Raw genomic sequence first — 72,089 nt, forward strand, 5'->3', positions numbered from 1 at the left:
AATGGGAAATCACAATGAGATACCACTTCACAGTGGTGAGAATGGCCATCATAAACAAAGCAACAAACAGCAAATGTTGGAGAGGATGTACAGAAAAGGGAACCCTATTGCACTGTTGGTGGGAATGCAGACTGGTGAAGCCACTGTGGAAAATAGTATAGAATTTCCTCAGAAAACTAAAAATGGAACTGCCTTTTGACCTGGCAATTCCACTGCTAGGATTATATCCTAAGAACCCTGAAACACCAATCCAAAAGAACCTATGCACCCCAATGTTCATAGCAGCACAATTTGCAATAACCAAGTGCTGGAAGCAACCTAAGTGCCCATCAGTAAATGAGTGGATAAAAAAACTGTGGTACATTTACATGATGGAATATTATGCAGCAGAAAGAAAGAAGGATCTCCTGCCCTTGAAGACAGCATGGATGGAACTAGAGAGCATTATGCTAAGTGGAATAAGCCCCGTGGTGAAAGACAAATACCATATGATGTCACCTTTAACTGAAACCTAATCAAGAAAACAAACAAGCAAGCAAAATATAACCAGAGACACTGAAATTAAGAACAAACTGATAGTAACCAGAGAAGAGTTGGGAGGGGACGATGAAGGGGAAAGAGTGAAGGGTTTTCAGGAACATGTATAAAGGACACATGGACAAAACCAGGGTGGAGTGGAATCAGTGGAGGGAGGTGGGGATGGCTGAGGTGGGGTGGAGGTAGTGGGAAAAGGCAGATAACCGTACTTGAACAACAATAAAATTTAAAAAATGGAAAAAAATATCTGCTGAAACAAATAAGAAAAAAATCAGTTATTCAGTACTTTTTTTAGGTCATTATAGCATTTGTTCCTGCTTGTACTTCTGTGACTCCTGAGACCTGAATGATGAAAAATCAGATAAATGCCTCTACTCCCACCAACATGTTACAAGTGAGAAAAATGAAGTGGAAGTATTAAATCACTTACATACAAAAATGTACAATACATAATGAGTAGTTCAACTACTAGTATGTTAACTGAAGTGATAGTTCTCCAAAGTTCTCAAGCACCTGGAAAAATCCTGTCACATTCAACAAGCTATGGAATGTACAATATATGTATTAGTGGAGTATAACAAGGTGTTTCTCTGTTGCTGTGGGGAAATATAAAGTCTTCTCTAAGATATTGTTCCATTTATTTTAAAGTTCACATTTAGTTTTCAGAGGTGATGCAATATTCAGCTTTTCTATCCAAATTATTAAATATATGCTACCATTAAGAGTTTGCATAAGCTATTTACCAATAATTATGTTATTTTTAAAGCAAATATTTTGGAGAGTTTTATAAAATAATTCTGAAGTAATTATTATTTTTTTCATCATAATTAACAACAGAGTGAATAAATTATTAATTTGTTTCAGTGTTTACATTAAATTGATATGATTTTAAAAAATATTTTCTAAGTTAATCTAGTTTGGATTCAGACAAATTTTCTCAGACATATATTTTAGTGAGGTTTTACTCTTATGTCGAAATGCATAAAATAAACATAGAAAAAATGACAAAAAACTCCACAAAATCTCAGCTGTTGAAGTTAAAGGGCTTTTTATTGTGAACTGATTTTTGAATCAGGTTTGCAAGGTAGCAGTTCAAGTTAACTTTTCTTCTTTTGTAAACTTACTGAATCACTGTTTAATAATAAAATAACAAACTTGAAAAAAACACAAAGGTTAATCTAATATTCTAAGCCCTAATGGCCAAATCAGACTAATTTTACAACTGATTCCATCAATTAGGTAAAAATTTGCCAATAAAAGCTATGAATGGGGTGAGGGAGGAAAGCAACCCCAAACCGCTTGGTCTCATGGCTACATTTTACCTTAAACTCAGAGAATGTTAATATAAAAGTAGTCTAAGTCACAATCACTTAGAAGCAGAAAAAGTGGGTGGACATTTGTTAAACTACTTAGAAGAATATTTGAAATATCATTAAGACATGGACCAATGCCAGGCAAGTGAGACAAAGCAGACAGGGAGCAAAACTTCAAACAGAAGAGAGTAATCGGTGATATGATATGTGTGATGTCAGTACTTATTTTTCTTTAAGCCCCAGCTATTGCAAGGAAATCTATAAACACCCAGAGAACAATAGACTCAGTAATATGGCTATATAGACGTACAAAATATAAACGATGCCAAACACTGCATCTGTTTTCGGAAGGACAGAGCTAGTAGCATTGTGAAATACAATCTGTGTTTCATTGGGGCAGTAGTTGAAGCACTTAGTGGAGTGTCCCAGAAAAGTTAGTATTCTAACCTGTCTCAAGTTGGCTAGGATATGAACACTGTCACGTCATTTGGCATGCTGGCTGAGCCGGTGCAAAGGAAGGTGGTGATAAATGGGAGTATGTCCAATTGTGAGGAAGTGGCTAGCAGGGAGGCTGCAGGAGCTTGGCGCAAGGTCAGGTTTTATTTTCCATCTTTATTAATCATCTCCAGGGGGGAATAAATTGCCTGCTAATGAAATTTGCAGAAAGCACTAAATTTTGAGGTGTTGCCAACATGGTTAACAAAGGAGAAATAAATATAAATGGACTTAAGCATGCTATTTATCATTTATTTGGACTTAATCAAAATTGTTCCGAGAATACATTTATAAGCTATTCCCACAAATTATATTTTAGAGGGGGAAATCTCCATCACACAGCAAGACAAATGGGCTGATAGTGGGGTCGCCCCCTGTATTGTTAGGTTAGGAGAAAAAGGGTATATCATAGCAAAAATGCATTAGTTAGAATTCCTCTTGATTTGCATTGAGTGCCAATTTGGAAAATGGGAAAATGTTCAAGCCTTGAAAAATCTGTTTTAAGAGTTCAGCAAAAGCACAAAGATTAAGGATAGCATATATTCTCCCTTCATCTTTTTCTATATTGGCCATGCTTTCTCTGACATCATCTTAAGAGAGAGATTTTTGTGTTTTTTCATTTTTTGCTTTTTTTCCCCCTCTTATCCCACATCAACACAGGGTGTGGAGGAAAGATGGAGATCCATAATGCTTCTCATTGTTGTTTCAATTTGACTCACAATTTCACGTCCAATCAGTTGACTCCTTCTACTTTTTCACTCTCTGTTACCTCATGTCCTCCTTTCCACTTTACATTGCTTGAACTCCCTTTATTTATCTATCTCTATCTATATATATGTATTATATATGCATTATATATAATATATATATACATTCCCTAGCATAATTCTACACTTGCTCCTCTCTCCTCCTTTTGTTTTCCCTTTGTAAAATCCTGACCCAATTAAGTCCAATTATGTTCTACATGAGCACAAAAAAGCTGATTATGGATACTTAATGACTGATGACACTTTATTTTTATGGCCATTAAAATGAAGAATGCCCTTGGCACTATTTAGTAATACCACTATATCATATTAGCAATTCATCATCCACTTTCTGAGATGGCTATTTCATACTTTTTCCTGTCTTCTGGAATTTGTCCTTTTTTATTTCTTAATTCTCAGGTGGACATGTAGCTTTATATTTTATAGAGAAAAATACATGTGAGGATTGAATGTGGGAGACAGGGGTTGGCAAGGCAGGGGAGAGCAATAGAGAAAAATGGACAATGGGTAATTGAACAATAATATAAAATTTATTTAAAAAAGATAATCTTCCCATCTTCTCACCATCAAATAAATGTTTTAATCTACCTACAACTGTTCCATTAACTCTGCTTTCTCTCCTTTGAACAGTTGTTCATCTCTTCTCTCTGAGTCTTTCCTTCACTGCATCAGTTATAGCATGGCGAGTTTTGTGTACATGCATCTCAAAGTATTTTCTTTTCACACTTTTTAATTGTTGTTCAAATATAGTTATCTCCATTTTCTCCTCCCACCCTCTACCCCAGCTATCCCTACTTGCCACCCTTGATCCTACCCCCTTTTGGTTCTAATTTCTATTGTGATTTTGATAGTTTTTATATAGTGTGTTGTTTAATTCCATATACTTATGGATTTCTTTAAAAATTTTGTTATTTATTTTTAATTTAATTTCAGCATACTCCAATAATATTCTTTGTACAACTTCAAGCTTTTTAAATGTATTGAATATTGTATTTTTATGGCCTAGAACATGATCTTTCCTGAAGATGATCCTTTGCACACTTGAGAAGGTTACGGTATCTACTGCTTTAGGGGAGTCTTTTGTAGATTTTTGTTAGGTCTACTTGGTTTATACTGTTGTCCATTCCTCTAAAACAATGTTTATGCCCTGCCTGGGTTTTATACATTATTGAAATATTGATATTAAAATCTCTAACTATTGGAATTTGTCTATTTCTTTTCTCATTTCTCCCAGTTTTACACTGTACATTTTGTTGTTTTGTTATTTGGTATATATATATGAAATCTGGCCAGAAGTTACCCAATCATGTAATATGAAAAATAGAGACATTTATTGAAGAAGATACAGACACAACAAACATTGTACATAGGACAATGATGCCTCAGTTCTCTTCAAAGCAGGCACATTGGGACCTCACACAGTTCTTTTGATTGTCATCAGTTACCCTGTCATATTCTCCTGAATCTCATTGATGGTCTGAAATCTTTTCCCTTTCAAAGGTGATCTTAGTTTTGGGAAAAGCCAAATGTTGCAGGGTGTCAAATTTGTGCTGTAGGAGAGCTGAGTCACCTGGGTGATTTGATGTTTTGCAAAAAGTTGCATGAGACATGATGCATGAACAGGTGTGTTGTCATGATGAAGCTGCCAATCAGCAGTTGCCCATAGCTGAGGCCTTCTGAATCATCCAAATAATTTCTATAGAGGAATGTTCAAGCTTAATGCAACATTTGGTGCAGATTTGTTGCTATACTCAGCCATTTTGAATGTGACAGCCACACAGTACATATGCTTACTCAACGGGCGTCTACCACCCCCACTGACTAGTTTTTTTCAACTTTCTCTTTCAATTTTTTTTTGTTGTTTTTGAATGTACAACTTTCTTCCTATAGAAAAAAATAGAATTGGATATTATTGTTTGTTTTTATCTAGTCTGACAATCTCTTCCTTTTGACTGACTTGCTTAATCCATTCTCATTTAATATTATTATCAGTATGGTTGAATTTACACCTCTCATTTTATCTTTTTTTAAGTAATTAATAGATGAATTAGTATTTTCTTATTTATTCTTCATATTACAATTAGCACATTGCAGTATGATATTTGTTATATTTTTTCAACTTATTAGGAATTCTGCATATTTTAAATTTGACTGCTTCTCATGACTTTTGCCAATATTTCTCTGATGATGGCATTATCATCTCTTAATGATTACTGTTCTTAATATAGCAATAACATTTTAATTGGTCAGTTAACTAGCCAAAGTGATATAGTTATTTTATTTTATTTTTGCTGTTTCAAAACTTTTTATTGTATTTTTTCCATGACCATTTAGTCCCCTTACATCCCTCTGCCCCCTTGCAATCACCACACTGTTGTCCATGTCCATGAGTCTGCTTTGCTCAATCCCTCCACCCCCTAACTTCCCCCACTGTTAGCTATCTTCCTGCTGTTTATGAGTCTATCCCCATTTTCCTTGTTAGTTCAGTTTGTTTATTAGATTCCACTTATGAGTAAAATCATATGGTACTTGTCTTTCTCTGACTGGCTTATTTCCAAAGTGATACATTTTAAATATTCATATATTCCTATTATTTTCAGAAGAAAAGAAAAAAACACTTTTCTATAATTTTCTATCTGACATGCCTATGTAGGTCTACCTTATATCATTTCTACCCTACTCTATGTCACTCACCCTATCCTTTTTTTCTCTTAGATAGGACAATTATGACATCTTTGTAATTGCTGTGCCCTTTTCCCAAAATACTATTACTCAATTTTTGATGCTGTTGCTATTGGAATTGTTCTCTGAATTTCATTTTCAAGTTGTCCAATGCAAGTGTGTAGAAATACAATTGATTTTTATATATTGGCCTTGTATCCTATAACCTTTCTGAATTTATTTATTAGTCTAGATATTTTTCAGCAGATTGCCTCACATTTTCCATATACAAGAGTATGTCATCTGCAAATAGAGACTTCTTCCTTCTGATCTGGATGTCTTTTATTTATTTTTCCTGCATAATTGCCCTGGCTAGAACTGCCAGTACAATGTTGATAGAAGTGGCAAGAATGGACATACTTGTGTTGCTGCTGATCTTAAAGGAAAAGCATCTAGTATTTCACCTATAAAAATGATGTTAGAGGGTTTTTCTGTCTTTTTTAAAATTTTCAACCTTTTTAATTGAGTTTATTTTGGTGTCATTGGTTGATAAAATTACATAGGTTTCAGATGTACAATTCTATAATACATCATCTGCCACCCCAAGTCAAGTCTCCTTCCATCACCCTATCCATTCCTCCTGTACCCTCTTCTGTCCCCCTCCCCCCACCTATCTCTCCCTCTGGTAAACACTGTTCCTCTAGGTCTTCTCATGGCTTACTCCTGACTTCAGTCAGATCTAATCTCTTCAAAAACCTTCCCTGATCTCACTGTAACCCCTAACCCAGATCAATATAATGTTTTTAATTTTTTATAATGTTCATCACGATTGTACATAATGTTTTGTCATTATTTATCATTTGAAAGTAAGATCCCTCTAGAATAAGCCTTTTTTTCTTCACTGCTATATTTTCTGACCCTAAAATATGTCTATATAAAGAGTAGATAACCAACCGTTTTTACTTAATAAAGGTGTGAATAAATTATAACAAATAAATAAACCAAGAAGCTGAAGAGAAGCACAGTAAGTTGAATAAGAAATAAATTTTCATGTAGAAAAAATCCTGTATTACTAATTTATTTATTATGTTTATATCAACCTTATTTTATTTATGAACAAATATGATTTGATTTGATACTGGACATAGTTCTTAGTGTCTTTACTATCATTACTTGTATTGTCATCTTTCTTAATATTTTCTTATTTTTAACCAGGGAGGGCTGGAGAAGAATGACTTAATGGGATTCCTTGGCTTGACTTTAGCTAGAAAGGTATAAACTAAATACATTTGACTAAGAGAATTCAGAACATTTTGTGACTTATGTGATTTGTAGGCAGGTACCATAAAAGAGAAATTTAAAAATATGTATATGACCTAATTTTTTCATTACACTTATTTTCTGTAGCTATTCCTAAAGAAAATATAATGAAACTTTCAATGTTAAGAGCAATATTTTTACAGAGTTTTGTATAGGTGTATAATTGTTCTGCTTTGAATTTTTACCCCCACCTCCTCTTAGCAGACAAGGAAACAAGATTATAAGGTGATTAATTGTTGACTTGAAAAGCTGATTGAGAATAATCATTTTATCTTTACAAATTAATTACAAAACTTGCTGTAATGAATTCATGAGATGTTTTCAGTAACTTTTTGACTCTCTCCACAAGGAATTGTGTCTGAAAGATGAAAGCAACAGGACTGGTGTTATAAAAGTTGAATTATTGATATAAAAATGGATTTCAGTATTACAATAAAACAACAATCTAAATATGTGCCCTGATCTATGTTGCTTTATACTTATATGTGCACTCTAAAGCTTGCTAATTCCTGGTTTTCTGGGTTGGAAGCCAGGTTGGTTGGGGGAATTTTTTCTGGCCAGGAGCAGTCTATAGACAAGCTTTGTAAAAATCACACAAGACATTGAAATAGTGGATAAAAGTATAATCTTGCCAATTACTTAGTATGGGAGAAATGGAGAATGGGGAGAATACATGGTATGGCAAAGTTGAACATATGCCTTCTCTTAGACATATCAATTAATATAAATCAATATAAATATACCTTTCTTTAATTTTTTCCTCTTTAAAGGATTTTTTTCTTTCCCAGCTGTGAAATTAAGACAAGTACTCTGCCTAAGACAAAATTATGAAATAAAATTGTTTTTTACTCATACATTTTAACTTTCTATTATCTCCTCCCTTATTAGGCTTTGTCAGGAGTGAGCTCTTACTATATTTTCTACTTTATTAATCAAACCTTGTTCTCAGGAAAAGAGTTGACAAATACATTTATACTTAGGCAAGAATAATAAATACTCTCATAACCACTTACCAATTTTCAAACAATATCATCTATACTGATAATCTTTATCACTTGTGAGGGCTGTGTTCTCGAAATATCTTTCAACTGAATGTATCAGGCAAAATGTATCAATTGCTCACAATTGGTGCTGAGGAGAAAATCTATTTCCTAATCTTGCTCTAAATGCAGTTAGTCCTGGACAGGTGGCTCAGTTGGCTGGAGCATCATCCTGTACACTAGAAGGTCATGGGTTTGATCCTTGGTTGGGGTATGTATGGGACGCAACCAATAGATATTTCCCTCTCACATTGATGTTTTGCTCTGTCTCCCTTCCTCTCTCTATGAAGTCAACAAATACATCCTTGGGTGAGGATTGAAAAACAATGAAAAATAATAAACAAACAAAATGCAATACAATTAAATTCCAAAGCTAGATGACCTCTTTTTCCCAAGATATTTTAAATTTTTATTGAGAAAAAGGCTGCATCCTTTATAGATGATTATCATATGATAAGAAGACCATAGAGACACATTTGCAAGACAAGGAACTCATCACTTTTTCTGAACATTGAGCAATGGACCCTCCTTCTGTTGGTAGACTCAGAAGAATCTATAATATATTCCTATGAATTTCTCATGTGTTTCTCTGGTTAGTTTATATACGAAAGACTGGTTTTCTTCTCTAGTTTGAAGCTCTTTGAGGATAGGAGTCAGTCTTGCCAATCTCTTTATCCTCCTTGACCCCAAGTCCTGGAGCAAGTTCAATAAATCCATTTTATCCTCCACAGGATTCCATATTTAACTAATTTTATAGAAAATAGACCCAGGTTTGAGTAGCTATTTAATACTTAAGTGTAGGAATGGCAAAAAGGAAAAAAGTCAGGAGATTTACTCTTTTTGCTTGCAAGTGATAGAAATCCAATTAAAGTAATTTAAATAGTGGGGGGGAAAAGGGTGTTCCCATAAATAGTTTCAAAAGGCTGACCATGTGGCTTTCTGGACCCAGGCATGACTGTTCTATAGGTTTAAGAAAGTTATTAATTCTCTCTCCTTTTCTACATCTGGACTTTACCATTTTTTTCTTCTTCTTAAGACTCTTCCTATTCATCATGGCAGCAAAAATGAATCCTGGGGCTTTATATTAGTGGAAAACCTGAAAGGATATAGGGTTTCTTTAGTGTAAATTCAAACCTTTGGATTACAACTGGCTGGACTTTTCTGAAGGCTACTGCATTAGGATTGATCATTACTCTTACTCAAAAGGTATAAAAGAGGAAGAGGAACAAAATTATATGTGACCATTAGGATGTAGAATGTTCTTGATATTACCTAGCTGTACCCACAATTTGTCAGATGGAAGGAGATCATCATGTGAGAAACATATTGATAACCTGGATTTAGTAAGTTTGATTCAGGAAACACCGATAGAAATTCTATCACCATTTGGAGCTTTCAGAATTTGGTGGGACTGTTGTTATTTATTTTAAAAACAGAAAAGTTAGAAGACATCTGATTCTAGGAATGTAGTATGAATAAAAGAGACCTGGGCATTGCTCTTTGACAGCTTAAATCATGGAGGTTCATTCAGAAGTAGGGAGGTAGTACTAGTGTGTGATAAGTTCTAAGGTAAAAGAAGTGTAAGGTATTATGGGTGCACCTAGGAGGGAGGAGTAATCTAAATATCCAATGGGTCATGCAAAATATGAGGATAGATAACATTGGAAAGGTATAGGAGCAATGTGTGAGTTAGTAAGTGATTTTTCAAGAGAAATAGTTTGAAAACCATTCTTAATTACTTGTGTATTTGACATGAGTTCTATTAAATAGTGTCAGAATCCTTGAAGCATTACTTTGTTTTCTAAAGATATTTCCTACATTGCCTTGCCATCACCAAATGTACAGCTCACTAATATATTTCATGCTCTCATTTGAGTCTTATTGAGTTCTTCATATTCTGTCTACTTCACTAGCTTTCCTTATGTGTGTCAAGAACGTTCTCAATGAAGAACTCAATGATTCTGGATGCAAGCCAGGAAATCAGCTCTTGAAACAGTAAAAGTCAGGCTGTATTAAGCCTAGCTCTGACTAGTACAAAGGATCCTTGAATAAGCTTATCAAGTTAGTCCCTGGTTGTAAAAGAAGCCAAGTCAAGCAGATATGGAGAAGCAGCAAGTATAATGAGAAGAGATCAATTTTGCAACTAAAATGACCTGGTGACAAATCCAAGTTATGGTGTATAAGGGATGCATTTTCTTCCGTGAGACTCAGTTTCTTACTGAACAATGATAATACCATTTATCTTGAAGAATTTAGATAAGGACCTATTACCTGGCACATACCTGCCCTATAAATAGTGGTTTAGTCCTTGACTGTCACTAGGAAGTGAAAGTTCATGAAATGCAGGAGTAATTGTCTGTATCTTCAACTTTTATAGTACATATTTGGTGGTTTGCAAAAAATAAGAAAGTAATCATATATTGATTAATACAAGTCAGGCTTAAAGTTACTTTGTTCACATTTATTTTCTTTAATACTCTTTAAGTATCCACTGAGAGGTAAATACTAATCTTTTGATTTTAAAATAAAGAATGATTGAAGCCCTGGCTGGTGTGGCTCAGTGGGTTGAGCACTGGCCCATGAATGGAAAGGTTGCCAGTTCAGTTCCCGGTCAGGGCACATGCCTGGGTTGCGAGTCAGGTCCTACAGCTGAGGCTGTGCAAAAGGCATCCAATCAATGTTACTCTTGCACATTGATGTTTCTCTCCCTCCCTTTAGCCCTTCCTTTCCCTCTCTCTAAAAATAAATGAAACCTTAAGAAAATGAGATTCCAGTTGAGGAAGAATGGAGAGTTGGCATGATCTACTAAAATTAAACAGATTTGTTTTTGAAATATAGCTTCTATAGCCTCATGGCCTCCTGAAACACTTAGCACAGACCTAGGAAGAAATAAAGTCAGCAGTGTTTTCATTATTTTTTATTTAAATATTATAAGTTAAATAATCACATTGAGCTGCAGTGGAATACTTGAGTATTTCATAAGGAACATGAAGATATTTTAGCAAAATGCATGGGATATAATTGAGGCTTAATAATTATTAATTATCTCCCAATGATTTCATATTCTGGCAGGAACCTAGCCAAGAATTACTAGGTAAAAATAAAGTAATATTTAGATAATAAATATAATCTACAGAGTACAGATCTTAAAGTTTGAAGAAAGGTTTACAAATATTTCATCTGAGTTTACAATGTAACTGATTAGCCTACTAATTCAAATTTTTTTTGTTCTAAAATGACTGAACATGAAATATCTGACCTGATAAGCCAGGCTGTGAAAGAAATCCAAACCGCTAATTCTATTTCACTAGCTCTCTTGATGTTCATCAAGAGGGTTCAGGAAGGTGATATGTAGATAATGTTGTGCTGGGAATATTTCTTGGTTGCAATGGACTCTGATGTTTTTGTTGGCGTATTTCAACTCAGATGTCATTAATGAGCATCAGAAAGCCAGAATGCATAGCTGTGAGCTGATAGCTAGCATTCCAACATATACATTCACAAGGACACACACGGTGTTAGGTCTCAATTAATGGCAGCACCTAATTATTCTCTGAGATGGCATCATGGAATTCTTTTGCTGTGCCTAAGATCCTTACATGGCCCACAGACCTGAAAGAATCAATTAACTCTGCCATCTAAGGCAGCTTGTGTTCCAGAAAACAAATAAACTGATAATAATATTTTAACATGAATTGTAGTTTATTGGGTAATTTCTGTGTTCCATCAGTGTATGAAATCCTCATGAACTCAATTTTGTAGATGAGAACACTGTGACTGAGAAAGGGTTACATCAGTTGCTCAGAATGATGTCAGACTTAAAGTTACTTTGTTCACATTTATTTCCTTCAATATTCTGAGGAACTGAGTAAACATAAACTCAGGTATGTGCTACTTCAGCCCAAAACCTAATCTCTTAACCAGCTCATCCATAGCAGTGGGAAAGCTAGCCTGTTCTGAGGGGACTCAAGGTGATTAGTGGTCGATTTGACTGTTTTTTTCTCCTTTGACTCTTTTTCCATTTAGTTAGTCTATTGATGATTGGAAAACATTCAAAGTCTCCCTGTTGCCTACTGAATTAAGTGCAAATTCCTTAAGGTTTCCTGTAATATGGCCCCAACCCATGTTTCCCTAAAGCTGCAGCACTTCTCTGCATGCCACTGTCAATCTGGATTACTTGTTCTTTTTGAAACCCACTATGGGCAAACATATTTTTTTTCCTGATGATAGTTCCTCTGCCTGAATCACACCATGCTATCAGCTATACTTTTAGCTATGTTTCAATTATTACGTTAAATTCTCCCTTTTCTAAGAGGCCTTGCCTGAACCTTGTATTCAGAAATTTATCACTCATTTTAACAGGCATGGTTCTTAACAACACTCTGTTCCATTCTGTGGGCATTTGTACAGAAGTACTTTAATGGAGGGTGGAATTTGGAGTTATTAGGCAAATTACCTGCTTTTTCTGACTCCATATGTTCTTACATGTAGATAATACTATCAACCATAACATGTCATTTGCTGAGATGAACTTTTTTCCTAAAAGAATCTATTAGCTGTTTCTTTGGTTTTCAACCAGTGGTGGTACTGTTTTCTTAGGGAATGATTTGAAATGTTTATAGGTCATTTTGGCTTATCACAAAGACAAGAGAACATTACTTGTTTTAATGATAGGTCTTCAGAGATGCTGCTGGGCGTGTGACAGTCTTATACAAGAAAAGAACTAACTATTCCCACAGGGAAGCTACTTTTTATTTAGGGGGAGACCAAAAGAGTGGACTTTATTAATTATGCAAATTTAAGGGGAGAATTCTCCTAGAAAAGATACAACAGTATATTTTATAACCTGATAAAATTTTGATCCTCCCAAAACTCATTGTTAATGCAGAACTTATCACTCAGGATCATATGGGTCACCCCCCCTTAGAAGCAGCTCATTAATAGAGCACTAATTTAGATAGAGGCATATACATGATATTTGAATTAAAAACTAAAACTTGAGAAGAAGCCATCAAAGGAAACTTTCATTGTGCAAACCTAAAAGTAGAAATAAACTAGGCATGTCTTGGAACATAGGACCAGTGTGGCTGAAGTGTCATAAATAAAGACGGAGGAGGGCTAGCATGCCTTGAAACCAGAGAATAGAGCTGGTCATAGATTTTCTTCTAAATTTGGTAAATAAAGACTGAAGGACATAAACATATTAGAAGGACATAAACTGATTTTCTGATTTAGATACTCACTCTTACTCTTTTGTGGAAAGTAGATTTGAGAGAAAATAAATGGTGATAAAGCAGTTTGAAAGCCAGTGTGGAATTCAGATGAAAGGTGTTGAAACCTATACTGGTGTGGTGTCTGTGGAGGGAGGAGAAATGCATGGTTCTGGATGTACAGTATTTTGGAGGTAAGCACAAAAGAATATGGCAATGGATGGATAGGATGTGTGAAGTATAGAAGGCAGAATCAAGAGTTAAGAGTAAATCCTAAGGAGTTGTGAAATCCTAAGTTTGGGAGTACACAGGCACAAAAAGTTTTAGTGAGAACATAAAATGACAGGCTTTGAGTATCTTAAGGGTAGAGTCATAACTATAGTAAATTTGGATGTGGCTGGATATGAGTTGGGTCAAAGAGGAGAAATCAGGTCTATATATAAAATTTGCAAGTCAGAATATTTAAAACATAGGGAGAGTGTGGACAAATAAAAATAAAATGTCCTAGATAGACTACTGGATACATTTAGTGTTCAGAGACAGTATAGAAACAAAAGGGTCAGTAAAGAATATTTATGAAGGATATTTAGAGTAGCCAGAGTGAAGTGAAAGAGAAACAAAAAGGGGATGGCTCGAAGGCCTAGCCATATGGTGTTTCAAGAAGGAGGATATCGTCAGCTCCACTGAAGGCTACTCAGTGGTCAAACAAGAGGAGTGCACCAGAGGCCAGTGCATCCATCTGTATGGTATTCTTAATGACAGCACTTGGAACTGGTTAAAGGGTGACTGGAGTTTGCATATCTAAAAAGTTGATAGATTACAGTAATGTGAATCTCTTCTTGAAAATCCTTTGGAAAGGTCTCACTTCCTGAAAGTTTTATTTTATGGCATTATTTTTAAAGCATAGTTGACCTTCCATAAAGTACAGAAGTCACCAAGTGCCAATGATGCACAGAGAAGTGGATCACGGAGTGCTTAGGGCGGGAACTGGTGACTGAGTTTCTGTATGAGATGGAATAATTGACAGTAACATAAGAGTTTAAATTGAAAAGACAGGGACAAGAATTTGGGTCTTCAGGTTGGTGAGATAATACCAAAATCCATGCATATGTAGGACTGTATATTAGTAAAAGGATTGAATAGAAAAAATAGGCCCACCAGCACAGAACAATGATAAAGCAGTCAATTAATCTCTGCTTGTTTTTGTGTGAGGAAAGAAAATACTAAAACACCTTAGATTGGATTGGGAGTAAAAAGGAGAAAACTGTATTTGAACAATGATTAATAAAAAAAAATAAAAATAAAAAATAAAAAAATAAAACACATTAGAAATTCAAATCAAGATTAAACCCTTGCCTAAGGTATCATTGGCAAATGTTTTCCCATACAGTTGGTTCTCTTTTTATTTTAATACTGTTTTCTTTAGCCATGCAGAAGTTTTTTATTTTGATGAAATCCCACTTGTTTATTTTTTCCTTTCCATCCCTTGCTCTGGGGACATAGTAAAAATGTTGCTGCGTGAAATATCTGAGATTGTTCTGCCTATGTTCTCCTCTAGGACTTTAATGGTATCATGGCTTATATTTAAATCTTTTATCCACCTTGAATTTATTTTTGTGTATGGTGTGAGTTGGTGTTCAAGTTTCATTTTTTTGCATGTAGCTGTCCAGTTCTCCCAACACCATTTGTTGAAGAGGCTATTTTTACTCCATTTTATATTGCTGCCCCCTCTGTTGAATATTAATTGACCATAGAGACTAGGGTTTATTTCTGGGCTCTCTGTTTTGTTCCACTGGAGAAGACAAGCAACCCGATTAAAGAATGGGCAAAGGACTTGAACAGACACTTCTTCAAGGAGGACATACAGAGGATCCAGAGAAACATGAAAAGATGCTCAGTATTGCTAGCTATCACAGAGATGCAAATTAAAACCACAAGGAGATACCACTTCACACCAGTCAGAATGGCCATCATAAACAAAAGAACAAACAAGTGTTGGAGAGTTTGTGGAGAAAAGAGGACCCCTAGTACACTGTTGGTGGGATTGCAGACTGGTACAACTACTATGGAAAACAGTGTGGAATTTTCTCAGACAACTAAAAATGGATCTGCCTCTTGACCCAGCAATTCTACTGCTAGGATTATATCCTAAAAACCCTAAAATACCAGTCCAAAAGAACCTATGCACCCCAATGTTCCTAGCAGCACAATTTACAATAGCCAAGTGTTGGAAGCAACCTAGGTGCCCATTAGTAAGTGAATGGATCAAAAAATTATAGTATATTTACACAGTGGAATTCTATGCATCAGAAAGAAGGAGCTCCTACCCTTTGTGACAGCATGGATGGAACTGGAAATAAGCCAGGCAGTGAAAGACAAATACCATATGACCTCACCTATAAGTGGAACCTAAGCAACAAAACAAACAAACAAGCAAAATATAACCAAACACACTGAAATAGAGAACATGCCGACAGTGACCAGAGGGGCAAGGGGAGGGAATTTCAGGGGCAAAGGGGGAAGGGTTTACAGGAACAGGTATAAAGGACACATGGACAAAAACTGAGGTGGGGTGAAAATGGGAGGGAGGTGGGGAGCACTGAGGGGTGGGCTGGGATGGGAGTAAAAGACAAAAAACTGTACTTGAGCAACAATTAAAATAAAAATTAAAAAAAGAAATTCAAATCAAAAGCAGGTATTTCACATAGGTTTAAATTACCTGAATGACCCAGATTAACATAAATATTAATATAAACATCAAAGATATCCCTTTTTTGTCTAGAAGTAGCACATATTTAAAAAAAAGAAAAGCAGCACTGGAAATTGAGCCTTCAGGAAATTTCTTTTGTGGTAGGGAGAGGGATTGTTACAAAGGTGAGCTCCTACTAACCAGTACCAATCATTTTAAGTAGAGGGCAGCACCATTGTGTTAACTTCTGAATATAAAACCTTATAATGGATTTATCAAATAGAGATTGCAAAATAGATATATTTAAAAAGATTAAATATTGTTACTTCTGTGGAATTATAAAGGACTCTCATCCTCTGAGAGTTTTTCCAATTACAGAATTTTTTTATGCTTGAGAAACTCAAAAGATCTTTATAAATAACAGCTCCTTTTGCAATAAAGAAAGGGGAATTTACAGGGACAAATACAGAAAAAGATAATTGAAACCAGAGGTAAACTAGCACTGAAGCTCTTCATGATGAAGCATCTTCAAATATCAAGTTTTATTTTTTGTCTTGGTATAGTATTTTGAAAATGTTCAAACATATAGAATAAAATGAACAAAAACTTAATAGAAAACACTTATATTTCTACCATCTAATTTCTTTCATTAACATTCATAACACTTGTTTTATCACATATCCATTCATGTATCTGTTCTTCTCTCTATCAGTCCATCTTATTTCTGATGCATGCAAAGTTGCAGACATCAGTACACTTCAACCTACATATTTTGGAATACATATCATTAACTAGAATTCATTTTTAAGTGTTTTAAATGTAAAATTTACATATAATAAAATAATAACTTTTAAACTGAGTTTCAACAAGTAAAAATAAATACAATCATGAAATCCAGCTATTATTAGGATATAGAATATTATCATATTACCACTATCTCAGTAAATTCCCTCATGACTCTTCCCAATACAATCTCTTTCCACTTTCTTAGAGGAAACAATATATTTAATTTTTTTCTTGATTTTATGTTTTGTATAAATGAAATCTCATTGTATGTACTCTATCAGGCAAGAATTCTTCCATTCCTTATAAATGTATTTGAGACTCATCCATATTATTGCATGTATTCATTGTGCATTTCTTTTTGTTCTGAGTAGTATTTCATTGTACAGATACCATGTAACTTGTCTATCTATTTTCTTTTTAACCAAGACTTTCATGGGCCAGTGCCATCAAACAACGAAAGAACACATAGTTGAATGTGAAGCCTCAAGAGGGTCAGGGGCACTGGCCAGCCTCTACCCCTACCTCTGCCGAGAGGAGTGGACACAGTTCCTAACCCACCTTTCCTTTGCTGCTGGTTTGGATAGGTTTGTGTCCACAGTTTAGTTTCTGCACTTTTCAGGGCTCAGGGGCCAATCCCTGGCTCATATTCTTCTTTGCATTTGGACCTCATGTCCCCCTTTTGTAGAGTGGTGGAGGGTGAGTTTGTGGGCTCAGAACATGGAAAGGCTTCCTGACTGGGCAGATAGAGCACAGTGTGAAGTGGAAGACTTACAAGAGACCTCCCAGGGCCCCAGGTTGTATGTGGAGGGACACAAAAAACCCAGGATTAATTTCTGGAGAATGGCCCCTTGTAGTACAGGTTTCCCCCACTAGGTAAATGTTCTAGGAACCCATGTGTATCAGTGTACTAGCTGGTGTTGTGAGAGGCTGCGTGAGGCTTCAGTGAAATTTTTTTGAAGACTCTCTCAATGCTGCTTGCCCATTTCATGATGTGCAATTGGCAAGCACACCTGCCCACACTGCACTAAGGGTTTAGAAGTTTTTGACCAAGAATGGCATGACCCTTATGCTCCACCCTCCCTATTCACCTAATCTCCCCCTGAGTGATTTTTCATTTGTTTTTTTTTCCCCACTGGATGGAAAAAAGTCCTCAAAGGTGAATCAAAAAATGGCAGAAGCACTAAAAGGCATCAAACTGGACAAGTTCAAAAACTCTGTTGAGCAGCGGAAAAAACATCTCTATAGGTGTATTGCATCAAGTGGAGAGCACTTTGAAGGTGGCTAAAGTTTAAACATGTAAGGATAAATACACAATTTTTTATAAATAAATTCTGGTTCTCCCCTCATATATCCAGGCTTGTGCTTCTCCAAGGAGCCCAGCTCAGCACGCCTTTATGTCCAATGATGACTGGGGCAGACCTGCAGGCTCCAGGTGGCTATGAGTGGCTTCCCATGGCCCAGGCTCACAGGTGTTTAGTATGGAACTTGGTTTTCTTTCTGGGAGTGGAGAATTCCAAGCTTTGTGGGATGGGGAAACAGTGCCTGTTCCCTAAAGAATGTGACTTCAGACTGTATGATTTCTTGCAGTGAGGGGAGCTGTTTTGTGGACCAGGACTCAGTGGAAGCTCATCTTAGCAAGCAGGGTGTCATCTGTTTGAGGTTTGAACGAAGTTGGAAAAGAGAGAGTGGAGGCTGGATTTTGATTGCCCTATCCCCAGTCTGCTGGCTCCTGTTTACAGGTGTGGCTGGGAGTGTTATGACTGATGGGTGTAATTTGATAATCTTTTCTTAATGATGTCAAGTCAGGGCCATGTTTTTTTCTTGGGCTTGTAAGGTAGATTTTACCTGAGCAAGTTTATCCAGTTCTTACCATTTTTAACCAGTGCTTGCATAACATGGATTGGGAGAGATGTTCTAATGCTTACCTGTTGCTTCTCCTTTTCTTTTGTTTTTACTTATTGAGATGCACTAAGATGAATTTATTGCATCACTTATACTCCTTAGATTTGTTTTATGGCCTTTGTGGGTGGTGGTGGTTACAAGTTAGAGTGGTGGTGGCTATTGAAAAATCTTTTATTATTATCTGTGAAATTAAATAAAAGGAATGAATGGTCAAATCTGGAGACTGAATGTGGATGTGATATAGTATCCATGCCCACTAGCAGTGCACCTGACAATGAAGTTGTCACCAGACTGCCCCTTCTCAGTATCTTTAAGGAAGGTATAGCTGGTATTACCACATTTTAAAGGTGAAAAAACTGAGGTTTGGAGAGTAAAGAAATTAAGCCTTCAAGTTAGTGAATGTGATGAAGTTTTGTCTCTCTCTTTTTCTTTCTTTTTTCCTTTCTTTCAAAATAAAAATAAGTATGACATATTTCCAGCACACAGGGTCTGGCACAAATAATACCCCTTTTTTATTACAAAATCTTTTATTACAAAATCTTAAGCACATAATTCTGTAACATAACAATTCACACTTAAGAACACCATATAACATTTTAGGTGAAATGTTCAAATTAGAACTATAAATTATTATATCCATATCATTATCCTACCAGCTACACTTAAGTAGGCTGTACTTCTGCCGAACCCCACATATTAAAAGAATATAATAAGGATTCCATTTTTCCTCACTAACTTATGTTTAAGAGTTGCTATCTAACCAGAGATACTGAAATTAAGAAGAAACTGACAGTAACCAGAGGGAATGTGAAAAGGGATAATGGCTCGGGGGAAGGGGAAGGGTTTTCAGGAACAACTGTGAAGGACAGACACATGGACAAAACCAAAGAGGGGTAGGACAAGGGTGGGAAGTGAGGATGGCTGGGGTGGAAAGAAGTGGTGGGGGGGAAATGGAGACAACCGTTGTACTTAACAACAATAAAAATATAAAAAATAAAAAAGAAATATTAAAAAAGAGTTGCTATTCTTTCCACTTTTGCTTCCTATCTCCCCATAAAAATAAACTACAACTGAAATATTTTATACATCCCTTTTCTTCTGCCATCATCCTCAGGTACCTACTAATGTGTAGTTAGTATACAAAGTTTCCAAGCATGTATTGATACTTCTGTATATTATCTATTTACAAATTACAAGCTTGTATATTTATATAAATGACATAAATCTATATATGTATGATTTTTATTAATTGTCATTAGGTTTTTGAGATATATGTAAATGTTACTTAACTGTTACAGAAAATCAATGTATGAATAAATTAGTATACTCATTCCTTCACCAAGAGATAATTCCAGTGTTCCTAGGTTTCACTCTTAGACCTTTCTGGGAGGACAGTTGATCTGTTTCTACTATTTTATACTCTAATAAATAGTGCTATAATAAATTTCTGATACACATTTTCCTAAAAACACCCAAAAAACAAAAGAACATATAGCTTTTATAGTACATAAATATTTCACAAAATAGAAAAATAAAACATAAATATATTACCACAACTAGACAAAAGCAATTTGAGAAAGTTAAATCATAGACAGTCTCACTTTTTAATATCGATATGAAAATGTCTCTTAAATATTAACAAATCTAAGCCAACAGACTGTAATGAAAGAAACAAGCTAATAGTTCAAGCGATCAAACACACACACACAATAACCATCAGTACCAAGTGGAGTTTCACTTAGGAATCTGAGTCCATTTAATCTTGGAAAATCATATTAGGGCAATTAAGCACAGTTAGAGATTGAGAGGAAAAATATACTGCATCATCACCATGGTTATTGCCAAAAAACATGTGATAAAACTCAACATCTATCCATGATAAGGCAAGCAAACCCCCCAAAAATCCCTTAGCAAGTCAGAAATAATTTGGCATAGCTGTTTACATAACTATCTACAGTCATAGAGTTGATGTGAATAATTCCTAGATCTGGTTTTGTATCTCTACCTTATGAATGGGTGTCCATACACGAGATATATTGTCTTTAATGTTAGATTTTTACTTAAAAGGCAACATTTTACTTGTTTGCAAGTTGTTTTTTTCTCATTCAATATTATAGATTGAATTTCATTCAATATTATGGATTTATCCATGTTAGTATCTATAGTATAGTTTATTTATTTTAACTCATGTATAATTATCCATTGTATTAATCAGACATAGGATATTTATGAATTCTACTATAGGAGAGGTAGGGGAGTTTTTTGTTTGTTATGGAGAGATTTAGTGAGTGTCCTTTAATGTGTCTCTTTAAAGCACAATTTTCATCAAAGTGAAATACTCACTAAGTGAAAAGTAAATGGGTATTTTCAATTTTGCATATGCTGCCCATTTGCTCTACAAGGCAGAGAAATTAATACCACTGCTAGCAATGACTAAGCATCTGTTTCCTCCACATCCTCACTAAAGGATGTGTAGTGTTCATTGGTTTTATTAATTAAATAAAAAACTAACTGGGAATGAGGCTGTTCCCTATTGAAGTTTAAATTTTCATTTTTTAATGATTGCTAATAAGATTTGCATTTTATTGACCAGTTGGGTTCTGATCAGAATGCTTATTCACAAATTTTGTCCATTTTGAAAAACTGAGCTATTTATCTATTTATTATTTATTTAAAGAAAATCTTCACATGTGTTGTATTTGAATACTTTGTTGGCTATGTGATTTCTTATACCTGTAGCTTGTCATTTCATTTCATTTTTGATATCTTTTGTAAGATAGAATATTTCCTTTTTAAATGGCCATTTATATCATTCTTTTCTATTGTGCTTTGTTCTTTTTGTATTTTTCAATATTTCCCTATTCTGAGATCATGCAGATATTTTATCATGTCTCCTAAAAATTCTAAGCTTTTTCACTGTAAATGCCCATAAAATGATATTAAAATTACCCTGTAACACAGGAATTATTTTTCTGGGTGATAAGAGTACTGAAATGTTAGATTAAGTGTCTCGCTTTCCATTTCATAGCTAAACAAAGGCAGCCTTGGTACTGAAGTCTGTAACTTCTTTTTACAAGCTCAGGTATATTTTCACTCTATGAAACCATTGAAAATTTAAAATATTTTCTCCTTAGAGACAGTTGCATGTGACATCTGAAATTAGAGATTTAGCATCTTCTAACAATATAATGCAGCATTAATGGTGAACATCTCAGATGTTTTGATAATCTTGCAAAGATGCTACCTTGAGATATATGGAAAGAAGTAGGAATGCAGTTTATAGCTTTAGTCACATCACACACACCGTTTTTAGCTCTTAATGAGTTGATTTTATAATACATTTGTTACATATCACACACTGTTCACACTTTTTATCTCCTTTAAACTTCGAAATGATCCCATAGCTTTACCAACCCCAGTGAAGAAGCAACCTAGACACAGAAAAGTGAAGCAACTAGCCCAAGTCACACAGCGAAAGTGGGATTCAAAGTCAGGCAGTCTGGCTTTGGAACTTGTAATTATTGCATTATATTTGCTTTATATATCCTAGATACTGCTGGCGGGGGTGGGGGTGGGGAATTGACTATGGGGGCAGGTAGGAAGGACAGGGGAGAGCAATTGGGGGAAATGGGGACAACTGTAATTGAACAACAATAAAAAATAAAAGACAGTTTCTTAGAATAAATAAATATATAAATTTATACTAATAATCCAGGGTTATAATATGAAAATTAGAAAATACAAACAGAAGTATATTTCCTACCCCATTACTTCAAGGAGAGTTGTGTTAATATGCTTCATATATCCAGTATGAATTTTCTCTCAAAATATGTTATGAACATCATTTGTACCAATGAAAAATCATTTTTTTAAGATTTTTAAATTCAGGATGAAAAATGGTTGAAAATTTGGTAGATATCATACATTTCACAGTAATGATAAACTGATGGAAAATATTTATGGTGTATGAGGAGGACCCAAAAAACCTGGAATTATCTCCCAGAGGAGGACAGGTCCGTTGTAGTACAGGCTTACCCCACTACTGAGTGTTCTAGGAACCCATCTGTATCAGTGTTCCAGCTGGTGTTATTGTGAGAGATTGTGTTCAGCTTCAGTGAATTTTTCTGAAGACTCTTTCAAAGTGTTTGCCCCTTTCACAGTGGGTGAGTGCCCACATCACACTGAGTATTCAGCAGTTTTTGACCAAAAACAGCCTGATCCCCATGCTGCACCCTCCCTATTCACCCAGGATCGCCCCTAGCAACTTTTGTTTGTTTCCCAGGATGAAAAAAATAAAAGCCCTCAAAAGGAAAGATTTTTCTGATGTGCAAAAGGTGAAACAAAATGGTAGAAGCACTAAAAGGCATCAAAATGATGAGTTCAAAAACTGTTTTGAGCAATGGAAAAAACATCTCAATAGGTGTATTATACCAAATGGAGAGTACTTTGAAGGTGACTGAAGTTTGAGGATGTAAGGATAAATACACAATTTTTATATATAAATTCCATTTTGGGGTCCCCCTCATATATACACTGTCCAATGAATGGGCAGAAAACCTAAAATTCAAAAACTTTAAGCATGACAGCATCTGTTAATAGTATTTATCTCATGCAGCTGCTGTAAAATAGATAATTGTTATAGCAAATTCAGCACAATGTTGCCATATAATATGCTATATTATTGTTGTCTATATTATTTTCATTACTCTAAAATCACCTGATATTACTGGATTAGATAGATTTTATTTTTGAGTTATCAATCTTTGTTTCTGAATGTCTTTTTGAACATCACAATTCAATGTTAAACTCAAAAGGAACCAAGATTTTCTCTAAAATCTAAATGCTGCCTTTGAATTTAAAGTGGGAAGTGGGAAAATATTAATTTAATAAAGGCATGTAAAAGAACCTCCACTCTTTTCTTTTCACTTTGATTTTTCTGAGGTTTGCCTAAGAGTCAAATATTCACTCCACAGTGCCCCTACAATGCAGCAGGATACAAAATGAGCTTAAATAAAAGACTGGGTAGGTCTTCGGTTAAAGAAGCATAGATTTCTTACTGTTGATCTTCCCTCCACCACCTGCCTTCTCAACAAAACTGAAGAGAGCCTGGGGTGAATAAAGCTCTGGATTTTATAAAAGTATTAAAGTTGAAAGACTGTCAGATTGCTTAAGTGCAATTAAGTAGGATGAGATAAAGTGTAATTAAGTAACATTTTTTTAAAAAGGTAAGCTCAATGGACAACAATGTGCTGACTGAGGAAGCAGGGGGTATAAGGGCACAAAATGGTAATGGAAAAAATGTAATAAGAAATTAAAAGAAAATATTGAAAATAAATAAAATAAGCACACTTGACTGCATAATGTCAGCTATTTTTTATGGCTAAAGTTCATGATTTGGACAACACATTTCGTGGACAATTCAGTAGTTTTAACATCTTCTTGATTGTGTAACTTTTGGCAAGCTTTTGTGCATCTTGGTTTCTTCATCCCAAATAATACAATATACCTTTCAAAACTCCGAGACTGGTAAGGTGTATTATGCATCTAAGTTGTTATTAATTGTGCCAAGACTTATCTGGGCTCTATGATTGCACTGAGAGGCTAAATAATACTTACGTTGTACATGTAAGAACTTGTGAAAAAATTAGCACTAACACTTTTGAATGGAATGAAGAAAAAGCCTGTAACCCCTCATTTATCCCATTACTCTAGCACTGATTTACATTAGACTCTATTTTTGCATGCTTATTTCCCCTTGAGGGCAGAGATAAAATCTCTTGTGTCCCAAGAGCTCTGCATTTAGTAAACCCTCCCTAGAAATGAATTTAATGCTTGTTTGGTTTTTAGGGGGAGGGGATGATTGAAGTCCAGGGCAGGATGCTTATTGCAGACACAGCACACTAAACTAAGAAGTAACCTCATAACTTATCTCATGAGAGTAAGTTGCACCTGTTGACATTGCCTAAATGTATACTTTTTACATGCCTTTTAAACAATTGAGATATGGTTGATATATAACTTTGTGTAACTTTAAGGTGTACAGCCTGTTCCTACGTTTATATAATGCAATATGATTACCACCATGAAGTTAGTGATTGTAGTCAACAATACTGTATTAACATACTTCAAAGTTGCTAAGAGACTAAATCTTAAATTTTCTTACCACAAGACTTCTGAGTCTCTCATAAAAGCTATGGCATCTCTCCTCAGGGCTGGCGGGGAGAGACATGGGACTTGGGATACAAAAACAAGATCCTACCTCTAACTGTAGAAGCATCTCAGAGCTATGGTTAACCACTGATGTACTCTCTAAGAGGTTGTGAACCACAGCTTCAGAACTTCTAACCTAAACCTCTGGTAGGAGGCAAAAATTCAAGGATTTTTCTCTAGCCAATTTATCTAATTGCATTCTCTTATCTCCCAATTTTATAATTTTATTCCTTTTCTACTTTATTTTTTATTTTTAGTGTTTGAAGGTTTATTCAAATTAACAAAAAAATGCCATTTAAGTTATGAAAACTGTCTACTCACTAAGATCTTCCAAGTTGTACTCTTACTGTTCCAGTATTTGAAAGGCAGTGAAAGACAAATACCACATGATCTCACCCACAAGTGGAACCTAATCAACAAGACAAAACAAGCAAGCAAAATATAACCGGAGACATTGAAATAAAGAACAAACTGACAGTAACCAGAGGGAAGGAGGAGGGGAAATAACAGGGGAAAGAAGGGGAAGGGTCATCAAGGAACATGTATAAAGGACCTATGGACAAGGACAAAGGGGGGTAGGATTGAGGGTGGGAGGTGGGATGGGTGGGGTAGGAGAAAGTGGTGGTGGGAAAATGAAGACAACTGCATTCGTACATTAATAAAAGCATGATTAAAAAGACAAAAAAAGAAAGGTCTATTTTATCAAGCCATGGCAGTTAGCTATGTAAATCTAATTCAAAGGAAAAGGAAAATAAATACTACAAATATTATATATGTATATTACATATATAAATACATATATAAATATATATATATATTGTTTATTATCTGTGACCTCTACTTTGAGAGGAAGAATTTGTATCTGCTTTATTTTTTGTTGTGTAACTAATGCTTAAAACATAGTGCATAACATATAGAAAACACTCAATATACATTTATAAGATAAATAACTTATCAAAATTTAATCAAGGATAAAATAAAAAATTATTGCATGCTTGAGTACATGACTTCAAAATTTATATCTGCTACATTAGTACATGTTTTTCATGTTAGCTTATAATAGATAAAATTTGATTCAGCCTACAAACATTTATCTTTATTGAAATTACTTTGTACCAGGTACTATTCCAGGTGCTTTATAAAATTATCTCAATCCTTACCACAGTCTGCCAAGTGGGTATTATAGTGCCCATTTTATAAATACTCTGAGGCCAGGGGTCTAAATAATCAAGTCACACACCTGGTAGTGACAGGACCAATATTTGAAATCAGGCTTCTTTGTTGTCACATGATACATGTAAATAGAACTAGAGCTAGTCAATGGATTTGGCTTCTTTTTGCTCACCATTAGAGCCATGGTTCTGGAAAGGAGCATAAGATATGGTATCTGCCCTCAAGGGGCAGGTGCTGTTGGTTATATGAAGCATAAGGCCATATTTATGGTGACCTAAATAATCATATTTAAGAACAAGATATAATGTACTTAGGTAAATTAATTGCCCAACAACACATGAGAACATAAGAACATGTATGATTGGTCTCAATGCTTCAGCCCATCTCCATCCATGTCCTTTGTCCTGAAACTTTGTAGGTCCACCTGCTAAGGGAAAAAGGACCCCTCCTCTCCATCCCTTGACTTTGAATTTTCCCATGAGCCATGTTGTGACCAAAAAATGGAGTAGAAGTGACAGTGCTTCATTCTGAGCTTAGACTTTAAAAGTCTATCTGTTTCTGCTTTTCCTCTTGCCTTTTATCTCAGTGAAAAATCCTACCCTGATTAACTGCTATTCTATACTTCTGCTTCATCCTGGGCCTGCATGGCCAGATATTCAGTAGACCTGAGCCCAAACTTCAGCAAAGAGCCAAGTTCAGCCAGATTCATAGCTTGAAGTAGAGGCATAAAGGTAAACCCAGCCTAGATCAACTAATGCCTCTGCCTTGGCTCCCAGGTAAGCATATTAATAATAACAAATACTTGTTACTTAAAGCCACTAAGCATTAGGGTTATTTATTATACAACAGTAGCTAAGTAGTGATACAGAGCATAAGATGACATTTCTCTTTCAGTCCTTCCATATCGCAAAATTGGAGAAACTACCGTGAACACACACACACAAACACACACAAAGCCTGAAATCCTTTAGGCTCCACCATCCTGTTGTTACCAGAGCTGACATACAAGAGAGCTCAAGTTTCAAAACTAGACTTTATTCAGTGTACTCCTGCAGCAGTGAACTGAACACTCGATGGATCAAACATATAGAATTATACTCATTGCTCACAGCTATAATTGTGAATAAAAAGAGTTGAAAGCAAATTAACTTCTAAATCTATAATTCAAGATTCTATTAAAAAACTGAAGGAAAATTGATGCAAGGCAGAGCTAATCAACATTTCACATCAGAATGTCTGATGTTATTAGGAAGAACAGAATGTAAAACAAGTAACAATGTAATTGGAAGAGATTCTTTATTAATTAATTTCTACTGGTGACTTTCAGGGGCCATAGGATAGTACATTAAGGACCTCTTCTATGGGACATTAAAGTTAGAGTTGACAGTGCAGATTCTGATAAAGCATTTCATATAAACACACACATGCACACACATTCATGAAACTGATGTGTTTCCCCTAGGGGGTTTATTTAAGTAAAAAATAATGTTCATTGTCATGTAAGTTGCAAAAGTAACTATTCACTAACATGGTTTATCTGTTCCATTATATGGAAGGCCTATTTCAACAAAATGTGGCAGGTAGCCATAAAAATCAGGTACTGATTCAGAAGGGAGGGGAAATACTTCATCTTGGGGTAAGATCGAGGTAAGAATGTAGCACTGGATAGGGATGCTAGTTAGCTTCTAGGTGAGAAGCTAGCAGGTAAGAGCCAGCCACTATGTCATAAGGTCATAAGGAAGGCATCTAAGTTGTGTGTGTGTGTATATAGATATAATCTTAGCGTGGCTTTGTAGAAGTGGAACAGTGTCTCATCATGGATGTTCACTTATGAGAATTACTAAGACAGTTAACAACTATTCAGTGATGTTCTGAAGAACCATCTGTAGAGTAGCCTATGCTCTAATGCAAATACACATTAGTCTAAGGTACTATTTAGTCTGTATTGTATCACCCTCTTTCTTTTTTTTATACAAGAAGATGGAAATAATATACAAAAATAATATTTAATTTCCAATTTCATCTTTGTCGTATATTGGTAACATGGACTTGGATAATTAGTAGACTCCCGTGGTTTTAGGAACAAATTTTATAATAGTGACTATCAATTTGTTTACATGTTATATATATTATTACATGGAATATAGTCCTCACAATAATCCTATGGGGTAGATAGTATTAGTCTCATTTAGTAAATGAGATGCACAGAAGTAAGGGACTTGTTTAAAGGGTTTGGATCTGGGGTTTAAATGCATATCTATCCAATCTAAAGTCAGGGCATATTAAATTCTACTAGAGTTCAATGGAGGCTTCTATAATGTCATACTCAGGGTTGCTGGGGAAGCATCGGGTCTAACATCTTCAGTAAAAAGCTTATAGAGAAACATTCTTCATAGAAATAAAAGGTAGTCGCTTTGGTTAATGGATACACCCTACCGGCAGGGCCCTGTAGCAGAATCGCCATGAATAGAACACAGTCCTTCCCTGGCAAAGACTTCAAGACAAAGTGAAAAAGAGAGGGGCGTGTTCATAAGCAAAGTATTTTGGAAACTAGATTGCAATGTGTGTCATAAATGAATGAAAGCAAATTACTTTGAAGATTGAAAAGAGGAAGGGATCATGTCTGACAGAGGGGAAATCAGGAGAGTGTTAAATAAGACAGTACTTTGCAGATAGGACCTTGAGGAGTAAAGAGGATTGTCAAAGTTATTGCTACTGGTTGTTGGAAGAGAAGGTGTGATGGGAAATCTATTGGAGAGGAGCTCATTTAAACAAAATGTGGGACATAAAGGATGCTTGTGTATTTTAAAAGTAGAGAGTTTGTGGTTTTATTAGTGCTTAGGAAATTGGCAACATGGCTGTGGAGTGAAGCTGAAGGATGCGTTGACGTCACATAGGATCTTAAATGTCATTTTTAGCAATTTGGATTATTTATCAGTTTACTGGCTCTTACACTTAGGTGAGCATTGGAGTAATCTCCAGAGCTTGTTGAAACATAGATTGCTAGGCCCACCTCGGGTTTTCTGACTGAGTAGATGTAGTGTAGGGCCAGAGAGAGAATCTGCACTTTCCTGCTGTTTCCATGTGATGCTGATGTAGCCATTTGAGAGCCACCGCAGGAAGCAAAAGTAATCCAGATCCAGAAAAGGCTTTGGAGCAAGGAGATGACTGGATCAGGGTGATGCTTTACAAAATCAACATTGTAATAAAATACATACAGTGTCCATCATGCAACATGAGTAAATTCTAGAGATATTCTGTACATTGTTCCAATAGTTAACAAGACTGTATTTTACACCTACAATTTTGTTGAGAAGTTAGATCTCATTTAAATATTCTTAGCATGATAAAATAATTTTAAAAAATGGGTGGTTACTCTAGCTTAGGAAACAATTACAATAGTACAGGAAGTAGTTGATTTGGGTTGTAATAATATTAGTGAAGAAAAAGGTTAAATAAATGCTCAGAGGTTTCCAATTTTATTCCCATCTACCACTACTTCAACCTTCATCTACATCCCCATGAGAATCTGAGAAGTGAGAACTAATATAATTCTAGGGAAATAAACTAAAAAATGTGAATAATTTTATGCAAGTCAATTTAAAGAAATATGCATTGCCAGAGGAATCTGTGCCTGTAATAAAATGAAAAGTAATAAATTATCTGAAGAAGAAGAAGGCAGGTGTATGAGGAGAATGCTGTTGATTAGCAGTCGTGGATCTCACACCCAGGAGAGGGCCACATAGTTAAAGGCTGGCATTACCTCTCCAAAGCCTGACCAGGGAGAGATCCTGGCTTCCTGGCACGCATCTCTCCAAAGTGAATATAACTACATGTTTTCTGTAGGATATATTCTTTCTCATATTCAATGACTAAATGAACATTCAATCTGAAGATTTCATCTCTTGAGCCATGGCCACAGTGAGAAGACCAGAAAGGAAAAACAAGCCAGAGACAGAGAAAGGAGTACAAACTTTAGAAAGAAACCGAGCATTTAACTACACACAAGTCCCACGTGGTCAAAGTAAGCAGTCACCATAACTGAGGACTTGAGATGTTAGATTAGATTTTGAACTTTGAGGACAGTGCGAGGTTTGCATTACCTAATTTGTATGGGAAGGCAAATTCCTGCTATTCACTGTTTGTGATTGGGTTAACAATTCAACCCAGACAAAATTAATTTAGTGATATTAAGTAAAATAGCAAAGTAAAAAGGAAGACGGAAGTATACGTGATGGGAAAATTGATGGCAGGAACATAGCATATTAAATTCAGTGTTCATGTGTGTGTGTGTTTTATCTGAAGCAAGGAAGAATAGAACTGTCTGTCCTGTGCTAGCTAATACAGTCCTGCTATACTGCTACTTTTTTAATTTGTTTAGCACAGCAATTTGTGCAATAAATTTAGAATTTAGAGGGAAGCAGTTTCCAATCTGTCTATACTTTGGACGGGGAGTTACAATACAACAATGACAATTTTTAGAGAAGAAAATCAGGGAGCCAATCGACCCATCCCAAGTTGGATTTTGTGAGATCAGCAAAATGATATCCATACGACGAGATCAGGGACTGTATAAATCCTGGGATTAGATTTTAAAGAGAACATTGCAATACAGTGCCATGCTGAGAAAGAGACAGGGGAGTTGGTAGTAATGGTGATATGCTGAATCTTTTGCCAAATGTCAAGAAAATGAAAAAAGAACAGGGAAATGTAATCCTGTTGTGTCTATCCTGAGAGTTTGAGAGTATAAATCATTTGAAATTTATTTTGGTAAAATACAATATAAAACTCTAATCACTTGAAATCTCTGTCACTAGATTCAAGGAGAAGCTTAGCCATCAATATCTCCAAAGACCTCATTCTAATTGCTTAATTGTTTTCTTTAAAAAAACCAGAGACCAAGGGAACCAAGGGAAGGGATAGAGAGGGACCAAGATCTATTCCAGATTTTATTCTATGAGAAGTAGCATTCATATGTGACCAAGAAACCATGGTCAGTCAGCAAAACATTTAACACATATTGCTGTACCTGCTATACTAGACAATTGGCATACTGTGGTACATTTATAAAAGGTACAGAAGGAGATGGAATGTTAGACACATAATTACAGTTATGAATAGGTGACCTAAAAACAAGTTTCAATACAAATGTTACATAGTCTAACACAACCTAATTTTGGAAGCTAAGGAAATCTGCCATGGAGAGCAACTAAGGTTTGTCCCTGAAAGGTGGGTGGTGATCAGCTAAGTAAATATATGTGTGAAGAGCATACTGGGTGAGGCAGTGTCATACATACAGGCTCTAAAATAGGAAGTAGCTTGTTATATCCAAGGAACTGATGGAAAGTTGTAGTTGCAAACACTGACTGAAGTAAGAGTGATATAAAATTAGTGAGGCAGAAAATGATGCAGTTTATAAGGAGCTAAAGAGCAAATAAATGCTGTGTGTGTGTGTGTAGATTGAAGAATCTAGAGGAAAAGTAGTAGAATCATATATATGTTGCATTTATGTACATGGTCTGTTCAGGAGGCATCCATGTAATAAGAAAAATAGAGATATTTATCAAAAAAGATACAAGATACAAGGTATAAGAAACATTGTACCTAAGACAATGACACCCTAGTCTCCTTCAAAGTAGGCACCTTGGGACCTCACACAGTTTTCCTAATTACCACTGGATGTCCAGTCATATTTTCCTGAATCTCATTGACAGTCTGAAACCATGTCCCTTTCAAAGGTGATTATAGTTTTGGGAAAAGCCAGAAATCACGGGATACCAAATCTGTGCTGTAGCAGGGCTGAGTCACCTGGGTGATTTGATGTTTTGCCAAAACACTCTGCATGAGACACAGTACATGAGTTGGCATGTTGTTGTGATGGAGCTGCCAATCACCAGTTGCCCATGACTGAGGCCTTCTGAATCATCTGAATAGTTTCTATGAAGGAATGTTCAAACTTAATGCAAAATTTGATGCTGATTTGTTGCTCTTCTCATTCAGTCATTTTCAATGTGACGGCCACACAGTACACATGCTCACTCAATGGTATCTTCACCCTCACTGACTAGTACAGTGAAGTTCTCATTGTTCACACGTGTGCATTCCAGTCTCCTCTCCTTGGCTGCCAGATTGCACTGATGTCATGCAAACCATTTTCTTTATATTAAAAATGGCTGGACTTTTTCCAGACAGACCTCATATATATACTCATATATGTCAAATAGTTATTATTATAAGCAAGGTTATTATTATATGTTGGCCTTTTTGACTTCTATACAACTCATAACAGGGATGATTTTGAGCAAATCTTTGTGATATTCATTAGGACAATTCACAAACACTAGAGTTTTCTCTTTCAGTCCTATGCAGGATTACACTTTCCTGGACCTTAGAACTTAGGTGAAGCCTCATGACTTGCTTTGGCCTATGCAATGTGAGGAGGGCTTTGGGTGTCCCTGATGTGCTGATGCATGAAGAGTCAGTGTGCAGTATACCACATCCTCTTCCACGGCTGTAGCAGTCATGGAAGCCCATGTAGAGCTGGGTCCTCCATCCTGAGCTCGTGAGGAATGAAGATGAGCAGAGTGCTCTGCTTGAGCTGCAGCACAATTTGACACTTATTATATCTTATATCCACAGGAATTTTTTATCATCAAATGCTGGTTAATTTGGATTATTGTTTTGCTTCCCTGTAATATAACATGGACATTCAGAACATTCTGATCACTGGGTAATTGGATTTTGAAAATCATTCAAATGGAAGGAATGCTGAGATAAAGCATGCATGGCCTTCTGGGTGCCAGAACTTAGCTTTTCCTCACAATTCAGCAAACAGAAATGCTTGTGCTCTGCCCATATACTCTAGGCCAGTTTTAGACAGGTGTGGGTAGACATTTGTGCATTGCAGTTATTTGCGAGCTAAATCATAAATTAAAATAATAAATTGTTATTAAGAATATGGTACAGAAGTTTGTGAATTATTGACTTAAATAATTTGAGTGGATTTAGTATCATTCTCTTTATTTTGCATGGTCATGCTTCTTTGAATGAGAATGAAGAATACATGGACACATAACATACCTGAAGCCAAGGGTATACATTATTCCAGGCCAGGTTACCACATATAATCATGGGAGGGTTGTTTATTTCCATTTCCTCATTTACTAAATAATGACAACCCTATTAACCTGCTTTCAAATAAAGGTAGTTCAATGTGTAATACAGAATAATAGATACAGTAGTTATTTGTAATAGTAAAGTTCTGTACATAAGACAGTTGTTATTGCTAAGTAAGTAAATAACCACCACTTGTATTAAGTACAATCAGGAGGTAGACAGCAAAGTGAAAATGTCCCTTCATAGTTTTCTAGTTGTGAATATAAGTTGTACACAGGTTAAAAGATGTCTAATAAACTGAGGCACACTACCAGGTTGTAAAGGGAGCAATCCAGAATTCCAAGGTAGAGAAGATGACTGTGGAAGAAGGAGCAAGGAAAAATTTCATCAAGGAGCAAATATTGGAAAAGAGCCTTACATTCTAGGGAGGATTCAGAAATTTGGATATGAGGGGGCATGAAATTATGGAATATCTGGACCTACATCCTCACTCTTGTCTGCATTAGCCACATTGATATCTGGCTTTACATATCTTGTGGAAAGATACTTCTAAATTCACAATGCAGTTATTGCAGCCCTAATGCAAAAATTAGAATCAGCAATTGTGGCTGCAGGGATATTTCAACGTCTGTTGAAAAACTAGTAAAAGTAAAGCAGAATAGGATGTAAATTATTAGGGGCAAGGACAAAATAGAAGTGACATTTTTGAGTGTCAATTCAAGACAAAGAACTAGTAGGCATTTTGTATATATATCATCTAATTCTCAGAAAACTGTGTTAAGTAGATATTATTATCCTCCATGTACAAATGAAGAAACTGGGATTCAAAATGCTTAAATAACTCTTTCAAGATTTTGTAGCATAAATGGTAAAGACAGGATGTTTACTCAAAACTATCTAATTCCAAAGCCCGTGCACATCTTACCATGCCATTATTCCTTCTCTCAATGATTTTACAAAGTAGTGGTGGTTGGTGGGAGGATGAAGAGGCTAGAAATTATACTCAAATAAAAACATGTAACAACACTTGATCAGGTCCCATGGACTATATTTAAGCTAGAGAAGAAACTCTAGCTGAAATGGACTTGAAGTACAAAAAGATGCACTATTTTGGATAGGATGAGGTTTGGGACAGGAATAGCAAGCAGTTTATTTGTGAAATACCCTGTTTATTTTCATCTCTACCTCAGTATTATTTTTAAGCTTAGACTGAGAGCAAAATGTCTCCAAGTATCACAACCAGAACCAACAACATGCAGAGGGAAAATGAGACATCCTTTGGTCATGTGATTTGGTTTTAGTAACAACGGAACTTTCCCCACAGGTTTCCCAGCAATTATTCCTTTTTTACCTTATCCATAAGTGTGCCACATGCTCACTTCTGAATCCTCTAAGTAGGAGGAATGGGTTGCATTTAATATCACTAGTAACATTTATTGAGTACTTAGTAGGTGCAGACAATGTTTTACCTTTTACACATGCATTTAATTCTCACCAAAGCTGTACGGTTCAGATGTTTTTTGATGTTTTTGTTGTTGTTATTATTATTACTCAGTAATTGAAAGTTGAAGAAACTAAGGAAGAGAGAGGTTAGGTCATTCTTAAAGCCAGGGAGTGAGTATTCAAGTCAGCCAAGTCAAATATGTACTTGAGTCAGCACTCAATCTCCATACTGCACTGTGTCATGTTGTTCTGCTTTAAACTAAACAGACCAGTCCTGGAGCTGGAAGTGAGGTCTGTGTCCCTGAGATGCATGGCTCCTGGTAAAGGAGGCAAGCGAAATGGAGAAATTACCAAAATGACCAAGGAAGGAGATACATGCTCACTGGGGCATACCTGAGAATGGAATAGTTCATTATTCCTGAGAGAGTTAGTGAAGACAGGGAGGAGAAGACATGGGGCTTGAAGGATAGGCGGGATTTCTTTCCTCTTTTTAGAAGGGTAGGGGATAATTATTTTTTAAGTTCAGTTTTGTTGAGTAATTATAGAGAGCCTGTCTGGAAAAAATCCAGCAATTGTTAATATAATGAGAACAGTTTGCATGCTGTTGATATAACCTGACAACCAAGAAGAGTGGACTGGAATGCACACATGTGAACAATGACACCTTCGCTGTACTAGTCAGTGGGGTGATAGATGCTGTTGAGTGAGCATGGGTACTGTGTAGCCTTCATATTCAAAATTACTGAGCAAGTAAACTAGCCAATCTACATCAAATTTTACATTAAGTTTGAACAGTCCTCTACAGAAACTGTTCAGATGATTCAAAAGGCCATACCTATGGGCAACTTGTGATTGGCAGCTTCATCACAAGAACACACCTGTTCATGCATCAGATCTTAAGCAGAGTTTTCTGGCAAAACATCATATCACTCAGGTGACTCAGCTCCCCCTACTGCCCAAATTTGGCACCCTGAGACTTAAATGATTTTTCCCAAAACCAAAATCACCTTGAAAGGGAAGAGATTTCAGACTGTCAATTAGATTCAAGAAAATACAATGGGGCAGCTGTTGGCAACTGGGAGAACTATATGAGGTCCCAAGATGCTTGCTTTGAAGGGGACTGGGGTGTCATTGTCCTGTGTACAATTTTTGTCGTATCTTGTATCTTCTTCAATAAATGTCTCTATTTTTCTTATGTGGCTGGATACCTTCTGGACAGACCTCGTTTATCAAGCACTGTGGTAACAGTTTCATATACTTTTTTAATTTGAGTTTTGCAACAGCCATTTAGAGTTATTTCTGCTTTACCAGACCCATTTTGCAAATGAGGAAGCACAGAGCTTGGAGAAGTTGAGATCTAAAACACAAACACTAGAAAATAGTACTAGGATTCAAACCCAGTCCTGACTCTAAAGTTTAGCTCTTATAAACTACATTAGATTTCATTTATGAAATACACGTTAGAACTTGAGAAGGAAAATTTCCGTGATTCAGTACAAGCAGCAGCCCTATATCATTTCATGGTTAGAATCTCCACTGACCATCTAGTCAGACATCATGCAAATCCATTTCAAACCACCTAACCTACTGACAATCAATAAAAGTAAATTTGAAAATCTGTCTTTTTCATACTGCTGTGCAATCCAAATTAAATAATTGGCCTGTCTATTTCTAGCTTAGTTTGTACAGCAAAGCAGAAAGCAGGCTCTTTAAGAACCTCTGGGTGTCTTTCCCTTGTCCATTTTTAAAGTGTTGCCAGGGGTAAGGATTACTGTTGCTAGGGAAGCTGAACCCATTGTGAAGTCCACTCAGTTGTATTCAAAAAGAATGAGGCTGCCTTGAAAGACTGGGAGCATGGGCCGTGCTAGTCCACAGATTGATTGTAACCAGATTTTAGGTAGTTATTCAGGTCAGCTGTCTGGCTCCATTACAGGCATTTAATAATGGGAAAATAAATATTTGCATAGCTTTAGTGTTACTTTGGATGTTGAAACCAACATCCAAAAATCTATATAAATCTTTGGGTTCCATGTACTAAGTGCTGCCAAAGAGAAAAAAAAATTGGCAGTCTCTACAACTCCAACCATCACTTACATAATAGCCCATAAAGTGGGGTCTGTGCAACTTGGAATTTCACTTTAGTGGACAGTCCCCTAATTTTCAATGGCAAATGAATACAAATGATGGCAATGACGTGGCCATTAGCACAGATCTCCAGATTAAAAATTAGTTTCACATCTGTTAGAATTTTTTGAATAGTCAACATGAATCCTTTTAATGGTTACTTAATTAAAGGGAATTGGAACTTTAGCAATATGGCAATTTAATTTTAAAAAGTGAGAGTGTGACAGCTACATCTTTCATTTATTTTAATTTGGGAAAATGTATTATCTTTGCAGAGAATATAAAAGCAGAGCGGAAAATCATTTTTTCCCCAAAGAAAAGTGGGTTATAATATGAATCACAAAGTTGCCTCATATTCAGTTGTCATTTAGTCAATGTTATTAACTTGGTTTTATAATAGCTTAAGTGGGTAGATACTCATAGAGTAATTCAATCAGTGAGAGCAAGTTCCATAACCCCTGTTATGGCAAATCTCTTCTATCGATCTACAGGGCATGTAGCAAATGAGAAAAAATGAAAAGCAATCATAATGCAGTATGCAGTATCAGACCTTGCACGAAGTTGGACCTGGGGGCTCATGCTTGTGCATTCATTGCTACGTGAGCTTCCTAGTCCATCCACTTCAAGAGTTATTAGGGCACTTAAAGTACAACTTCTAAATGTCACACACAATTTTAATTCCAATATTTTTTCATTTCTTGGTGAGCTCTATATGTTGTGGGTTCAGTTTCCCAGTGGCACTGGCATAGATGTGTGTAGCCTTCTGAATGGTACGTATTTGCAGACATGCACCAAGTGAAGGGCTCCAGCCATTTGATACTGTCTTTGAAATACGTGTTTGGAAGTATATCAGAATTTTTCATTAGAATAGCAAAATCACAAGAATAAGCAATGTCCATTTTTCGAGATTTTAACCTGTTTTTTTAGGTGAGAGTATCGTTACTTCACTGGCAAAGATATTTACCTTTATAATCTTACCCTTGTCTGCACTTTAAAAACCTCCTGAATGATTCTGTGCCTTTAAAGAAAAGCAAGAGCATCTGTCCTTGGGGCTGAGAGACAATGAAGAACAGAAAGAAATGAATAAGGAAAAAAGTAGCTCTGGGGTATTTTGGGAATCTTCTTTCAAATTCTGTGTCTTAATTTTTCTGCTATTAATATAATTTAAATTTATTTAAGTGTTTGTTATTCAACTTCTCCCCCAGTGTAGTGCATACAGCAGGGAAAGAGCATTTAAGAGAGAAAAGAGTGAATAATATCTAAGATAGAGTCCTGACTCAACTGCACCTGAAGAAAAACAAGTAGACTAGGGTGCCTGGGGAAGGGGGTGAGTAAAGGACTGTGAGGAATGAGCTGGAGGGAGGCCAGAGGCCAAGCAATATAAGGCCTAGTAAGGACTTTAGATTTCTTCTCTATTTTAACACAAAGTCAGTGGCCAGGGGGAGGGGAGGTTTGAGCAAGTGAATGACATGATATCATACTGAATAATCTCAAATTTTATTATATTTCATATGAAAATATTCATATATAAACAGAGAGATTAGTACATTGAACAGTCATATTTATCACTCATGTTTAATCACTCTTAAATTCATATTTAACTTACTCTTCTAAGCATGGTCTCCTATAGCTACCATATTGGACTGAGATTTCAAACCCATTACGCAAATTGCATTTGATTATCATTTCTCTGAAATCCCCTTTAATTTAGAGCAGTGCCTGTTACCTCCTGCCACCACCATAATTTTAACACACCTTTGATTTGTTGAATGCACCTGGTCATTTTTGCCATAGAATGTCTTATAGGAGGCATTTGTCTGTTTGCTTCATTGTGGTGTCACTTGACAAGCTTTGCCTTTCTCTCTCTTTTTTAAAACTTCTGTAAACTAGAATTTAGCTGCAAAGTCTTCATCAGACTTTTTCCCGAAAGAATAAGGCTGTGTACCTCAGATAAAGTCCCAGCAGAAGGCACAGAGTGTCAGGCTGCCCCTGTCAGTGAGACTGGTCTGTGTGTTCAGTGGTAACAGCGTTGTCCCTGCATCAGAAAACCTTCCATCTACACTTCATCTTACCATCCATTGATGATGTTTTGCCTAAATCAATTATTTCATGAGGGTTAACTGAATGGCGATTTTTCTAATGGTCAATTGTTCCATATTTATCAGTTGAAATTATACATAAAGAATATTTTTCTAAATATTTAGTGCTGTTGTTCCCTTGAAATACAGTTTGCACAGGAAAGGCAAGATACATGTTGAAGTCTTTTTTCTTGAATGACCGTTCTTAGAGAAAGGACTTCATTTTCCACTTACCAGCAAGACTCTGTCTGTTTCTTTTTCTTTTGAATATCCATGTGAATTTATATATGTTATATATTCATTCTGTTGTAGTAATTAATGTTCTTATGCTAAAATTCTCTCAGTTTTTGTTCCCTGAGAATCACTATAATTAGGACATACACTCTTATCCTGTTGACACAGACTCATTCTTCTTTGAGAGCTTTTTTGCTACATTTCTTACCCCATCCTGGAATGAGCTAATCTTTGCAGGAAACGGGGTTTATTTCAGTGAGGAATGGTGGAGACCATTGTCAGAGAAGTGCCTGTGCTCATTGTTATGACCTTGTTATTGTTTCTTGAGATTTTCAATGGCTAGAGTCACAGAATCAGAATTTTGGGGAAAAAATCAGAATTTATACAAAATGAAATGTAAAATAGTTGATTTTTACTTATTTTATACTTGTAAACTGGGAAATACTAGTCACAAATGATATTAAATAATAGTCTGATTTTCCTTATCCTCTAACATATGAAATGGTTTCAAAACAATACTTAATATTACTACATGGAATGATAACCGAGTAAACCTTAAGATTCTCCCAAGTTGTGTTTGTCCTTTGAATATATTCCAATTTACATATAGAGTCAAAATATTGTGTTTTGAGTCAACTGAAAAATATTTTTTATCTAGACTTATGTCACCTTATTGATATACAATTAGGTTTATTCATTTCTATTTGCTCTCACTTTAGGGATAGATTTTTCATTTCTTGGTTTAATTTTATTTATGAAATTGTACTAACTTTAGATTATTTCAAAGTCAAAACTATACTGAGGTCTGTCTAGAAGGTATCCAGCCATGTCATATGAAAAATAGAGACATTTATTGAAGAAGATACAAGATACAAGAATTATTGTACATAGGACAATGACACCTCAGTACTTTTCAAAGTAGGCACCTTGGGACCTCACACAGTTCTCCCAATTGCCATTAGCTTCCCCACTGTATTTTCCTAAATTTAATTTATGGTCTGAAATCTCTTCCCTTTAAAGATGATTTTAGTTTTGGGAAAAAGCAGAAGCCTCAGGATGCCAAATCTGGGCAGTAGGGGGAGCTGAGTCATCTGAGTGATAGGATGTTTTGCCAGAAACTCTGCACAAGACATGATATGTGAGCAGATGTGTTCTTGTGATGAAGCTGCCAATCACCAGTTGCCCATAGTGGCAGCCTCTGAATCATCTGAATAGTTTCTGTGGAGGACTGTTCAAACTTAATGCAAAATCTGATGCTGATTGGCTGGTCAACTTGCTCATTTTGAATGTGAAGGCCACACAGTACACATGCTCACTCAATAGCATCTACCACCCCCATTGACTAGTACAGTGAAGTCATCATGGTTCACACATGTACATTCCAGCCCAGTTTCCTTGGCTGCCAGGTTACACTGATATTGCACAGACCATTCTTGTTATGTTAACAATGTTGGACTTTTTCAAGACCTCATATAACAAGGTATAGTTAGAAGATTTTTGTTTACATTGCTGACCCTTTTCATTCCTTTGATTAAATTTTGTGTTTCCTCATATGTCAGTATTTCCTTTTGTAGACATAAGGAAACATATGTCTATGTATGTTCCATCCTCTTTCATACTATATGTATTAATCTGCACTTTGCCTTTCTCACTTACCGCTGTATCTTAAAGATTACTTTCTTTCAATGTATACACATCTTTTCTACTTCTTTTTATATTTTCATGTTATTCCACTTTGTGGAATTAATGGACATACTAGTTTCTAATTTGATAGGATAATATATTGTAGAGTAGGGATCAAGGGAAGAAGTAGGAAGACCAGTTGGATTAGAAAACTATTTCAGTGGATCACATGAAAAATAGCCTAGACTAGGGCAGTAGTGGTAAAGGTGAGGAGAATTAGTCAAAATCAGGAAATATTTTGGAGATGCTGCTATTTGGAGATACTGGTAAGTTGAACATGGGATGAAGGAAGGGAGGGACAAACCCACATGTTGTGCCTGGACAGTGTAGGACGTGGAGTGCTGTTGTACACACCAAAGGAAGAGCTGGTGTGGGTACAGGGAATAGCAAATGTTCACCTTGGGACTTGTTATTGTGAAGTGTTTTTTCTACATGAAAGTGGGAATGAGATATAGAGTGGGAAAAAGTAGGTGTGCATATTAATAAATAAATAATGGTACAGGAATAAACTGTGTTTCATATACTTGTGAATATGTGAACACAGTTTTTTCTTGTCTTATTATTTATTAATTATTGTATTTTCCATATGAACAACTGTAAACCTACTTTTGCCTCACCCTATATGAATAATTAAATATATGAATCTAAAATTCAAGCGGGAAGTCTAGGATGGAGCTCTAAACTTAAGCATTATTAATTTAGTTCTATTATCTGATTCTCCATTGACATGGTGATTAAAATTTGAATTTATTTTTCCTGACAGTTTTTGATTTTTATCTTGACTCTGGTGTATACCCTGTGACCTTGGGCAAGTTAGTAGAGTATTCAAAATATTCTTTTACTTTATAAGATGGTGACAATAGTACCTATTTCAAAAATTATTTAATGACTTAAGTTAATATTTCTTAAATTTCTTAGCATAGTGTCTAGCACTTTGTACACTGTTAATTAATGTTGGATATTGTTGAATTTATTAATTATTTGCCAGGGTACTCTGAAGATATATATATGTGTGTGTGAAATTAATTTAGCAAATGTTATTTTACCTCTTTATCTACCACCTATGTTCATCTACTATCTACTGATTATGGTCATACACGTGTGTGTGTGTGTGTGTGTGTGTGTGTGTATGACATTAGGCCTGTCCTTTGAGGACCTCATGGTGTCATTATTTTTATAATTGGAGAATTTGGCTCAAAGGAAAACTTGCATTTGTTTAAATAATGAATTAGTGCAGTATTATTTCTCCCCTTTAGTTATGATTTGAACAAACTTAACTAAGCAACAATAGATGAAACCTAGAAGCAAATTTAAACAAAAAGTACATCTGACTATATTTATATCCTGTCAAGAAAAAAACCTATGTGTAGGCTTTTTATTTGGGATATTGGACTAGCATATTGATTTGTAGAAGCTACTGATCTCATCTCCATCTAATGGCAGCATGTGTGATAAATCAGTTGTTAGTTCAAATGGACAGAAGGATCAAACAAACGGTGAGCAAGTGAAGCTAGAAGGCAGTAGAACAAACAGAGGTTTGCTTGGGGCTTATCTAAATGCATTAAGGAAGACTGGAGGGAGTGCTGAAAGGAAGGAGAGCTGATTTCTGCAACCCTGCAAAAGGAAAATCAAAATAAAGCACTGAAAATATAGCGAAAGAATAATGGCAGATAGAGCAGAAAGATTATTCTATTCTTTCTTGACATATATGTTTTCTAATAATAACAATACTGATGACAATTCTGTTAGTACTCCAAGTTACAGACAAAAACCTGAGGATTTAGAGAGGATGAATAACTTCCCCAGAGTCATTCAGCTAATAAGCGAAAAGCCCAGATTCCCAGTCGTTCATGTAGTGACTGTGAAACCTCTGCTCAGTGTATCACACCACACTGCAAGTTGGTAGAACACTCAGAACTGAATGACTTCTGCTGCTGTCTTTTTTTACTTCAGAGGTGCTGTTCATTGCATTTGGTTGTAGAGAAAGACTCCAACATTTAGTGAATATCACTATATATTAAGAACTTATATATTTCTCTGATTGATCCACAAGCCAATTCAGTAAAGTAGAAAGGATTGCTCTTTTTAAAATAAGGAAATCATGGTCTAGACATTAAATATTTGTCAAAGTTCTCACAATTCACACTGCCATTAATGAAGCTGGGGTTCTATGTCAGATTTCCTGAATCCAAACCTTGTACTTTTCCCTCATCTAACAGAAAAACTGTGACTTAGAGCAAATGAATTTGAGCTGTTAGCTTTTTACAGCTTAGTTTCTGACTCCCTCTCTGCTAATTTTATGTTTCATGATGATGGGAAAGCATCATTTCTATAAGACCTTTTAAGAATGATCTGGACAAGTTATTTATTCCCCCAATGTGCTCCTGTGGCAAACTGTCTATATTGCTATTCTCTTTGCTGCCCGTAATCTGCTGAAATGGTTTTGTCACCAGACTTTGAGTTCCTTGTGGACAAGAGGTTGCTTAACAAACCTTTGAAACTTTAGTGCACTAAATAAGTTTCTTTCCAGAATTAAAACAGCATTGTTAGTTAGAAGGCTGTACTATTCCCTATTTTTTGCAGTTTTGATTTTTTTAATAAACCTGTTGGATATGATGAGTGAAGGAAATAATGGGATGCATTTAGGGTAGAGAAATAAAGCAACTTAAAATACATTTTCAATGATGGAATCTCATAGGCAAAAGGCAGAAAAATGTTAAAAATAGAATCTCATATTTTACAAACTAGTGAATTATTTGGGCTTAGATGAACATTGATACTTTTGCTTCAAGAATTGCACTGGAATGTAGAGATACCAGCAATGATTAGGTAACCCAACATACTAACGTATTTTTTTAATCGAGAGCAAAGGGTTGGTTAAAGATAAGAAGAGAAGAAAAACAGTTATAAATGATTGTTTTATAGTGTGTGGGGAATACATGCCTGGATCCTCTAAGCTTGACCTGAGCAGCCAATGCCACAGATCAAAAGAGATAAGAGGAAGCATACAGATGTGCAAGACTCACTTCAGAGACCTCAGCAGGGGAGATCAGAGAGAAGGGAGCACCAAGGAGCTCAGAATAACTAATCTCTTCTGGAGGATGTTGAGTTGGAAAGACTTAAAGGATTAGTAAGGAGGTCCTCTGGGGTGCATGTTGCTAAGGGAGCACACAAGGATAAATGCCCCATAGTAATGTTTGACTAGAGGGACAGCCATAATGGATATAACAGAGAGGCTATAGGCTTAGGATTCACCCCAGCTGAATACTTCTTCAAACTTTACTTTTTTGGAGGCAGGGGACAAGTAGACCAAAGAGACACTTACTCAGTTGTTCTCTCAAAAGTATAAATGACATAATGCATGTAAAGAACATAACAGTGTCTGGTACATTGTAAGTTATTAATTTCTCTTCTCTCCTACACTCTGCACTTCTGTTTCCTTGCATATTATTAAAGCTCTACCTTTCTCATCCACTTAGTATGAATTTGGTAATAGGAGCAGATATTAAAATCTACTAGGGTAATACAAGGAAGATGAAATAAACACATCATTTATGTAACAAAATACCAATCAAATAATAGATAGTTTGAAATAAAATTCCGTAGTAGATAAATTTTAGAATTGTTTTATTGGTAAGACAACAAAGCTGGTATTTAGGTTCCGATATTGGGGTCATAGCATGCAAATGACTAAACCCTTCTGTTTTCTGTCTATGCTCTTTATATCTATAGAATAAATACAATAGAAACTGGACTTCTCTATAAATACTTAGAAGAAGGTAGAATGTATGTTTAAGTCCATTAAAGATTTTTAAATCCACAGTCATTGAATTGATTGACTTCATCAAATTAAAACTGAACTGATGACTTCCGGCAAGATGGAGGCATAGGTGGATGTACCGTATCTCCATGCACAACCAAGATTAGAACAACAACAATTTAGAGCTAGAATAACACCTAGAACTGACAGAGAATTTATCTGAAGGGAAGTCGGACAGCCAAGAAGTTGAAGTAGACCGTACATCCAGACTGGTAGGAGGGGCTGAGAGGAGGAGCGAGCATGGGTTGAGACACATGGAGATGGGGAGAACTGGGCGCATAAGGCACCGGGAGCAAATAAGACTTCCAGGACATGCAAGATTACAGCGGTGGACCCTGAGTACGCAAGCAGCGGCTGGCGGACCCAGTGAGGTGGCATTGTGGACCAGGGCCGAGCGTGCAACACAGGATCCCAGAGAAGGGACTGAGATCCCAGGAGAATGGGAACTACCGCCATTGTTCCCTCCCGCCCCCGCCCCCACTCCCGCCCCCACATACAACGTCACAGTCTAGCGACTGGGGTGCCCAGCCCAGGTGAACACCTAAGGCTCTGCCCCTCACCGTAACAAGAGCAACCAGACCAAAAAAAAAAAAAAAAAAAGGAGAGAGAAAGAGAGAGATATGTCTCCAACAGAAGAACATATCAGTCCCCCAGGACTCATCCTTTGAGTGACCCAGAAATAGCCAATCTATCAGATGCACAGTTCAAAGCACTGGTGATCAGGAAGCTCACGGAATTGGTTGATTTTAGGTGCAAATTACATGAAAAAATGCAGGTTACCATAAAAGAGATGAAGGAATACGCTCGGACAACCAATAGTGAAGGGAAGGAAACTGGGACTCAAAACAATAGAGTGGACCAGAAAGAAGCAAGAAACAACCATGCAGAAAAGCATGAAGAAATAAGAATTCAAAAAAATGAGAAGCTTAGGAACCTCCAGGACATCTTTAAACGTTCCAACATCTGAATTATAGGGGTGCCAGAAGGGGAGGAGGAAAAGCAACAGATTGAACACCTATTTGAACAAATAATAAAGGAGAACTTCCCCATTCTGGCAAAGGAAATAGACTTCCAAGAAATCCAGGAAGCTCAGAGAGCCCCAAAGAAGTTGAATCCAAGAAGAAACACACCAAGGCACATCATAATTACATTAGCCAAGGTAAAAATGAAGGAGAGAATCCTAGAAGCGGCAAGAAATAAGGGGACAGCAACCTACAAAGGAGTTCCCATCAGACTGTCAGCTGATTTCTCCAAAGAGACCTTACAGGCAAGAAGGGTCTGGAAAGAAGTATTCCAAGTCATGAAAGACAAGGACCTACATCCCAGATTGCTCTATCCAGCAAAGCTCTCATTTAGAATGGAAGGGCAGATAAAGTTCTTCTCAGATAAGGTCAAGTTATAGGAGTTCATCATCACCAAGCCCTTATTTTATGAAATGCTAAAGGGACTTATCTAAGAAAAGAAGATAAAGAAAAGACATGTATAGTAAAAGGACAGCAAACTCACAATTATGAACAACCACACCTAAAGCAAAACCAAAAGAAACTAAGCAAACAACTAGAACAGGAACAGAACCACAGAAATGGAGATCACATGGAGGGTTAGCAACAGGGGAGTGGGAGAAGGAGAGAGGGGGGAAAGGTACAGAGAATAAGTAGCATAGAATGTAGGCTGAAAATAGATAGGGGGAGGGTAAGAATAGTATGGGAAATGTAGAAGCTAAAGAACTTATAAGTATGACACATGGACACGACTAAAGGGGGGGACATGGGTGGGAGAGGGTATACAGTGTAGAGGGGAGTGAGGGGGGGAAATGAGACAACTGTAATAGCATAATCAATAAAATATATTTAAAAAAGAAAAAAATAGAGTAAAATCTTTAAAGAAAAGAAAAAAAGCTGAACTGATGAGGTATACCTATATCTGTTGATTTTCCATCCCCAAATTCAGATTGCTACACACTTAGAGGTATGGTAACTTCCTAGGTGTGTAAATAAATAAACATTGAAATTATGCTTCTATTACTAATGAGTAGGGAGCTAGAGATAATATCTGATCCAACTAATTAACATGCTGCCAAGCAAAACAAATTATTTATTAAAACATCAGTGTTGTTATTAACCAAACATTACCATAGAATTTAATTTTAAATGGCATTTAAATCAATAACAAAAATAACATTCATAAATTTATGAACAATATATATAAACAAATATATAAAATATGATTGTTTTTATTATTAATCACAATGTTAGTGTTGTCACCTTTAATTATTACACCTGATATTCTCAACAATCCTGAAAATTGATAGTGTTACCTCACTGTTCATATTTAATGCATGAAAAAAAAATGATGCTTGGACTAGATTAACTCCTAGAGTTAATAAAGTGAGAAAACAGAACCAAAACTTGAACCAATTCTTGAACCAATGAATATATATATATATGTATATATATATATATATGTATATATATATATTCAGGATAGACTGTTTGGGGGCTTTTGTGTATTAAAGTGTGAAATATCACTATTTAGTCTCTAATTTTTCTATTAGAAACTATATCCCTAAAAATCTCTTCCAGGCTGCTCTTCCTAATTAAGTTCCTGTGTTGGATTTCCAGGACAGACATAACAAAGTATTAGCAAGTAGGTAGCTTAAACAACAAAAATTGATTTTCTCACATTTTGGGAGACCAGAAATTCTAGATTAAAGTGTTGTCTGGGTTAAGTTCTACTAAGTCCTCTCATCTTTTATATGGATATTTTCTGGTGTCTTTACATAGTGTTCCCTCAGTGAATGAGTGTGTCCTATTCTCCTGTGGACAAAAAGTGGTACTATAGCCCTGACCCGTGTGACTCAGTTGGTTGCTCTTTGTCCTACAAAGTAAAGGATCACCTGTTCAATTCCAGGTCAGGGCACACGCCTGGCTTTTGGGTTGGATCCTCGGTTGGGGCACATAGGAGAGGCAACTGATCAATGTTTCTCTCTCACATTGATGTTTCTCTCTCTCTCTTCCCACTTTCTTTCCCTCTCTCTAAAAATAAATAAATAAAGTCATTTTTTTTTTTTAAAAAGGAGGCAGTGTAATAAATCTAACAAAAAGTAATCTCTGGGGTGGTCTGATCCTAAATTCCTGACAGAGAAAGTCATGTTGGGGGTCTCATCTCCAGCCTCCCATTTCCCTACTACAAGGTTCTCTTTGTCTTAAGCAAACCCTGCACATTGTTTTTTTTTTGCATCTAGGTTAGCACATTTTTGAAATTTATTCTTTTTCAGACTTCTGGGGTGTTTAAACATCCTTAAAAGAGCACATAATCCTTTTAACTATCCTATAATTTAACCCCCCTCCTTGCTTTCTCCCACCTTCATATAGTCTTCCTTATGGTCACTTTTTAATTCCAAATGTACAATAAAAGGGAAATTTGTCAATCTTGGGTACATTTGACATCTTGCTTCCCAGCAATGTTGTCAGTTTGGCTTAAATAAACTCATAAAAATTCTCTACAGGTTTGGACATTTTTTATGCCGATGCTCTTCTTACAAGACATTAGCTATATTGGATTAGGGACCACACATATGACCTCATTTTACCTTAATTAAATCTTAAGAGACCCTATCTCTAAACACAATCACATTCTGATACTGGAAATTAAAGTTTCAATACAGGAACTTGGGGAAGGTGGCAAAATTCACTCCCCCATCCCTTTTTCCCTAAATTTTTAAATATATAATTTATATTTAACATATATTAGTTTTAGGTGTACAACATATTAATTCGATATTTGTATATATTGTAAAATGACAATCACAATAACTTTAAGTAACACAACACATAGCTATGATGTTTTTACTTATGATAGAAACTTTTAATATCTATTCTTTTAGCAACTTTCAAATATATAATAGAATATTATTAATTATAGTCACTGTGCTGCTCATTACATCCCTAAGAACTTACTTATAACTAGAAGTTTATAACTTTTAGCCACTTTTACCCACTTTCCCCCAGACCCCACTTTCAGCAACCATAAATTTGTTCTCTGTATCTATGAAGTTTTTGTTTTGTTTTCAACACTTCACATATAAGTGATATTGTATAGTATTTGTCTTTCTCTGTTTGAATTTTTTTTTTAATTACTTAAAATTTCACTTTTTAATTATTTGTATTTGGCATATACATGACTAATTTTTGTATAATGGTCTTATACTTGTGGCCTTATTAAATTCATTTTTTTTAAATATATTTTATTGATTATGCTATTACAGTTGTCCCATTTCCCCCTTCACTCCCCTCCGCCCTGTGCCCCCTCTCCCACCCACATTCCCCCCCTTTAGTCCATGTCCATGTGTCATACTTATGAGTTCTTTAGCTTCTACATTTCCCGTACTACTCTTGCCCTCCCCCTATCTATTTTCAACCTACATTCTATGCTACTTATTCTCTATACCTTTTCCCCCTCTCTCCTCCTCTCACCCCTACTGCTAGCCCCCCCTTGTGCCCTCTATTTCTGTGGTTCTGTTCCTATTCTAGTTGTTTACTTAGTTTCTTTTGGTTTTGCTTTAGGTGTGGTTGTTCATAATTGTGAGTTTGCTGTCCTTTTACTATACATGTCTTTTCTTTATCTTCTTTTCTTAGATAAGTCCCTTTAGCATTTCATAAAGTAAGGGCTTGGTGATGATGAACTCCTTTAATTTGACCTTATCTGAAAAGCACTTTATCTTCTCTTCCATTCTAAATGAGAGCTTTGCTGGATAGAGCAATCTGGGATGTAGGTCCTTGTCTTTCATGACTTGGAATACTTCTTTCCAGCCCCTTCTTGCCTGTAAGGTCTCTTTTGAGAAATCAGCTGACAGTCTGATGGGAGCTCCTTTGTAGGTTACTGTCCCCTTATTTCTTGCTGCTTCTAGGATTCTCTCCTTCGTTTTTACCTTGGCTAATGTAATTATGATGTGCCTTGGTGTGTTTCTTCTTGGGTCCAACTTCTTTGGGACTCTCTGCACTCCTTGGATTTCTTGGAAGACTGTTCCCTTTGCCAGTTTGGGGAAGTTCTCCTTTATTATTTGTTCAAATAACTTTCCCACTTGTTGGTCCTCCCCTTCTGGTACCCCTATAATTCGGATGTTGGAACGTTTAAAGGTGTCCTTGATGGTCTTAAGCTTTTCTTCGATTTTTTGAATTCTTATTTCATCATGCTCTCCTGCTTGGTTGATTCTATCTTCCTTCTGGTCCACTGTGTTGTTTTGAGACTCAGATTCCTTCCTTTCACAATTGGCTCTCCTCCGTGTGTCTTCCTGCATCCCTTTTATGGTAATCTGCATTTTTTCATGTAATTTGGATCCAAAATCAACCAGTTCTGTGAGCTTTCTGATCACCATTGTTTTGAACTGTGCATCTGATAGATTGGCTATTTCTTGGTCACTCAAAAGGATGAGTCCTGGGGGACTGATCTGTTCTGCTGGAAACATGTCTTATGTCTTTCCCTGTCTCTCCTATTATTTTACTTATTTACTTATTTTTTCCCCTGGTCTGGTCGCTCTTGTTACGGTGGGGGGCGGAGCCTTAGGTGTTCACCGGGGCTGGGCACCCCAGTCGCTAGCTTGTGACGTCATATGTGGGGGCAGGGGTGGGAGCGGGGACAGGAGGGATCAATGGCGACCCTTCCGTTCTCCTGGAGTCAGACACTTCCCTGGGCTTCTGGGCCGTGAGCTCTGCCCTGGTCCACAATCGCTGCCCCACTGATTCCCCCAGCCGCTGCTTGCGTACTCAGGGATCACCGCTACACCGCTGCGCTCTTGCGTCCCGGATTGCTGTCGCGCCGATTTTGCGCCAAATTTCCCCCGACCTCCGTGCGCTAGCGACCCGCGCCAGCCCCGCGCCTGCTCGCTCGGCTCGTCATCCCCTACCAGTCTGGATGTATGGGTCTACTTCAACTTCTTGGCTGTCCGACTTCCATTTAGATAAATCCTCTGACAGTTCTGATATTATGACTGCAAATCATTGTTGTAAATTATTGTAGTTCTGTTCTTGGTTGTGCGAGGAGGTACGGTGCGTCCACCTATTCCTCCATCTTGCCGGAAGTCTCCTCTGTTTGAAATTTCACTTAACATAGTGCCCTTAGTGTAATGTTGTTGAAATTGGCAGGGTTTTTTTAATGCTGTATAATATTTCACTGCATATGTACATATTCTTTATGTATTCATCCATTGATGGACTCTTATATGGTTTCTGTGTCTTGTCTGTTGTAAATAGTGCTAGGATGAACATGATTGCAGATATTTCTTCAAGATAATAATACCATTTCCTTTAGACATATATCCAGAAGTGGAATTGCTGAATTATATGGAAGTTCTAGTTTTTACTTTTTTGAGGAACCTCAACTTTTGAATTTGGACATCATGTGAAAGCTAAATGAGAGACACAAAGTAGTTCTGTCCTGTTTTTCCCTCCAGCTCCATTCTGACAGCGTTGAACGGGTGAGCGTTTGGAAGGAGCTGAGCATCAGGAGCCATCCGATTCAAACGGTGCCTGGGGGCTCTGGCTGTCATTCTGTTACTAGCAGCAGAGTGTTTTTTGTCCAGCTGCAGCAGGAAAACCTGAGCATTATTTTTGTGAAGGAAGTCTCCCTTTGATATCCCAGGAAATCAAGGGGTTAAGTTTACAGTTCACAGTCTTGTATGAGGCGTCTATATCAGCCAGTGTCTTGAACTACCTTTTAAGTATACCCTCTGTTTTCTCTCTCTACTGACATTATATGCTGAAAAATGTCCCAGGGGTATGCCTCCACAATCTAAATTAAGACTATAAAATTTAGTAGCAAACTTTTAAGACTTGAATACCAAGTGTCTGTACTTCAAATTGCCAGATGTTTGTGGGAGTTGTTGATGGGGCCATTGTAATTTAACAATAGGCTGGGCTATCCATTGGATAATTGAGTGAATGAATGAATGAATAATATAACCTCTGAATTCTTCATATTCAGTTCAGACTATTTTTATCAGTGATTCAGATATTTATATTACCAAGCAAAGCTATGTGATCCAATTATACTTTTTATTACTGATCTATAATGTAGAAGATAGAAAAGAAAGCTTAGTGAAAGATAGTCTTTGGATTAAATTCTGGTGCCAACCTTTGTTAATTGTGAAGTTAGTCAAGATATTTCATTTTCATAACATTAACCTCCCCATCTGGATAAACTTTCCTAAATTCAAATACCAGCTTTGTCACCTACTAGTTATAGTATTGAGAATTCTTAACCTTTTTGTGCTTCATTAAAAGAAGATTAAAATGGCACTTATTTTAAGAATTAATCATATTAACTGCAAAATAATTAGAAAATGACTGCTAAATGAGAAACCATATTTTGTTATAATCTGTGCTACTGTGATAAACATGTCCTTTCATGGGGTTGTTGAACAGAGTTAGGTAGGCATAATATAGGGTCTGTGATATAGCAGGTGCTAAATAAATGTTGGACCAATTTAAACTAGAATTCAAATTCAATTTAAATTGAAAACACAAACCAGGTGGTCCCACATTTGCATGCAGATAAACCAGGCAAAACTGGGGAGCAAGACAGACCGTGCAACCCAGGGCTCCAGCACAGTGAAATAAAGCCTCAAACCACTGACTGAAAACACCTGTGGGAGTTGAGGTGGCAGCAGGAGAAACTCCCAGCCTCATAGGAAAGTTCATTGGAGAGATCCTCAGGGTCCTAGAACATACACAAACCCACCCACATGGGAATCAGCACCAGCAGGAACCAATTTGCTTGTGGAAGTGGGGGAAGTGACTGAAAACTGGCAGAGAGTGGAGCAAGCATCTTTGTTCCCTCTCGGACCCCTCCCTAACATAGAGTGTCACAATCCAGCATTGGGTTGCCCTGCCCCGGTGAACACCTAAGGCTTTGCCCCTCACTACCTAATAGGAGTGTCAAGAAAAAAAAAATGACCCAAATGCTGAGTTCCCAGTGTCCTACTTCTATCCTTACTGCCTTAGTAAAAGTTTAACCATGTCTTCAGCAAGGCCAAAACAAATACCAATATCAAGAGTTTTTGTTTCATATTAAAGCTTAGTTGTTTGTTTTTGTTTTTTGTTTGTTTTTAGCTCTCGGGTGGCTGCTATGTGGTCTCAGTCCCCATCTAGGTAGCTTTGCACTATTCTTGGCTGTACTGCTATACCCAGGCACCCTCCTGGAACCTGCTTTTGAAGTCCCTGTGAATTCAAGCCATGCAGCTCCTAGAGTCACATGGTTACTGCAGAGAGAATGTGGAAACAGGGTGAGTATGTGTTCCTGGGAGAAGGGGGCAGGGAGGGAGGGAGAGAGAGAGAGACAGACAGACAGACGGAGAGAGAGAGAAATTTTTTTAAAGCTGGGTTATATTACCTTGTTCTTGAGACAGACCAGGTATTTTTTATTTGTTTGTTTTGTTTTTTGTTTTTTGTTTTTCAAAATAACCAATCTCCTTGGCTGGTGTGGCTCAGTTGGTTGGAGCATTGCCCCATAGATTGAAAGGCTGCAGGGAGATTCCCAGTCACATACCTAGGTTGTAGGTTTGATCTCCAGTGAAGGTGCATATGGGAGGCAACCAATCTATTTTTTTCTCTTACATGGCTGTTTCTCTCTCCTCTCTTCCCCTCCTTATCCCCCCACCCCTCCCTCCCTTCCTCTCCCTTTAAAACAAATAAACATATTTATAAAATAATCAACATCCCAAGATTTTGAGAGCTACTGATGGGTCCACCCCCTAGCCAATTGGTCCCTCTTCTCAGGCTAGACTGACAGGCCACTATGGTCAAGTGCCTCCCCCTGCACAGTTTTGATTTCTATTGTGCATGTGCTCAGTTTCCCTGCTCTCCCAAACAATCCACTACAGGAGGGCAGGCAGTGCTCCTGGGGAGATTTCATATCTGCTGGAGGATGAAGTCTCCTCTGCATCAGTCCCATGGATTGTATGAATGAGTCTGTAAATGCTGTAGCTTCCTGATGAAGCAAACAGGCTAATGCTCTCCAGTTGATTATGTTTAACAATATCCAATTCCCTTTGCTTCCTTCCTTTTTTAATAACTAGCTAACTACCTATGGTAACACATCTATCCACACCAGATACAGACATAGTGGGGAAGCTGCACTTGCACAGTTGTTAATGCCTTTGACTCCATCTGAGTCATTCAATTCAATAAGCACAGAATTACTCCATTTTCTAATACTGCTTTACTAGGAAACCTGCACTTTGGGTTATGAGGCTGATATCTTATTGTAATCCTTGTTTAGTGCCAGTTTCTGTTTATTCTCCCATGGCCCCATGTGTCGTTGGGGTTTAGAATGTTAATTAATCAAACCCTTCCACCATTATCACCACCAAATGATTTAATCAGCTTGAAATGAGTCAAAGATGGGGGTGGAGAGTGGAACTAAAAGCCTTCCTGATGCTCTTCCCTTTTGAGCATGGATAAGTCAGTCATTCTGTCCTCTGGGAAAAAAGAATGGGGATTGAAAGATTAGGATAACTGTCTTTCCCACCCAAACAAGAACCAACTTGAAATTATGGTGCTTGCATGTCACATATAGATATGATCTTACATTTCAATCTAACCCTCTAATTCTAAAGCATTGATATTAAAATACCAATTATCCACAAAAGACAATAAATCTTATATAATTTGAGTAAAATTAAGACTGGTCATGAATTAATTTTAAAATGTTTAAAAGATGCATATTTCTCTTTTTTATGTACTCCTAATCTCTAAAAATAAAGTCATCTTTATAGAGTGATGCCAGAGAGCAAGTTGATAAAAGACTAACAACTAAAAGAATCGATAAACATACATGCATCTTGTTGGGGTGTCTGGGTGGGTGTCTTGAGACTTGTAAGAGATCCAATGTAATTAGCAGCTTGGCTCTTCCTCAGAATGGTGTAAATATTATAGGGAATTTACAAATTAGGCCAATTTGAGAGATGTAGCATACACTAAGAAAAATAGAGAAACTGATCAGAAAAAGAAGTAGGAAAACGACTGAAGAACAGAAAAATTAAAGGAAGTATTCAGTGGTGAGCACAGAGTATAAGATATTGAAAGAGAGTCTGTAAACATTTATTAAAGTTTTCTTTAAGCCCTGCCTGGCATAGCTCAGTGGATTGAGTGTGGGCTGTGAACCAGTGTCACAGGTTCGATTCCCAGTCGGGGTACATGCCTGGGTTGCAGGTCATGACCCCCAGCAACCGCACATTGATGTTTCTCTCTCTCTCTCTTTCTCCCTCCATTCTCTCTTTAAAAATAAATAAATAAAATCTTTAAAAGAAAGTTCCATTAAAAAAAAAGTTTTCTTTAGATGGCAAACATGGACTTTAATTTGTGGACTTTTTACAAAATTTTACATAACTAAAGTTTTCTCATTCTGATAATTTTTAAAACAGTTTAATTGAGATATATTTCATATTTGATAAAATTCACTAATTTAAAATATACAGTTTTTAGAATATTGATGATATTATGTCAATATGATATAGACATTACCACTATCTAGCTTTACTTAATTTTTATCACACCTAAAAGAAACCTTGAACATCCCCTGGAAACCATTGATTTACTTTGTTTCTATAGATTTGCCTGTTCTGGACAATATGAATAAATGAAATCATATAACACATAGTGTTTTCTGGTTGATTTCTTTCACTTAGCTTAGCATTTCCATGGTTTATCCATGTTATACTATGTCATCATTATTTTCCATTGTATGGATGAATATTAATCTGTTTATCAGCTGATGCACAGTTGAGTTTTTCCCATGTTTTGACTATTATAAATACACTGCTATAAAGACTGATGTACAGTTTTTGTGTGGACACATACTTTGATTTCTCTTGGGTATATACTTAGGAGTGGGATTACCAGGTCATATGGTAACTTCGTGTTAAAGTTTTGAGGAACTGCCAAATTGATTTCCAAGGCAGTTGAACAATATTATACCCCCAACAGCAATGTATGAGGGTTTTTGTGTCTCTGCATCCTCACCAACACTGTTATCTGTCTTCTTTATTATAATCATCCTAGAGGCTGTCAAGAGGTACCTCATTTTGGTTTTGATGTGCCCTTCCGTAATGACTAATGATGTTGGGGATGTTTTCATGTGTCTGTTTGCTACTTGAGCATATTTCTAGTGAACTTCATGTTCATATCATTTGCCCATTTTAAAAAGAGGTTATTTTTGTATATTTTAAGATAGAAAAGTTCTTTATATTTTTTTGATGAAATCCCTCATAAGATACATGTTTTGAAAATATTTTCTCTCATTCTATGGGTTGTATATTTACTTCCTTGATTGTATTGTTTCATAAAATTTTACATTTTGAACTTATTTTTTCTTTTGTCACTTGTTTATTTTCTTATATGTAAGAAAATATTGTCCAACACAAGCTCAAAAGGATGTTTGCCTACATTGTTTTCAGAGAGCTTTATTGTCTTAGCTTATACATATCTTGGATCCATTTTGAGTAAAAATTTTTTATGGCAAAGGTGGGAGTCCAGCTTCTTATTTTCCATATGATACCCCATTGTTCTAGCACCATTTGTTGAAAAAACAATTCTTTCCTCATTGAATTATCTTGATATTCTTGTCAAAAATACAATGACCATAAATGTAAGGAGCTATATCTGGACTTTCAATTATATCCCATTTATCTATCTGTCAATATGTATCAATGAGATAGAATATATAACTTAGATAACAGTGATAACAAAGATAATGGATAAAAATGAGATAGAAAATATATATGTCTCTCTTTATGCCAGTACCCTACTCTATCAATTATTGCAGCTTCTTAGTAAATTTTGAAATCAGGTAATTAAAGTCTCCATTTTTGTTCCTTTTTTTTTAAGACTTCTTTGATTTTTCTGTGTCCCTTGCATTTTGACGAATTTAGGAATCAGCTTATCGTTTTCTGCAAAAAAAAAAAAAAAAACCCAACCCAACCCAAACTAACAGTAATAAATAAAGCCAGCTGGGTGTTGGATTTGCAGATAAACATTTGGATATTAATAATAATAATATTAATATCCACATGTCATCCTCAATAATATTATCCTCAATATTATTATTGAGGATAACCTTAATATTATCCTCAATAATATTAAATCCTCCAAATCATCAATATAATTCTGTTTTCCATGTTGTAGATTTTTTAAAATTACTTTCAGCAATGTTTTAAAGTTTAAGGGTACAAGTCTTGCCCTTATTTTGTCAAGTATGTTCTTACATATTATGTTTAATGCTTTTAAAAGGTAAAAATTTTAAAATATTATTTTTGGATTATCCATTAATATTTGTATGCTGAGTTTATATCCTGAAACATTTCTGATTTTTTTTAATTAATACAAAGAGTCTTTTTGTGAGTTTCTTAGGGTTTTCTAAACACACAACTGTGCCATCTGCAAATAGATATGCAGTAGTTTTACTTTTTCCTTTCCAATCTTGATACTATTTATTTATTTATTTATTTAGCTTAATTGCCCTGTGTACTGAGTTAAATAGTTTCTCCCTCAAAATTCATGTTAACCAGAACCTCGGATTTTGACCTTATTTGAAAATAAGATCTTTGTAAATATAATTATTAAATAAGATGAGGTAGTATTTAATGAGATAACCCTAAAGCCAATGACTGGTGTTCTTATGAAAAAGCCATGTAAAGAGACACATATACTGAGAGAAGGAATATGGCCATGTGAGGATAAGGGAAACAATTGGAGTGATGCAGCCATAAGCCAAGGATGCTAAGGATTGCTGGAAGCTCCTAGAAACTATGAAGAAGAAGGAAAGATCCTTCTCTATAACCTCAAAGAGAGCAAGGTCTTACCAACTTACTTTTAGCTTCTGTAACTGTGAGAGAATCAATTTCTGTTATTTTAAAGCACCCAGTATGTGAAACTTTGTTGTGGCAATCTTGGAAAACTAATGCATAAAATATATAAAAGCATGATTTTGGAGTCATATTGACCCAAGCTGGATTCCAGAAGTCTGTCACTATTAGCTTTGAGTTAGTGAGCAAATAATTTAAAATTTTTTCAGTAACTTTTTCAACCTATGAAATAGGAATAAGAAAAACTACATACTGTGAATTTTGAAATAGATAATTACTATAAATAGTATTTATTAGTTTAAAAAATATTATCATTGCTATTCAGTGAAACTGTGTACTAAAGAGGCTTTTATCTACGGCAGAATGTTAAGAGAGGTCAGGTCTTCTATTGAGAAAAATATAACAGTTAACATATCAGTTTAACTACTTCCTCTACATGCTTTTGGCTAAACATGGATTCTCCTCTTATTTACAAATAGTTGCCTACTCTCTGCCTTTAAAACATATATTAAACTCTTCTATGGGGACAAGTACTATTTTTGGTGAACATCCACCCCATCATGGATCCCATCTTCCACTTAGCTCATCACCTTCTCCTGACCTGCCTGTGATCATAGAGATGGCATCTCTTCACTCATTAACAGAGTTTACTCTGCAACATCAGGTGAAACTGCAGCATGGCTCTGACCATCCCAGAATGGAATGTAGCCAAAATCATTAGCAAGACAGGCTCTCCTGCTAACAGCTGCTTGTTTTCTCCTGTCAGGTTTATATTTCTCAGGATGAGGAGTTAGGTGAGATGAAACAGAACAGGCTTTTAGAAAGCTCTTGACAGATGCCTTCTTTGACTGTTTGTACCCTTGGCAGGATCAATAGAAACTTGTCACACACACACACACACACACACACACACACACGATCCTGCTCAAGGTAATTAGCATTGACTAGCATAGTTTTAGTTGTACCTCTGCAAAATGTTCCCAGTCAAATGTCAGCCCAGCATTTGTGGGCAAATGCTTGCCTCTGTTATCTACTTTCTAGTAGAGATTGTCGGACAACTCACCAGAGTGCGATTATGAAAAATTGTAAATGCACATACTGTAATCTGTTCCCACTACTGCCCTCTTCACTCACACAACCTCAAACATGTTTATTAGAAAACGTTTATGTTTACAATGGACAGGGGAAGAGCATGGACTCTGGTAGGAAACATATTAGGGTATCTACTCATTAGCTGTGTTACCTCACCAAAACCAATTTTCTGATTTATAAAATGGAAATGAAGAGTATGAATGGCATCCATAAGCTTTTGTCGATTTTGTTTACAAGTTTGCTCCTTTAACTTAACTTTTTGAGAACTCCTACATTATGTTTCTACATCTTCAGCATTTAGTGTAGTACTTAACACATGTTAAAAATTCCATATTTGCTGAATAAAGGATGGATAAGGCTTAAAATAGGTTTATTTCTTATAGAGTGTATGATTTTTGTTAAATAGACACATTTATTTTTTAATTTTTGAAGGATTTTATTTATTTATGTTTTAGTGATGGGAAGGGAAGGAGAAAGAGGGAAAGAAACGTCAATGTGTGGTTGCCTCTTGTGCCTCCTACTGGGGACCTGGCCTGCAACACAGGCATGTGTCCTGACTGGGAATCAAACCCACAACCCTTTGATTCACAGGCCAGCACTCAACCACTGAGCCACACCAGCCAGGGCAAGAGAGTGTGTGATCTTTTTGTCAAGTTATTTGACTTCTCTCAAACTCTGTTTTCATAATACAAGAACTATAATAGATAATGTTCAAATTAATGTCTCAGGTCTTTGACACTCTTCATAGTGGGAGAATAGGAGGTGGTGTTTCCATATAATAGTTTCCTTATTTGAATTCAGTTTCACAGTCATTGGACTTTTTCTCCAATGCTTGCTCATTTGTATCCAAAGGTAGGTACTCAACTGAGTAGAATGTAATCCAGCAGAACATGCACTATTTAGAAGAACCTTAGACCTTTATTTAAAATGTCTTGCTGGAATCTGAGAGTGTCAAGAAGGAGAAATTCATCATCACTCACCACTTTGTCATGATCTATATAGGCATTATCCTTGATAGTTTTCACATTATTTGCAGAATAATCACATTCCCTTGCATTTTTGTGGGGGAAACCAGAGTGAGCCAAAGTGATATTGGCTTTAGGCAAAACATATGCTTTGTATATATCAAAGTTTTCAGCAATACCTACATGATCTTTACTAATAATTCATTTTTAAGCTATTCCTGGTTATATTAATTTCTGCCTTAACCCAAAATATCATAAGCAGACCACTTTGGACTATCTGCTTCCTCCCTTCTTGGACTGGAGGAGCCAGGAAACAGCAGTTCTAATATTTTTTCCTTTTCACACTTTGGAAATTGGTCAATTTCAGGTTTACTTAAGGGGAAACAAAATGAATGAAGATATGTATTTTTCCTACAGGCTAAAAAAGATGCAATCTTGCTCTCTAATTGAAGATGCAGCAAGGAGGCTCTGTGGTATCATGAGGTGTCATGTATACAGAAAACACAAGTGGCAGCTGGGTGTTGTGGAGGTAGCTAATGTGCAAATTTACTAATTAGAGAAATGTAAATTTGAAAGACATGTTCTGTTATACCCTGGAGCTGTGTTGAAGACTTCAGCCTAAGAAGGATTGTAAAAGTGCTCACTTTTAGGGGATCTTGCAGCCAAGATGTGGCTGGTTTACATTTAAATTGGTACACACTGAAGCAGCAACTATTGCTCTAGATTCAGGGAGGCTGAGTACAAGAGAGATTTACATTTTAAATTTGACAGAATCTGATAGACTTTTAACCTGGGTGAGCTATTTGTGACATTGGACATCACAGAAACTTGTATGTCTTACATAGTTCAAGGCATACAGTGTACTGGTGGTATGGGAAAGGAATGGGCTAAATGTGCAGGTATTCTTTTCACTTTCAAGCAGCTGACCAACTGTGAGGAAAAAAAGGATTAAATTTCTGCTAGAGACACAAATTTAAATAATGTTCAATTTTTATTGTTTTGTTCTATTTTGATTTTTCCCAAAGACCTGTAGATTTTTTTCCTTACTAAATTAACTGATTTTTAATAAAATCAAGTTAATTGGCTTATTGTTTTTGACATCATACTGCCTAAATGTCTCTTCGAGGACTGAATTCCCCTCATAAACACAATGATTACCAGGCTATAAGTCAATTCTTCTTAGTTTCAAATTTGTAGATTTCATAGATTCTTAAATTAATACAAGGGAATCTGTAAATATTCCAGAAGTCTAGTAACTAGTCCTTGTTAAAATGCTTTTGTACATTTTTTCTAAAGAGAAGGTTTATGACTTCCAAATGTTTTCATAAGGATGGAACCTCAGCTTCCAAATACTAGAATGCTTTTGCATTCTTACCTGTAATATGTTGTAAGCAATGCTCAGTAAGTGTGTCACTCCATTTCTCCTCAGCTCTTTTCATCTACATTCATTGATACAGGGTATGAAGGAGATCTCATGACTTACACTGTATCATGAATACAGGTGTCAAACTGTTTGTTCTTCACATAGCCCTTAATGCCTTAGCCTGCATTTTCCTGTACTAGAGGAGTTTCAGTTGCCTGCTATTATTATTTGATGCTGCAGGAATACTGTCTTATGAGTCAGACTGTGGACTGGTCCTACCTGTCTAAGCACAGGCACAAAAGAGAACTGAGTGAAGGCAGGACAGTGCTGTGAAGTAGGAAAGTACTGCCTCATTTCATGGGCATTTTTCTGTATTCTCTTTGTGTCTATGGCACTCAATTCCAGAAGTGTGGGTGTATTTTTAATGTAAGTTGGTACAACTGTGAACCTAGGACCTTGAGGTGGTTTCCTTGTTCTGGCTCCAGCACCTCCTGTTCTGTGACATTGGCTTGTTATTTTGCCTTGTTGCACCTTGACTTCCTTTCTGCAAAAGGAAGGAATACCTTGTTTTCTTGTCAGGTTGTTGGGAAGATCAAATAAGGTGATCGTGAAAACTCTGCAAAAAAATGTAAATTTTCCAAAAATATGTGTGGTTATACTTACTTTAAAACAGACCTAATATATATACATATATTTTTACATGGGTAGAGAAAAATATTTTGGATCCTGGATGGTTATTAATGAAATTACTATTTGAACTATTTAGAAGCTTGGTTTTCCTTGTACCTCTGCTGAAATAGAAAAGCTCACCCAGTGATAGGAGAGTGGGTAGGGTGGTTCAGTGTGAGTGTTCTGGGGTCTGGGAAACTAAGGGCTTTCAGATTGTTTGTAATAACTTGGGGTGTTTTTTTATATTATAGACAAAAACATTTTACTTTATAAACATATATATTTCTGAATCTATTTCTTTTGGTGTTCAGAAGAGGTTAACTCTGTATCTATGGCCTCCTGCAAAACATTTCTTGAAAATTGTTGAAATTAAGAATAGGGAATGCATGGTAAGCCCAGCCTTACTCCATCCCACAGGGTACCACAGTGTGTTCTGAGAGAGGCTGCCTGGTGGAGGAAGGAGACGGTTTGCCACAACTGCGAGTGGGGAGCATATGGCAGATGCCTTAGTGAAGATCTGCTGTCCCAGCTTCCCACCCACCAGTTAGAAAAGTGGGTTTATCAGTGAGCTTTCCCTCAGCAGCTTTCTTTGTACATTTTAAAGATTTATGCATGCAAAGAGATTTCTTTTTTAATAACATACTTGCATCTGTGTCATAGAATCATAAAAATCTTGAAGGAAATTTATTGCATTTATTAGGTAAAAAGGAAGTAATAACCCAATGACCTCCCCTCTTTGTAATGTTATCTCAACCTTTTTATAACATAGAGACACCTAAATCTCATTAATTCAGAGGCTATTAATATATAATTTGCACTTATTGACCTGAATTATTCTGAAGCTTACCTTTGAATTAAATATGAAGAAGAGATATTACGAAATAACAGAAAATGTATATATTGGTCTCTGCCCCTGGTTCCCGGCACAGAGCTCCTAAAAGCCTTGTAATTTCCTAAGTGATAGCAGCACTAAGAGCATCTTTTGTTTTAATATTTGGTCTTTCACCCTGCTTCCTGACAGAGTTCCTAAATCTCTTGGAATTTCCTAGGTGATAGGAGTGTCTTTTGTTCTAAAGAACTGACTCTGGGTGGACCTCCTGGATGGGGCTGGTCACCAGAAAGACCAAGTCATGATAGAAGCTTGAAACTTTCAGCCGTATCTCCCGTTCTCTGGTAAGTGGAGAGGAAACTGAGTTAATGATCAATTTTGCCTATGCGATGAAGCCTTCTTAAAAAATCTAAAAAGCATGGGGTTCAGAGAGCTTCCTGGTTGGTGACTCTATTTCTATGCCAGAAGTTTGGTGCAACCCAACTTCAATGAGACAGAAATTCCTGTACTCCGCACCCTCCTAGACCTCACCCTATGTCTCTCTTCATCTGGCTGTTCCTCTGTATCCTTCGTCATATTCTTTATTTTATAATAAATTGTAAATGTGTTTTCCTATGTTCTGTGAGCTTTTTAAGCAAATGATCAAATCCAAGGAATCTGTGGGAAACTAACTTGAAGCCAAGTTGGCCTAAAGTTGTGGATAACCTGGGGACCTACTACTTGCAATTGGCATCTGCACTGGGGGTGAGGCAGGCTTATAGAATGGAATTCTTAACCTGTGGGGTCTGTGCTAACCCAAGTTAGTTTTGGAATTAACTTGTATTTAGGACACCCAGCTGGTGTCACAAAGAATTGCCTGGTTGGGGGTAGGGAGGCTGCCTATCCAGGGTCAGAACTATTTTGTGTCTGTGAGTAAAGGAGAAACACTGGAGTGGTTTTTTTTACAGACAGTTTACTGCAGTATTGTGTATGGTACAATGAAGCAAATTGTACATAGGATTTTATGATATGTTTTTAAAACAAGGTTATATAAACTTTTTTTCTGGGTTAGGAATACTAAGTAAATGTGTCTTAATTATTAAAACAGGTCAAGCTAGATATTAACTTATCCACAGCTTCTTTTCAATTATTTGAAGTACTGAGAAAATTCTGGTGTAAATAAAAATTCTGTGACACAATTTTTTTACTCTTTAGATTGAGTTCCCTTCCCAAACAGCAAGAATTAGTAGAATTCGAATAAAGAGATTGTATAAAGGGATTGTATAATGTAAGCAGAGAATAATTTCATCAAAATATCATATCAAAATACAATCATGTGTTGCTTAATGACAGAGATGTGATATCAGAAATGCGTTATTAGGTGATTTTGTCCTTGTAGAAATGCTTAGAGGCCGTGATGAACAAAACAACATGCATTAAACCAAGCACAAGAGAAAATGATGCCATCAAGAGATGCAGTAAATGGGAGATGTATGAGACCACTGCTGGCATAACGTGGCATACTGCTTTACATCAAACTTCTTATTTTTCTATTAGTAGGAAGAGTGCATTTTAAAACATTGATAAAATGTATGGTATAGTAAATACATAAGCCAGGAACAAAGTCGTTCATGACCATCATCAAGCACTGTGGACTGGAGGCAGCTGTCTGTGCTATACTTCCATACGGCAAGCACTGCGCAGGTGTGTCTAACACCGGCACCACCTCAGACCCTTGAGGAGTGGGTGGTGCTATGATGGTGCGATGTCACTAGGCAACAGGAATATTTTAGCTCCATTATAATCTTATGGGACCACTGTCATATGTACAGTTCGAAATGTGTGAGGCTCGTGATTATAATGCTAAACAAGATTAATCCTTCAATAATAACACAATAATTATCTCTTGAACCACTGAAAGTTTTCAATAAGTAGAGTAACTATTTTTCAAGTCTCATACACTGCTTCTCTATTTAAAGACTCACAATATTTATTATTACTATTTTTAATGTTTTTTAAAAATATTTTATTTACTTATTTTTTTAGAGAGAGGGGAAGGAAGGGAGAAAGGAGGGAGAGAAACATCAATGTGCAGATGCCTCTCACATGCCCTCTACTGGGGACTTGGCCTGCAACCCAGGTATGTGCCCTGACTGGGAATCGAACCAGCGACACTTTGCTTCACAGGCTGCTTTTCTATTTATAAGCCAATATTTTATGCTTTTTAAAAACATCGTCTTAACAACAGCCTGATAAGATAGGCTTGAGAGGGATAAGAATAGAGACTCAAAGAGGGTGAATGACTTGTCCAAGTCATATAGCCTTATGTTTGATAAGGATGCGGCTGTAAGTAAATTTTAGTTCCTGTAGTAGTGAATCGAATCAATACAGGCACACCTTGTCTTATCGTGCTTCACACATGTTGTCTTTTGTTTTTGTTGTGTTCTTATTTTATTGAAGGCAAAAGATTGCAACTCACTTTATTGTGATATTTGCCTTATTGCAGTGGCCTAGACCAGTGAATTCTAACCGGTGTGCCACAAGAACTTTTAAAATATGCAGTACCTGACTATTTAGTCATGGGCACTGACCTCTTTTTCCCTTAGAGTTTCAAATTAGAAAACAGAAGACAATAGCCAACACAACAACAGCTACCTAGTGTGATTGAATCAAAATTATACCTATTTTTTGTCACATCATTAAAAGATACATATTTAAGTGTGCTTCAGAATTTTACTAATTAGTTTATGGGTGCCATGAAATGAAAAAGGTTGAAAACCGCTGGTCTAGACCAAACCCTAATATCTCAGAGGTAGTACATACAGTATTAAGGATAGTTTGAAAACTCAAGTTCTTGGAGTCAGAGCTGTATCTAAACCTGTTCATCCTCTTATTTATGAGGTAATCTTAGAAAAGTCATTTCTTCTTGTTTCCCCTCTGCTTCTCTATCTGCAAAATGGAGTTACTAATAAGAAAGTGATAGAATTTGGGCACATTGATAAAATAGCATAAGAGAAATTCCAGCACACGGTAGCCTGTTGGTCGAGGTTTTCAAGGAGCAAGGTGGTGCAATGGTGGGAGCAGGGACTACCCTCCGGGTCAGAGAGGATTGGCTTCCAGGCTTGGCTTTCCCGATCCCTACGATTGTCTCCTTAGGCCAGTTTGTTCGCCTCTCTGTAATCCATATGTAAGATGCCTATTGATTTGAACAAAATAACACATAGAAACGATACCTGATGCTTGACTTATGGTAGATAATGCATAAACAGATGTCTCTTTTATGCCAATCAGGTTGCCTATACATTCTCACCTATAGTTTATAAAAATAAAATGCCAGCGTGTTGATAGAAAGCAGAGACACGCCACTCTCACTTTTTAATGCAATTTACATAAAAAATATTTGTCAAAAACAGAAAACAGTAAGTTTTTCTGAATTGTTAAAACTTGACTCTACATTAGGTGAAGTGCGGGAACTGATTTCTTGTACTTTATCTGGAATTGTATTCCTGAACCTTATGACTTTCACCTTTCTTGGACTTAGAACTTGAATTTAGCTCCAATGGGATCTTGGCTTAACATGTGTATGGTGATTTCAGCCAGATTCAGAGTACAGAGTTTCCAGAATCTCATTTTTATTTCCCTAAGTTGGCTGTAAGTTTTACAAAATTAGAGAATCATAGAAAGTAAGTGACATTTGGCCACAATAAATCTAACCCATGCTGTGACATCACTGTCACCACATTCCTGAGAAGATGACTCCAACAGGGGTGTCCAACTGTGGCTCAGGATGGCTACGAATGAGGCCCAACACAAACTTGTAAGTTTACTTAAAACATTATGAGATTTTTTTGTTTGTTTTTGTTAGTGTTCATGTATTTAATGTGTGCCCTAACATAACTCTTCCTCCTTCAGTGTGGCCCAAAAGTTTGGACACCCCTGTTGGAGATACCTGTAAATAATCTATTATAATTACTTAAATATGTGAAAGCTCTTGGATTGTCCATCATTGCATCATGCTAATTATTTCCCTGAAATATTAGATCACTTCTCTCCATTTAATTTCACCCCAACCCTTCACTTTCACATTCATTTAATAATTTTTTTAGGTTAAGTTTCAAATTTCTCTTAAGATATTCAACATTCAGCAATAAATATATCCTACCTTAGGTGTAGCATTTCAAAAATTATGCTCAGAAACCTATAGCAAGTCTAAATTAACTCTCAAAAGCATTTCATATTCTCACCAAGAATTCTATGCTTACATCTGCTAACCTGCTAATAGCTTCATCATTCAGTTAATCATTCTCATCTAATCCAACCAAACACTCTGTCTCTAATGGTTTGTCTGAGTCACTTTTAGCATGGCAGAAGGGCAAAAATCCCTTTTCTATAGTGCCTCTTATAGGTCTGTGTATGTCAATATATGTATATTTAGTGAGGACCTGCGAGATGCTTACCACTGAGCTAGATTCTGGGCATTCAAAAATAGACAAAAATTTCCCTCCCTTCTAGGTGCCCTTGGTGTAATCAGAAGACGCATAGTAAATTGGTAACTGGACACACTATGCTGAGTGACATGGTGAAGGAATAGACAGGATACACTGGGAGTTGGCGGTGGGGTAATCCAGGTGGATCTAATTTTCCCAGAGGAGCTGACGTCAGTCTCTCTTTTCCTAATAAAGTATGGTTTCTTGAGTCTCTTCTCTATACTCTAAACATACTCTATCTATGTGTTTACAATTATTACTACTATTCCTTTAATTCACATTCCTTCTGTTTTTCAAATATGCTTTTATAACTTTCTTTTGAATACTTTTAGGTAAATAAGGTGACTTTTAGATTGTCAAAACCGTGACCCACTTAATAAATAAAATTAACAGTAAATCTAGCATATGCATATATATTTCATGTAGGCACATGCATATATTCATATAATACATAAACACTAGAGTGTAATGCACTCTAGTATTTTTTATTTAATTTTATTCTGTTCTGTTAATAGCAACCAGAAGAATGCTTGTCATGACATACTGAATTTAACTTAATGATAAAATTGTGGGTTGAGGTCTGTTGTTTGGACACACTGAAAGGAATAATATTGGCAACGAATTAATAAATTGCATAGTGTGGCACGTGCCACAGTGGGAATCCATAAAGATGCCAACGTATGAATGACGTAGGAGGGGCCTAATAAACATATTGAGGGCAAGAACTGGATTATGGTTATTTTTTACTCTACAGTATTTAGCATTTATTTGGTTCTTAACAAATGCTTATTAAATTAATGAAGCTGGGTGAAGTCAGCATCACTTACAAATAATCCCCTAATAGGGACATTTCTTCTTTTGCTGTGATAGAGGAGACAAGCTCTGGACATGTTTGTCTCCACACTTGCCCATTCAAGGCCTTGATCGTAATGGCTTCAGGTCCTTTGAACCTTGGATTCTTTCTCAGCATACTGATGCGGGCAGCTGCTGCCAGTCTCCCGGATCTGGCGTGGATGGTGAAATCTGTTCTTAGGATATTTCCTTATAACTTCATTTATTTGTGTATTACTGACAGGTTGACTAGAGGCAGGTTTACTATCTGTCTCTCTTTGGATTTTCCCCTTTCTTAAACACAACGCAATGTCTTCTAATTCATTTCAACTCCACAGAGTGCTTAATATGATTCCTGGCACACAGTGGGTTCACATATTGAGATGATATAAATTTGTTGTAAACTCGATTCCACTTTTCCATCAAATGGGACTGTTAAATTGTGAACATATTTTTGCTTTCCTGATTCATAATATATGAGTACTCTAATCCCAGATGGCACATCCTTCAGAAACATATGGACAAGACAATTTATAGGGAGTGCTCTTTCAGGAGCCGGTTCCACTTAGCTGAGGAGGCCGTGTGATTTTGCCAAGACATTTCAAGCTACTCATTGAGAAGGAGGGCAAGTAGGTCTTAGTCATGTAGCCATGGGACTGAAAAAAGTTTGACACAATCCTCCTTCCCTAAGGGATATGGATTTTCATCCTTAGGGAGGGGTGAGATAGAATGTGTTAGGAAATTCCTGTCTCCAAGCACAGGGCACAAACGTATTGCAGTGAATTTGTAATATGGCTGTGAGCTTTCTGCTTGTTCTTCACAACAGAAATAGGTTATGACCAGAAATGGTCATTCTGGTGCATGCTCAGGGAGGGCAACTGCAAAGAGGAAAAAGGGCCTGATATTTACTTCTCACCTACCACACACCACTGTGTTTTGCATACATTTTGGGTGTTATATTTAGGATGAAGACTGGTAGTAGAAAATACTTGAAAAGGTAACAGCTGTCAAACAATGAGAAACCTGTAGACTGTAAGAATGGTTCAGATTTTTACCTAGCAATGGGAATAATAGGATTAGGTGTATGCTTTTCATTTCTCAGCATAGAGTTGATAGAGTGAACAGTTCAGTCCTCCCCTGCTGTGTCACTGCAAGAAAGCCTCAAAGCAGGAGTCACTATCAGTGCTTATAGGAACACAGTGTCTCAGAGTCTGCAAGAAACAAAACAGAATGAATTATGTAAAAATATGCCTGACCTGTGTGTAAGCAATCCACAGTTAATGGAGTTGGAAACAGTTCAGTTTTCAGCTTTCCCTGAGCACACCAATGTAACTCAGGCAAACAAAGTTCCAATGGCAGAGATGACATATCTACCCTAATGTGTCTGACTTTACACTAAGCTGTGCTGCCTTTCATGGTGAGCTTTCTCCATGGTGTCTGGTACATACCAAGTGGTCAGTAAGCATTGCTTGCCTGAACAAGCATTGGCTCATTTCCATGGACTCTCAGTGCATCCCTCCTCCAACACCACCCCTATGCATCTGTACTCTCAGGGGTCTCCCCCGATATTCCCTTTCCTTTGGGGCCACTGGCACCTGGAGTTGGGGCTAGCACAGCTTTTATAATCCTTCCTGTTGCTGGTGACACTGCTTCTTAGACTAATGGGCAGGGCTGAGTCCAGACGTTGCATTACATGCCAGATCAAACAGTCTGCTGAAGGGTTTTTCCTGGTCCCTGTAATCTGATGACTAGTATTTGTAGGAGATTTAAATCATGTTTGCATGGTTTAACAAGATGGGATCAGAAAAAATGTTTAAAATATGCAGTGAAAATTTCAGTGGCTTACCAATCCATCATGGCTTTTATTTATTTTCTGTTTTAAACAGAAGTTGAAGTCCACATAATCAGAAAACCCTCCCAGAGGCGCAAGCTGGGGAGTTACCGTGTACTCCCACTTTCAGTGCTATGCTGTGCATATCACCTACATTATTTTATTTAATCCTTATAGTAATTATAAAGTGCAGGCATTATTAGTTCCATGTTTCTTATGACAGACATGCAGACAGTTTAGATAACTTACTCATGGTGTTGTCACTAATAAATAGAAGAGGTGCGTATTAAGCATAGATCGGAGCACCTGCAAAATCCTGTACAGACACAGCCTTTTATTTAAAACTCAGCTGCCTAAAAAGCCCTGCCTAGGCTTCTGTAAATTTCTACCATCTGCTGAGAAGCTGGAGCATCACCTAGCCCGAGTACTGTTTTATTACCAGCAAATAAATGTCAGGGTAAAGACCGTGAAAATCATCTGTTACCTTAATGTTCAAGGGGGGCATCCACTCCATCCTGACAGTGCTTTCCAACAATGCTGGAGAACAAATAGACTGGCGAGGCTGGCGTCTAAGGGGGTACGTAACCTTATGTATGTGAACATTTAGCTTATTAAAATTCAGAAACAAAAACCTTATGGTGCCATCATTCGACCCAGCTAACATCATCAGTATGGCTCAAGGGCTGTGGCTTTGTACAGTCACCCTAGCAGCAGCGAACATATGGTTTTACTTCTCTCTAAAGCCTCAAGGCATCTGACGGTACCTTTCATGGATAATGGATAAAGGCTGCCATACCAGTAGGTAACTTCTGTTACATCAGTATTGCCTTCATGCCAAGAATGCTGAGCAAATTCTGGGAAGTTTTGAACTGACCTAGGTCTATTCTGTCAACAGTCACACCCTCATGAGCAGCAGGGGGAAATGCTTCCCCTTTAACTGCACTTTGGTGCTCCCCTATTTTTGCATGAGCTCCTTAAAACAGAACTTCTGAAACACAGTTAAGCCACAAGCTGTAGCTGCTACATTTTTTTAGCTGTTGCTTTGATTGTGTTAATTTGTTCTTTTTGATACCTTCCCTACTGCTTCTGGGTGAGAACGTGTAAGTTTTTGCCTTAATAGCCTCAAGGAATTATTACAAGTCTGTTTTGAGAGAATATCCAAAGAAAGTTAAGTAATTGAAAATGTTTTCCACTATTTCCCAGGTTTCTTCCAGCATCTAAACTATGAATAGAATCACTATTTACTGGTGTCAATATCTTCCCAGCAATTACGTGAAATTCTATCTAATCTGCATTCCATTGTCAGTTGTTCAAAAGGGTCCACATCTCCTTCCTGCTTTCCTCTAAGAACTCCCATAATATTCAGAAACATTTACTAAAGGCCTAGAAATCAGCTAAGCTCCACAGTGGATTTTCACTTATTTTGAAGAGGACAGACATGGGCAGTTTTCTTATCTTCCACAGTTACTACAGTAGAGTGAATGCAGAGGGTATATTGGAACTACATTCAGATGGGTCCAAAGTTAGCTCTACTAGTACTGCTTCATCTTAGGCAAGTTACTCATTTTTTTTTTCTTTTATTGATTCTAAAGAGAGGGAACAGAGAGAGAAAGAGAGGCTGAGAAACATCGATGTGAGAGAGAAACATTGATCAGTTGACTCTTTGCATATTCTGCAATGAGGGACTGAACCCATGACCTAGGTATGTACCCTGACCAAGAATTGGACCTGTGACCCTTTGGTCTGCGATACATCACATTACCAACTGAGCCACACCAGCCAGGGCAAGTTATAAATTTTTTTATCATTGGCACTCGTTATTTATACTCTTTTTTGCCTTGTTTTATGCCCTTGTTTAGGCTCCCAGATTAAGACTCATCAGTGACTTCCTTCTCCCTGTCCTGCACGCCTGTGTTTAAAATGCATTCTAAATTTCACTTTTCCTCATCAGCTGCATAGCCCCAAATGCCAGCCCAAGGCATCATCTGTTCTCACTTGGGCCACAGCCTCCTGCGTGGACACCCTGCTTTCACTCATATACTGTTTCTCTCCATTGTCCCTCCACAGCCAGACTGAACCTCAAAATTAAAATCAGGTTATATAATTCCCTCAATTCAAATTAAAATCCCCTATTTCTTACAACTGCCTGCAAAACATACATTATCTGTTCCAGCTTTTTTTCCTCTTCTTTTTCTACTTTTTGCCATGACCGTTTTGTTCCAAACAACCTAAAATGTTTAACCCTTTTTGAGCACACTAAATTCTCCCCATCTCAGTGCATTTGACCTCACTGTTCCCTCCACCTGGAATTCCTTTCCCCCAGACATTTATGTTACACCCTTTCTATGACTAGGGCTCAGGGAGCCCTCTTTTTAGCTCCATATTTAAAAAGGCGCTTATCCCTCCTGACTCCCTATGCTATAACTCTGGTGCAGTGCTTCATTTGATTATCACCATTGGCCTCTAGTTTGCATGTCTGCTGGGAGCCAGCCCAGCCCTGCTGTCTGACACAGTCACAGAGGGAGCCGAGCATCTGCACAGCAGACACGGTGGGGGAAAGTACCTGGCACTCCTCTGCTTAAT

At 36.6% G+C, this 72,089-nt stretch overlaps 1 long non-coding RNA gene across 1 annotated transcript; it reads left to right on the forward strand.

The window, feature by feature from the left end:
• The first annotated feature begins 17,975 nt into the window (after nucleotides 1-17,975).
• On the forward strand, nucleotides 17,976-36,815 carry LOC118500988. Its single transcript, XR_004903560.1, has 3 exons — nucleotides 17,976-18,152; nucleotides 20,979-20,984; nucleotides 36,805-36,815. It is a non-coding gene; the product is annotated as an uncharacterized LOC118500988 (long non-coding RNA).
• Nucleotides 36,816-72,089: the final 35,274 nt, after the last annotated feature.

The sequence above is a fragment of the Phyllostomus discolor genome, chromosome 6, assembly GCF_004126475.2.
Source record: "Phyllostomus discolor isolate MPI-MPIP mPhyDis1 chromosome 6, mPhyDis1.pri.v3, whole genome shotgun sequence".
NCBI classification, from domain to species: Eukaryota; Metazoa; Chordata; class Mammalia; order Chiroptera; family Phyllostomidae; genus Phyllostomus; species Phyllostomus discolor.